At 34.8% G+C, this 71,840-nt stretch overlaps 6 protein-coding genes, 1 non-coding gene and 1 pseudogene across 8 annotated transcripts; 4 read left to right on the top strand and 4 right to left on the bottom strand.

Annotated features, from left to right (window-relative positions):
- The first annotated feature begins 14,365 nt into the window (after positions 1-14,365).
- LOC148578850 (small nucleolar RNA R71) lies at positions 14,366-14,473 on the top strand. The gene has a single exon (XR_015902988.1). It is a non-coding gene; the product is annotated as a small nucleolar RNA R71 (small nucleolar RNA).
- A 4,729-nt stretch (positions 14,474-19,202) lies between these two features.
- LOC107615270 (protein FAR1-RELATED SEQUENCE 5-like) lies at positions 19,203-21,167 on the bottom strand. The gene is made up of 4 exons (XM_016317362.1): positions 21,015-21,167; positions 20,437-20,955; positions 19,810-20,231; positions 19,203-19,722 (listed from the first exon to the last, which is right to left on the bottom strand). The coding sequence occupies exons 1-4, from the start codon at positions 21,165-21,167 to the stop codon at positions 19,203-19,205; spliced, it is 1,614 nt and encodes a 537-aa protein (XP_016172848.1).
- Positions 21,168-29,644: 8,477 nt separating this feature from the next.
- Positions 29,645-31,196, top strand: LOC148578849 (rac-like GTP-binding protein RAC1; annotated as a pseudogene).
- A 2,070-nt stretch (positions 31,197-33,266) lies between these two features.
- On the bottom strand, positions 33,267-33,595 carry LOC148578848 (auxin-induced protein 15A-like). Its single transcript, XM_088502177.1, has one exon. The coding sequence runs from the start codon at positions 33,593-33,595 to the stop codon at positions 33,320-33,322; it is 276 nt and encodes a 91-aa protein (XP_088358303.1). The 3' UTR covers positions 33,267-33,319.
- Positions 33,596-39,399: 5,804 nt separating this feature from the next.
- Positions 39,400-45,099, top strand: LOC107640286 (RabGAP/TBC domain-containing protein). Of its 2 annotated transcripts, XM_088502176.1 has the most exons (15): positions 39,400-39,784; positions 39,971-40,147; positions 40,233-40,284; positions 40,378-40,485; positions 40,684-40,768; positions 40,855-40,909; positions 41,383-41,769; positions 42,227-42,286; positions 42,382-42,480; positions 42,571-42,681; positions 42,975-43,046; positions 43,146-43,262; positions 43,593-43,742; positions 44,362-44,462; positions 44,666-45,099. In XM_088502176.1, the coding sequence occupies exons 1-15, from the start codon at positions 39,722-39,724 to the stop codon at positions 44,991-44,993; spliced, it is 1,965 nt and encodes a 654-aa protein (XP_088358302.1). In that variant the 5' UTR covers positions 39,400-39,721; the 3' UTR covers positions 44,994-45,099. The 2 variants fall into 2 exon arrangements, with proteins under 2 accessions (XP_088358302.1, XP_088358301.1); XM_088502175.1 differs by having other exon boundaries at positions 39,586-39,784; positions 40,233-40,485.
- Positions 45,100-48,469: 3,370 nt separating this feature from the next.
- LOC148578847 (uncharacterized) lies at positions 48,470-49,312 on the bottom strand. Its single transcript, XM_088503226.1, has 2 exons — positions 48,761-49,312; positions 48,470-48,667 (listed from the first exon to the last, which is right to left on the bottom strand). The coding sequence occupies exons 1-2, from the start codon at positions 49,310-49,312 to the stop codon at positions 48,470-48,472; spliced, it is 750 nt and encodes a 249-aa protein (XP_088359352.1).
- A 47-nt stretch (positions 49,313-49,359) lies between these two features.
- LOC148578846 (uncharacterized) lies at positions 49,360-50,845 on the bottom strand. Its single transcript, XM_088503225.1, has 3 exons — positions 50,474-50,845; positions 49,559-50,074; positions 49,360-49,392 (listed from the first exon to the last, which is right to left on the bottom strand). The coding sequence occupies exons 1-3, from the start codon at positions 50,843-50,845 to the stop codon at positions 49,360-49,362; spliced, it is 921 nt and encodes a 306-aa protein (XP_088359351.1).
- A 7,159-nt stretch (positions 50,846-58,004) lies between these two features.
- Positions 58,005-58,442, top strand: LOC107615254 (uncharacterized). Its single transcript, XM_016317350.1, has one exon. It carries the CDS (start codon positions 58,005-58,007, stop codon positions 58,440-58,442), a length of 438 nt encoding a protein of 145 aa, XP_016172836.1.
- The last annotated feature ends 13,398 nt before the right edge of the window (positions 58,443-71,840 follow it).

The following is a 71,840-nucleotide window of genomic DNA, read 5'->3' as shown; positions in this document are numbered from 1 at the left end:
GTTTAAGCTTTTGGGAAGATGTTTATTATCCCTAATACCTCGAATGGTTATTCTAGATAGTATGGAGGATGTTCATTTTGTAACTCAATAGACCATTGTACAAGTATAATAGGACTACTAAAATCTGAAAAGTGGAAATTATTTCCTTGTTTGGGTGTACATTAAAAAACTAAATTCTGATTAATCAGTTAAAAAATTATAAACATATTTTAGTTAATCAATTTAATAAAATAATTTTAAAATTAAAATTATATTCATATTTTCTAAAATTGATTAATCAAAACTAAATTTAAGAAACATATTTTTATTTTTTAATTGGTTAACCAAAACTAAATTTAAAAAATCCTAATTTCAAATTTTTAAATTAAAAATTTAATAAAAAAAGATATTTTTTTTGTAGAAAACCAATTTTTTGTTCAAAAATTGTTTTTTTTCTTCTAAAAACTAATTTTTTTATTAAAAAACTAGTTATTTTTTTAAAATTGATTTTTATTTTTATAACCGGTTAAAAATTAATTTTTAAATTTTTTAACCAGTTAATAACTATTTTTATTAGGATTAACCAAACCATGTACTATCCTACTTATTTTATTTTCATTGTATTTTAAAGCGATTAATCTAAAGGATAAAGTATATTTTTTGTCCCTGAAGTTTGACAAAAGTTTCAAAAATACCCCTAAGTTTTATTTTGTTTCAATTTTGTCCCAAAAGTTTTCGATCTGCATCAAATATACCCTTGGCGGCTAATTTTTCAAAAAATTTAAGACCAATTCAACAACAATTTCATAAGAACAACCCTCAACACAAACAAATTAAGCATCATTTTCATGCATTATTGTTAGATTGATCTTAAATTTTTTGAAAATTTAGCCGTCGGGGGTATATTTGATGCAAATCGAAAACTTCTGGGACAAAATTGAAACAAAATAAAACTTAAGGGTATTTTTAAAACTTTTACCAAACTTCAGGGACAAAAAAATATACTTTACCTAATCTAAATAACATATTTTTTTAGTTATATAGGGAATGATTTTGTTAGAGAATTAACCTTTTTTTTTATTTAAGAATCAGCAAAAGAAGAAATTGTTGAAGACAAATAGAAAAATTTAAAGAGAAAAAGAAATGTTGGTCGAAAAAAAAATTAATTTCCGATCTTTTTTAGAAAGCCGAATACTTTTTTCATTGAGTTACACATGCAATATATAATTTAATAATTGAATGTGAATACACACACGTATATAAGATTATGCTAAATTTAGTTATGGTGATTACTATGGTACTATAATAAATTCATACGTACCGATACGTTTAAAATATGGACAAATAATAATAAGATATGTGGAATTTATTTTCCACGTCAGCATTTAATTTTTTCTTTTTTAAATATATAATATATCACCACTTTTACTAAAACATCCTTTTAATTAAATAAAAATAAAAAACATTTATTTATTTAATTTTATAAAAAGACTTAAACATCCTTTCTTTATTTGATTAGACAAAAATACCCTTTTAAATTAATCAAATTTTATAATTCAATTAATCATAATTTTATAGTTTTAAATAATTGAAATAACAAAACAAAAATATATTAAAAAATAAAAAATCAAAATTATTCTTCATCTGTGTTAAACATATTAAAAAAACAAAAAACCAAAATTGTTCTTCATCTGGTTCAGAAACCCTCTCGTTCACGCCTCTGAAGGTTTCAGTCTTCTTCATCTTCTTCTCTCCTCTTCTTATCCCCTCTCTCTGTCTCTTAACCGTTTCCAGAAATCTCCTTCTCTGGAATCCGTCGTTACCTCGGGGTTCGACTCTAGGGTTCATACTTTGGGATCTGATTCGTGGAGAAGGATTTAGCACTTTTCCTCCCCTCTGAAGCACACCAAAACGGCAAAACCCTAGCAATAATTGACTGCATTGATCTCAGTAGCTAGCTAGCCACCCACGGAATTTAAGGAACCTAAAGGGGAAGGAAGGCTAAATCACTCAACTAGGCAAACGCTGCGTCTTTCTCCTCTATGGAAGTTCTTTGAATGCCCCCTTCGCCCTCCATCGTCGAGCCCCTTCGCCCTCCATCGTCGAGCCCCGTCCAGCCGCCGTCGTCCAGCGCCTTTCCCTTTCTGGCAGCCACCGTGTCTTTCTCCACTCCTCTCTGCACTCTGCCACTCTCTGTCTGCATCATCAAGAATGGAGCCTCTGACTCAGGTTGGTTCTTGATTTGTTTTGGTCTAATTTTTCACTACTTCTATTTGTTTTTCTGTTCTGTTCTTGAGTTAATTCTGGTTTGTTCCTAAGTATTGTAGTACTTGATTTTAGTTATGATTTTTAAATTTCTTGATTCTTGGTTGGCATATTTTCTGCAGTTCTCTAGTATTTTCTTGGTTGCTATTCTTGATTCTTGATTTTTGTTATGATTTTTTAATGCTTCTATATTTTCCTATTCTATACTTGAGTTGATTCTGTTCTTTGATTTTTGATTCTTGATTTTTCACTGCATCTATTATGATTCACCATAGCACGCTATTTGATGTTATTTCATATACGAGTATTTTATTTATATCATAATTAGTAATACAACTCTAAATCTTTGAAGTTTGGCTAATTATAATTCATAGAGCATGTTACAAATCATTTTTATAAAACTCAGAAGAAAATTGAAAAGCTGCATGCCTATTGAAAGTTGAAACCAAATTAATAGTACTATTTTAACTCTTTCCTAGTAGTCAATAACAGAAATAGGCATTTGGTTTAAATATGCATGTAATGTTACAAAGAATTTGATCCTTGTTACTTATCTAGCTTAAATTTGTATTGTTTTTACCTTCTTGACTAAACAGATTTTTGTCTCACTTAATGACTTTTAGTTTATCACTGTAAAATTGATGAGCAAACCAGAGAGTTTTAAGGAACTAAGACAGCGATGAAAGAAGGAAATACTTGCTATTTAATTCTTTGTTGATTGTCATTATCAATCTTATATTTGGTTTAATATTTCTTCAATGGCATAGAACTAATTTTATTTTTTGTGCCTTAAAATACTAGTGAAGTCACTATCATAGTACTAAATATGCTTCAGGGATTTGTAAGGCTACTAGGGTGCTGCATTCGAGCTGGGGAAAGATTGTTGATTTATGAATTTATGAGCAACAAAAGCTTGGACTTCTTCATATTTGTTTGATTCCTGCTGAATCATACTCTTCTTTTCATTTAAGAATGATTATGCAACTCTTAAAACCTCATTAGAATATTAGTCCAATTCATTTTCTTTAAAATAGATTGTGAGAATGGAAAGCTACTAGATTGGCTAAAGCGTTTTCGTATCATCAATGGGATTGCCAGAGATCTTCTTTATTTTCATCAAGATTCAAGACATAGAATATTTTATAGAGATCTCAAGGCTGGGAATGTTTTGTTAGATGATGAATTGGATCCTAAAATCTCGGACTTTGGAATAGCAAGAAGCTTTGTAGGAAATAAAAGCGAAGCAAATACAAGACATATTGTTGGAACTTAGTAAGTGGCTAAGTAAGCATTTATATGACATGTTGATGGGAATGAATAAGATCATTTTTTTTATTTGAAATTGTATGTTGATGTTGTGCGCAGTGGCTATCTACCACCAGAGTACATAGTTGGTGGGCTGTATTCAACAAAATCTGATGTCTGTAGCTTTGGTGTACTAATATTAGAAATAGTTAGTGGGAAGCGAAATAAAGGATTCATCGATATTGACCACTACTTTAATCTTCTTGCCGATGTAAGAATTAATTTTTCATTTTTCCCTAATATTTATTTACATTTCTAATCAAGTAGCATCATCTATCTAGTCAAATTATTCTCATTAGACAAGATCTAATTGTTGTTATCACAATATCTAAATATCTGGATATATATATAAAGGCATGGACACTTTTAGCCAAAGGCAAGTGCTTAAAAATAGTTGATGCATCGATCAGAGACTCAATTAATTTGCCAGAAGTCATAAGAACAATTCATGTCAGTTTACTATGTGTGCAACAAAATCCAGAAAATCGACCAAGCATGTCATATGTGCTTATGATGCTGAGTAGTGAATGGGAACTACCTCAGCCAAAGAAGCCAGGGTTCTTTATTGAGAGAGATGTGGTTGGTGACCATTCTACATTAAGCAACAATGAACTCACGGTTACTCAGGTCCATGCGCGTTAGAATTTGATTAAAAATTTATTCTGCAGGATCTCAACATTAAGCTCAAGGATGATATTGATAATTGGCCAATTCAACTTACAATAAATGACATTTCTCATAACAATAGCAAAATGCTTCAAATGAAATTTGGTACTACTGTGAAATGCTTGAATAGGAGTACTTGTAACTATGATTCAAGGATGGTGTTGAGCGTTGATATTTTTTGGTTATGAGTCATGCCTATTTGGTTTATACTCTATGAACGGGGTTGAAGTTGAAAAGAAGTGCACACAAAAATATGAAGAGTACCCAAAAATGAATTCAGAGAAAGGAACAAAGTAAAAGAAGGAAGCGTAAGAAAAATATCCCTTTGGTGGATCTTGAATCTAAATAGAAATGAAACTATATAATAGACAAGAAAGTGCACTCAATGAGGTATAGGTATATGTATAGGTATAATTATAAGAACATGTATAATTATAAGTAAGAACATGTTGTAATGATATATACATTTAGAGTGAACGTTTTTCTTTTGCCTTAAAGTATGTTAAACTCTAAAATAAACTATCTAGCATCTAACAATATCAGAAATTTCATTAGCTGAATTTACTGCACAATTCCCCGATGAAAAGCCAAACTGATGTGGATAAAAAGCAGGTCCCTTGGCCTTGGTAATGGTTTCTCACCATTCAGCATTAGAACTATGGCTGACATGTCTGGCCTATTCTCTGGTCTTTCTTGTACACATAAAAGCCCTATGTGAATGCATCTTAGCACTTTAGATTCTGCTGCAGCAACTGAGTCATTTAATGATTCATCTATAAGCTCTAATGGCCTCTCTTCACACCACAGCCTCCATGCCTACAGCACATGAAAATTGAACTTTTGAATTGTGAGATCACTTTGGAATCTGCAAACAAAAATACAGTGAGATTAAGTTGAATAATCTTTAGGCTTACATGCCCAATAAGGTCAAGATCATTATCATAAAAAAATCCCTATCTTTTTTAGCAAAAGCTTCTACTAGCCTCAGTCTGAAGGAGCATGTTAGAGATATTAGTCAAGTTAGAGAAAGTTAGTTAGAGGTTATGATAGCTGTCACTATACTGTTAAGAAGTAGCTATACATTTGTTTAGTTTGTTAGACACTAATCCTTGTATAAATACACACTCACCAACTTGTATCAACTAGTTTTCATTCTCATCAAAAATAGCATTCCTTTACTCTCTTTGTTCTCTCTCTTCAATTCCTTTCACTCTCTGATACCTTCAAAAACAAACAGGATATTTGACCTACAATTCCTTTCATTCTCTGATACATCAGTAATTTTTCTACTCTTGTTGCAAATCCATGGCTATAATAAGTATTGCAAACTTCTGCTTTCTTCCATTACACTCTTCAACTACCAAATATTAGTAATCTTAGTGTTAAGAAAGCTCCTAAAATAGAAGCCTTAGAACAAATAGAGAAAGCCTGAACTAGTATATCTCCTATAAATAGCAAGCTGATTTTATTCCGTTATTCAATATATCATCCTAAAATTTTTACACAGATTTTGTTCTTCTAATGTCTCATTTTTTCCTTATTTGTTTTTCTTTATTAATTATCATCATAAATAATAAGTATATATTAATGTTTACATTTATTTCTTACAGATGTCCAAAGAGAGAATAAATTGTTCTTTATAAATATATTCTGAATTTTCTTGAGTATATATCTCCACTAATCTCACAATCTATATAATCATTCACAACCTAAAGAATAAGTTTCCTCTAATTTTCAAATTTTCAAGCACAAGTATTTTACTGAGCCGTAAAACTAAAAGAACATGTGATTTAAACCTATCATCTTAGTTCTTACCATTAAAATCACTGTCCTTAGAAGATCCTGAAAATTTTGGATCATCTTTGCCGTCCCATTCCACACTGGTATTCGAGTCCAAACTACCTTCCTGCAGAGATTTCTTAACTCATTGACTATCTGAAAAGTCTGCAACTGCATCTGAAAATACCTCATCTTCTGATCTATTTATTTTATCTCTAATTTCACTATCATCCTTCTCCTTGTTGCCTATATTCAAGACCTCTGGACCTGACATAACCTAATAAACAGAATATCAGCACAAACATAAAACAACCTAGCCATTTTAGAACATAGCACTAATATCAAAGACCATTTATACATAAAAAATTATATATTCTCACCAAGTCAACACACTACATTAGACACTGCATATTTACACTCTAGAAAAAGAAGAAAAAATCACCTGGAGATTTTTTATCATCATCAGAACCATGTCCATCATCTGAGCCGTTTGAGCGAGATTGTTCCTCGGAGGAACACAGTTTGTAACCTTCAATGGTTCCACAGATCTTCTTATGAGCACACCTATGCTTGGCACTTGGATGTGGATTCGGGAAAGGCCATCCACATTTGTGACAAAGATGAACTCCATGACTCTCATGCCCTACAGACACCAAGGAAAAAGAACAGCTTAAAAACATCCCAACTAACAATTTAACAAATTTAATCTTTTAAATAACCCCAGATATAATTTTCATAACCAAACAACCCAAAATCTCAAAAAGACGGGCACTTTTCATAAGGGGGAATAGAGTTTTCATATAAAAAGCATTAGTAACTAGAGTTTTCCTATAAAAAGCATTGATGATGAGAATAATAATAACAACAATAACAATAACAATAATGATAATTACAACAGTTTCTGCTCAAGATATCAAGATCATATTAACTAACCTTTTGGATCATTGATAGCCTTAGATCCAGCACAGCACAGTGAAAGAACTTGAAGCCTCAAGGATAACTTCAGAATAGACGGACTCTCATGATTATAAAAGAGTAGGGTCATCCCCGCAAGAGAAACATGCTCTCAAGAAAGACGATGCCACTGAACTAAAAGAGTATAAAAGAGTATAAAAGAACTAAATTCCAATCACCAAAAGAGTATAAATTCACACATAGTCAAATGGAGACATTAAATAATCCGACAAACAAATACCAACACAAACGTAAACAAAATATAATGTCGTATATCACTAGACAGTTCATATGCCCACAAAAAAAATAATAAAAACAAAAATAATAAAAAATATCCTATGTTGTAAATCTAATCCTGTGGAACCAGCCCTAATTTTTATAAATTGATAGCACAAGCACTTGAAAGGGAGATATAATAAACAATTTTAACATGCATAAATTAAAAATATTATATATATATATTATAACTCTATGGCTTTTTGTTGTTGATGACATCATTCAAAAGTCCAGCCCATGTATTGCTATCATTGGGTCCACTAGAATACGATGAGACATGAGAAAACTGAGGATATGATGTAATTCCGGCAGTAGAAGGATATTGTTGAAGTACGCCATGCCATTTGGAACAGGATGAAAAGGAATAGGGAGGACTCCACCATAAGGTTGATAAGAAAGGACCACTGGATAATGATGCATAGGATATTGTGGCAATCCTGGTATCTTGGTTGTGGCTGCATCTGGAACTTCGGTCACTTCTATTCCTGATGTGTTGGTCTTATCTTTTAATGTCTCTTGAGTTAGAGTGATTTTTTTGGTATAAGCATAAATCATAATTTTTAAATAATTACGATACAAAATTTAAAAAAAAATAAATAAAGAAACTAGTCAGACAAGCTAGAGTCGAATAAGAATTTTCTCAAAGTGTTGGCCTCACTCACTGGTGCACGAAATTGTGATCTCTGGTAATGGCTTCTTAGGCCAGATACTCTGATCTAGTTTTACAGTCTGTCACAACTTCGATACAACTAACCAGCAAGTGCACTGGGTCGTCCAAGTAATACCTTACGTGAGTAAGGGTCGAATCCCACGGAGATTGTTGGTATAAAGCAAGCTATGGTCACCTTGTAAATCTCAGTCAGGCGGATATAAAACAGTTATGTGGTTTTCGAATTATAAATAATAAAATAGGGATAGAGACACTTATGTAATTCATTGATAGGAATTTCAGATAAGCGAATGGAGATGCTTTCGTTCCTCTGAACCTCTGCTTTCCTGCTATCTTCATCCAATCAGTCTTACTCCTTTCCATGGCTGGCTTTATGCAAGGGCATCACCGTTGTCAGTGGCTACATCCCCTCCTCTCAGTGAATAATATGCTCACGCACCCTGTCACGGCACGGCTATTCATCTGTCGGTTCTCGATCATGCTAGAATAGGATTCACCCTCCTTTTGCGTCTGTCACTAACGCTCAACAATCGCGAGTTTGAAGCTCGTCACAGTCATTCAATCATTGAATCCTACTCAGAATACCACAGACAAGGTTTAGACCTTCCGGATTCTCTTGAATGCCGCCATCATTCTAGCTTACGCCACGAAGATTCTGGTTAGGAGATCTAAGAGATACTCATTCTAGCTTAATTCATGTAGAACAGAAGTGTTTGTCAGGCACGCGTTCATAAGGGGGAAGGATGATGAGCGTCACACATAATCATCACCTTCATCACGTTCTTGGGTGCGAATGGATATCTTAGAAGCGAAATAAGAAGAATTGAATAGAAAACAGTAGTACTTTGCATTAATCTTTGAGGAACAGCAGAGCTCCACATCTTAATCTATGGAGTGTAGAAACTCTACCGTTGAAAATACATAAGTGAAGGTCCAGGCATGGCCGAGATGGCCAGCCCCCCTAAACGAGATCAATAGTCTCCTAAGATGAACAATGGATTAAAACTGAGACCAAAGATGCCTAATACAATAGTAAGAGGTCCTATTTATAATAAACTAGCTACTAGGGTTTACATGAGTAAGTAATTGATGCATAAATCCACTTCCGGGGCCCACTTGGTGTGTGTTTGGGCTGAGCTTAAGTGTTCCACGTGCAGAGGCCATTTGTGGAGTTGAACGCCAGTTTTTGTGCCAGTTTGGGCGTTCAACTCTGGTTTTGGATCCTTTTCTGGCGCTGGACGCCAGATTTGGGTAGAAAGCTGGCGTTGAACGCCAGTTTATGTCGTCAATTCTTGGCCAAAGTATGGACTATTATATATTTCTGGAAAGCCCTGGATGTCTACTTTCCAACGCAATTGGAAGCGCGCCATTTCGAGTTCTGTAGCTCCAGAAAATCCACTTTGAGTGCAGGGAGGTCAGAATCCAACAGCATCAGCAGTCCTTCTTCAACCTCTGAATCTGATTTTTGCTCAAGTCCCTCAATTTCAGCCAGAAAATACCTGAAATCACAAAAAAATACACAAACTCATAGTAAAGTCCAGAAATGTGAATTTAACATAAAAACTAATGAAAACATCCCTAAAAGTAACTAGATCCTACTAAAAACATACTAAAAACAATGCCAAAAAGCGTATAAATTATCCGCTCATCACAATACCAAACTTAAATTGTTGCTTGTCCCCAAGCAACTGAAAATCAAATAGGATAAAAAGAAGAGAATATACTATAAATTCCAAACTATCAATGAAACAGAGCTTCAATCATATGAGCGGGACTTATAGCTTTTTGCCTCTTGAATAGTTTTGGCATCTCACTTTATCCATTGAGGTTCAGAATGATTGGCATCTATAGGAACTTCAGATTTCGAATAGTGTTATTGACTCTCCTAGTTCAGTATGATGATTCTTGAACACAGCTTCTTTATGAGTCTTGGCCGTGGCCCTAAGCACTTTGTTTTCCAGTATTACTACCGGATACATAAATGCCACAGACACATAATTGGGTGAACCTTTTCAGATTGTGACTCAGCTTTGCTAAAGTCCCCAATTAGAGGTGTCCAGGGTTCTTAAGCACACTCTTTTTTTTGCTTTGGACCTTGACTTTAACCGCTCAGTCTCAAGCTTTCACTTGACACCTACACGCCACAAGCACATGGTTAGGGACAGCTTGGTTTAGCCGCTTAGACCAGGATTTTATTCCTTTAGGCCCTCCTATCCACTGATACTCAAAGCCTTGGGATCCTTTTTATTTGCCCTTGCCTTTTGGTTTTAAGGGTTATTGACTTTTTCTGCTTGCTTTTTCTTTTTCTTTCTATTTTTTTTTCGCCTATTTTTTTTTTCTGCAAGCTTTGTTCTTTGCTGCTTTTTCTTGCTTCAAGAATCATTTTTTATGATTTTTCAGATTATCAAATAACATGTCTCCTAGTCATCATTCTTTCAAGAGCCAACATATTTAACATTCTTAAACAACAACTTCAAAAGACATATGCCCTGTTCAAGCATACATTCAGAAAACAAGAAGCATTGTCACCACATCAATATAATTAAACTAAGTTCAAGGATAAATTCGAAACTCATGTACTTCTTGTTCTTTTGAATTAAAACAGTTTTTATTTTAAGAGAGGTGATGGATTCATAGGACATTCATAACTTTAAGACAAAGTTACTAACTACTAATGATCATGTAATGAAGACACAAACATAGATAAGCACATAACATAGAAAACGAAAAACAGAAGAAATAAGAACAAGGAATGAATCCACCTTAGTGATGGTGGCGTTTCCTTCTTGAGGAACCAATGATGTCCTTGAGCTCTTCTATGTCTCTTCCTTGTCTTTGTTGCTCCTCCCTCATTGCTTTTTGATCTTCTCTTATTTCATGAAGCATGATGGAGTGCTCTTGATGTTCCACCCTTAGTTGTCCCATATTGGAACTCAATTCTCCTAGGGAGGTGTTGATTTGCTCCCAATAGTTTTGTGGAGGAAAGTGCATTTGAGGCATTTCCGGAATCTCATGGTGATGAGCTTTTTGCGCCTCTTGAGCTCCATGACTGGGCTCTCTTGCTTGCTCCATCTTTTTCTTAGTGATGGGCTTGTCCTCTTTAATGAGGATATCTCCCTCTATGTCAATCCCAGCTGAATTGCATAGGTGGCAAATGAGGTGAGGGAAGGCTAACCTTGCCATAGTGGAGGACTTGTCAGCCACCTTGTAGAGTTCTTGAGATATGATCTCATGAACTTCCACCTCTTCTCCAATCATGATGCTATGGATCATGATGGCCCGGTCTATAGTAGCTTCAGACCGGTTGCTAGTGGGAATGATTGAGCATTGAATAAACTCCAACCATCCTCTAGCTATAGGCTTGAGGTCCAATCTTCTTAGTTGAACCGGCTTGCCTTTGGAGTCAATCTTCCATTGAGCTCCTTCTACACATATGTCCATAAGGACTTGGTCCAACCTTTGATCAAAGTTGACTCTCCTTGTGTAGGGGCGTGCGTTCTCTTCCATGTATGGCAAGTTGAACGCCAACCTCACATTCTCCGGACTAAAATCTAAGTATTTCCCCCGAACCATTGTAACATAGTTCTTTGGATCCGGGTTCTTACTTTGATCATGGTTCTTGGTGATCCATGCATTGGCATAGAACTCTTGAACCATTAGGATGCCGACTTGTTGGATGGGATTTGTTAGAACTTCCCAACCTCTTCTTTGAATTTCATGTCGGATCTCCAGATACTCATTTCTTTTGAGTTTAAAAGGGACCTCAGGGATCACCTTCTTCTTGGCCACAACATCATAGAAGTGGTCTTGATGGGCTTTGGAGATGAATCTTTCCATCTCCCATGACTCGGATGTGGAAGCTCTTGTCTTCCCTTTCCCTCTTCTAGAGGATTCTCTGGTCTTAGATGCCATCAATGGTAATGGAAAAACAAAAAAGCTAAGCTTTTACCACACCAAACTTAGAATATTGCTCGCCCTCGAGCAATAAACAAAAGAATAGAAGAAGAAGAAGAAGAAATATGGAGAGGGAGAGGGATATGTGGTTTCGGCCAAGAGGAGTGTAGAGGGGTGTGTTGTGTGAATTTGATGAAGAATGGAGGTCTTTATATAGGGAAGGGAGGGGGGTATTGGTTCGGCCATATGGGTGGGTTTGGGTGGGAAATTGGTTTTGAATTTTGAAGGTAGGTAGAGTTTATGAGGTAGGTTTATTGGGAAGAGTGGATGGATGTGAGTGGTGAAGGTTTAGTGGGGAAGAGAGCTTGAGGTGATTGGTGAGGGGTTTCTAGGGAAGAGTGTTTATGGGGTTGTGTGAAAGAGAGTGGTGAGAAGAAGTGAGTGGAGGTAGGTGGGGATCCTGTGGGGTCTACAGATCCTGAGTGGATCCTGTGGGGTCCACAGATCCTGAGGGGTCCACAGATCCTGAGGTGTTCAAGGATTTACATCCCTGCACCCATTAGGCATGTAAAAATGCCTTTGTATCCAACTCTGGGCGTTCAGCGCCAGGTTGGTGGCCATTTTGGGCGTTCAACGCCCATCTGTGTGCCATTTCTGGCGTTGAACGCCAGAACCATGCCTGTTCTGGCGTTCAGCGCCCAGAAGCTGCCCATTTTGGGCGTTCAGCGCCAGAACCATGCTCTGTTCTGGCGCTGAACGCCAGACAGATGCTCCTCCAGGGTGTGATTTTTCTTCTGCTGTTTTTGATTCCGTTTTCAATTTTTATATTTATTTTGTGACTCCACATGATCATGAACCTAAGAAAACATAAAAATAAGAATTAGATAAACATTGGGTTGCCTCCCAACAAGCGCTTCTTTAATGTCAATAGCTTGACAGTGGGCTCTCATGGAGCCTCACAGATGTGCAGAGCTTTGTTGAGACTCTCCAACACCAAACTTAGAGTTTGACTGTGGGGGTTCTGGTTGACTCTGCTTTGAGAGAAGCTTTTCATGCTTCCTCTCCATGGTTGCAGAGGGAGATCCTTGAGTTTTAAATACAAGGGAGTTCTCATTCCATTGAAGGACTATTTCACCTCTTGTCAACATCAATCACAGCTCTTGCTGTGGCCAGGAAAGGTCTTCCTAGGATGATGGATTCATCCTCTTCCTTTCCAGTGTCCAGGACTATGAAATCAGTAGGTATGTAAAGGCCCTCAACCTTTACTAATACATCTTCTACTTGTCCATAAGCCTGTCTGCTTGAGCTGTCTGCCATCTCTAGTGAGATTTTAGCAGCTTGCACCCCATAGATTCCCAGTTTCTCTATTACAGAGAGGGGCATGAGGTTTATTCCTGAACCAAGGTCACACAGAGCCTTAAAGATCATGGTGCCTATGGTACAGGGTATTATGAACTTTCCAGGATCCTGTCTCTTCTGAGGCAATGTCAGTTGATCCAGATCACTTAGTTCATTGATGAACAAGGGAGGTTCAACTTCCCAAGTATCAATGCCAAATAATTTGGCATTCAGCTTCATGATTGCACCAAGAAACTTGGCAGTTTGCTCTTCAGTAACATCCTCATTCTCTTCAGAAGAGGAATACTCATCAGAGCTCATGAAGGGCATAAGGAGGTTCAATGGAATCTCTATGATCTCTAGATGAGTCTCAGATTCCTTTGGTTCCTCAGAGGGAAGCTCCTTATTGACCACTGGACGTCCCAGGAGGTCTTCCTCCTTGGGATTCACGTCCTCTCCTCTCCTCACAGGTTCGGCCATGGCGCTTATGTCAATGGCCTTGCACTCTCCTTTTGGATTCTCTTCTGTATTGCTTGGGAGAGTACTAGGAGGGATTTCAGTGATCCTTTTACTCAGCTGGCCCACTTGTGCTTCCAGATTTCTAATGGAAGATCTTGTTTCATTCATGAAACTTACAGTGGCCTTAGATAGATCAGAGACTAGATTTGCTAAATTAGAAGCATTTTGTTCAGAGTTCTCTGTCTGTTGCTGAGTTGATTATGGAAAAGGCTTGCTATTGCTAAACCTGTTTCTTCCACCATTATTAAAGCCTTGTTGGGGCTTTTGATCCTTCCATGAGAAATTTGGATGATTTCTCCATGTTGAGTTATAGGTGTTTCCATAAGGTTCACCTAAGTAATTTACCTCTGCTATTGCAGGGTTCTCAGGATCATAGGCTTCTTCTTTAGAAGATGCCTCTTGAGTACTGTTGGATGCAGCTTGCATTCCATGCAGACTCTGAGAAATCATATTGACTTGCTGAGTCAATATTTTATTCTGAGCCAATATGACATTCAGAGTATCAACCTCAAGAACTCCCTTCTTTATAGGCGTCCCATTGTTCACAGGATTCCTTTCAGAAGTGTACATGAACTGGTTATTAGCAACCATGTCAATGAGTTCTTGAGCTTCTGCAGGCGTTTTCTTTAGGTGAATGGATCCACCTGCAGAAGTGTCCAGTGACATCTTTGATAGCTCAGATAAACCATCATAGAATATATCCAGGATGGTCCATTCTGAAAGCATGTTAGAAGGACACTTTTTGGTCAACTGTTTGTATCTTTCCCAAGCTTCATAGAGGGATTCACCTTCTTTCTGTCTGAAGGTTTGAACATCAGCTCTAAGCTTGCTCAGCTTTTGAGGAGGAAAGTACTTGGCTAAGAAAGCCGTGACCAGCTTATTCCAAGAGTTCAGGCTGTCTTTAGGTTGAGAATCCAACCATAATCTAGCTCTGTCTCTTACAGCAAAAGGGAAAAGCATGAGCCTGTAGACTTCAGGATCTACTCCATTAGTCTTAACAGTATCACATATCTGCAAGAATTCAGTTAAAAACTGAAAAGGATCTTCAGATGGAAGTCCATGAAACTTGCAGTTCTGCTGCATCAGAGAAACTAATTGAGGTTTCAGCTCAAAATTGTTTGCTCCAATGGCAGGAATGGAGATGCTTCTTCCATGTAAATTGGAATTAGGTGCAGTAAAGTCACCAAGCATCTTCCTTACATTATTATTATTTTCGACTGCCATCTCCTCTGCCTGTTCGAAAATTTCTGAAAGGTTATCTCTGGATTGTTGTATTTTAGCTTCTCTTAATTTTCTCTTCAGAGTCCTTTCAGGTTCTGGATCTGCTTCCACAAGAATGTTCTTATCCTTGCTCCTGCTCATATGATAAAGAAGAGGGCACAGAAAAATAATAATAATAATAGAGATTCTCTTTACCACAGTATAGAGGTTCCCTTATGTGAGTAGAAGAAAAGAGAAAGAAATTCGAACACAGATAGAAGAGGGGGTTCGAATTTGGTGATGATGTGAGGGAGAGATGTTAGTAGATCAATAAATAAATAGAATAAGATGAGAGAGAAGGAAGGAATTTTCGAAAATTATTTTTGAAAAGGAGTTAGTGATTTTTGAAAATTGGTTTTTGAAAATTTGTTAGTATTTTTTTTTCGAAAATTTTTTTGAAATTAAAAATAAAAAATAAAAATAATTAGTTAATTAAAAAGAAATTTTTGAAAAAGAGGGGAGATATTTTCGAAAATGAGAGAGAGAGAGTTAGTTAGGTGGTTTTGAAAAAGGTAAGAAACAAACAAAAAGTTAGTTAGTTAGTTGAAACAAATTTTGAAAAGATAGGAAGTTAGGAAGTTAGAAAAGATATTTTGAAAAGATATTTTTGAAAAAGATAAGAAGATATTTTTGAAAAGATATGATTGAAATTAGTTTTGAAAAAGATTTGATTTTTTAAAATCTCAATTAATGACTTGATTCATAAGAAATCACAAGATATGATTCTAGAACTTAAAGTTTGAATCTTTCTTAACAAGCAAGTAACAAACTTCAAATTTTTGAATCAAAACATTAATTGATTATGTTATTTTCGAAAATTTGATAAAAATAAGAAAAAGATTTTTGAAAAATATTTTTGAAATTTTCGAAAATAACTAAGAATTTTGAAAAAGATTTGATTTTTGAAAAAGATTTTGAAAAAGATAAGATTTTCAAATTGAAAATTTGATTTGACTCATAAGAAACAACTTGATTTTAAAAATTTTTGAAAAAGTCAACTCAAATTTTCGAATTTGATGAGAGAAAAAGGGAAAGATATTTTTTTTTATTTTTGAAATTTTATGATGAGAGAGAAAAACACAAAAAAATGCAATGCATGAAATTTTTAGATCAAAACATGTGATGCATGTAAGAATGCTATGAATGTCAAGATGAACACCAAGAACACTATGAAGATCATGATGAACATCAAGACACAATTTTGAAAAATTTTTAATGCAAAGAAAACATGCAAGACACTAAACTTAGAATTCTTTAATGCTTAGGCACTAAGAATTCAAGAATGCATATGATAAACATGATAAGACACAAAACAAAAAATCATCAAGATCAAACAAGAAGACTTACCAAGAACAACTTGCAGATCATGAAGAACACTATGAATGCATGATATTTTCGAAAAAATGCAAGATGCATATGCAAGTGACACCAAACTTATGATATGACTCAAGACTCAAACAAGAAACACAAAATATTTTTGATTTTTATAATTTTCTAATTTTTTTGGATTTTTATTTTATATTTTTCGCATATTAAAAGAAAAAAAAACAAGGATTCCAAAAATTTTTTAATATGAATTCCAGGAATCTTGCCATGTTAGTCTAAAGCTTCAGTCCAGGAATTAGACATGGCTCACTAGCCAGCCAAGCTTTCAATGAAAGCTCCAGTCCAAAGCACTAGACATGGCCAATGGCCAGCCAAGCTTTAGTCTTTAACACGAGAGTATATTGATCTTGATAACAAATTGCAAGCCTCAGTCCAAATAAATTTAGACATGGCTTTACAGCCAGCCAGACTTCAACATGCTTCATGAAACACTAGAATTCATTCTTAAAAATTTTGAATAAAAAATTTTTGAAAACATTTTTATTATTTTCGAAAACAGATGAGAAAATTTTAGAAATATTTTTGAAAATTTTTTGAAAATAAAATAAAAAGAAAATTTCCTAATCTGAGCAACAAGATGAACCGTCAGTTGTCCAAACTCGAACAATCCCCGGCAACGGCGCCAAAAACTTGGTGCTGTTGCCGGATCAAAAGGGAATCTGGCACTGATGTTACTGGACCAAAAGCTTGCCGAAAACTCAAACAATCCCCGGCAACGGCGCCAAAAACTTGGTGCACGAAATTGTGATCTCTGGTAATGGCTTCTTAGGCCAGATACTCTGATCTAGTTTTACAGTCTGTCACAACTTCGATACAACTAACCAGCAAGTGTACTGGGTCGTCCAAGTAATACCTTACGTGAGTAAGGGTCGAATCCCACGGAGATTGTTGGTATGAAGCAAGCTATGGTCACCTTGTAAATCTCAGTCAGGCGGATATAAAACAGTTATGTGGTTTTCGAATTATAAATAATAAAATAGGGATAGAGACACTTATGTAATTCATTGATAGGAATTTCAGATAAGCGAATGGAGATGCTTTCGTTCCTCTGAACCTCTGCTTTCCTGCTATCTTCATCCAATCAGTCTTACTCCTTTCCATGGCTGGCTTTATGCAAGGGCATCACCGTTGTCAGTGGCTACATCCCCTCCTCTCAGTGAATAATATGCTCACGCACCCTGTCACGGCACGGCTATTCATCTGTCGGTTCTCGATCATGCTGGAATAGGATTCACCCTCCTTTTGCGTCTGTCACTAACGCCCAACAATCGCGAGTTTGAAGCTCGTCACAGTCATTCAATCATTGAATCCTACTCAGAATACCACAGACAAGGTTTAGACCTTCCGGATTCTCTTGAATGCCGCCATCATTCTAGCTTACGCCACGAAGATTCTGGTTAGGAGATCTAAGAGATACTCATTCTAGCTTAATTCATGTAGAACAGAAGTGTTTGTCAGGCATGCGTTCATAAGGGGGAAGGATGATGAGCGTCACACATAATCATCACCTTCATCACGTTCTTGGGTGCGAATGGATATCTTAGAAGCGAAATAAGAAGAATTGAATAGAAAACAGTAGTACTTTGCATTAATCTTTGAGGAACAGCAGAGCTCCACACCTTAATCTATGGAGTGTAGAAACTCTACCGTTGAAAATACATAAGTGAAGGTCCAGGCATGGCCGAGATGGCCAGCCCCCCTAAACGAGATCAATAGTCTCCTAAGATGAACAATGGATTAAAACTGAGACCAAAGATGCCTAATACAATAGTAAGAGGTCCTATTTATAATAAACTAGCTACTAGGGTTTACATGAGTAAGTAATTGATGCATAAATCCACTTCCGGGGCGCACTTGGTGTGTGTTTAGGCTGAGCTTAAGTGTTCCACGTGCAGAGGCCATTTGTGGAGTTGAACGCCAGTTTTTGTGCCAGTTTGGGCGTTCAACTCTGGTTTTGGATCCTTTTCTGGCGCTGGACACCAGATTTGGGTAGAAAGCTAGCGTTGAACGCCAGTTTACATCGTCAATTCTTGGCCAAAGTATGAACTATTATATATTGCTGGAAAGCCCTGGATGTCTACTTTCCAACGCAATTGGAAGCGCGCCATTTCGAGTTCTGTAGCTCCAGAAAATTCACTTTGAGTGCAGAGAGGTCAGAATCCAACAGCATCAGCAGTCCTTCTTCAACCTCTGAATCTGATTTTTGCTCAAGTCCCTCAATTTCAGCCAGAAAATACCTGAAATCACAGAAAAACACACAAACTCATAGTAAAGTCCAGAAATGTGAATTTAACATAAAAACTAATGAAAACATCCCTAAAAGTAACTAGATCCTACTAAAAACATACTAAAAACAATGCCAAAAAGCGTATAAATTATCCGCTCATCACTCACCCTTGAACTCTCAGTTGCACTTATGGTATTGGATTAATATAATTTAAATTCAAATTAAGACTTTAATTTTCCTTCTTGAATTATCTAATATAAATTATTAGATATGCGAAATGTTAACTTCTGTCAACTTTTTTTGTCATTTGCTCTAATCTTCGGTGTCTCTGTCAATTTAGATACAGACTTCTTGCTTCTACAACCCTTGAATTTTTTGTAATAGAATAATAAGAAATAATATAAGCACTACGAGAATAATATGTTACAAATTTGAATTGAAATGACAATAAATTTGATAGATGGTATAACATGGACAAGTGCTTACTTTAAAAATTATTGTTATTATGCACGGATGTATTTTCTACTGATTTTGTATTCTAAGAGGGAGTCTGTTTATTGGCATCACATTTTTCAACCTGCTAAAAAAAATTTAAAAAATTGCTCAAAATATAGCATTATTTAATAGTTCTGCGAAAGACACTAAAATAATAGGTAAGCATAAAGTAACTAATTAAGCAAGGCATTATATTAATACCACTGGTTCATCTTTAGCATTTGAGTATTCGGCGGGGGAGTCCTCCTTGGCGAGTAATGGACATGTCCTAACGAAATGCCTGCTTGACTTACAATGCGAACATCTTCGCCTCTTTTGGCCTTTTGGAACCTTACTTGGAGCCCCTTTTGACTTCACAACAGCTGGATCACCTATTAGTGCTGACGTGGGGGAAAGCCTTGCTTGTGCATCACCTTTATTTTGCACCTTCAAAATTAGCTTAAGTAACTCACCTGAGATTTCCCTATAGTCGGCTGAATTTTTGGAAAAAATATCACAAAGCTTCCAACAAATAGATGCCATTGCACCGCATCTAAGTGTGGGCACTATATCATCAGCGGTGTCTTGCTCGCCAATTGAGCATATAAAATCACTCTTTGCATCTCTTGTCCATCTTTTCAGGATAAGAGATGTAGGGACGCATTTTGCATTGCGATGCTTCAAGACCCCAAAGATGTGGGAGCACGGTAATCTACGAATCTCAAATAGCCTGCACTCACATGCAAACAGGTCCTTGTCTTTATTGTAAGATACTTTAAATTTTCATTGCTGATTAAAATACTCACTCGTGTTGTACTCAACAATGTCTCCACTGTTTGGGCATTCAGTCACATTTAAGGCACCTGCTGCTTCTATCTCATCTTTCACAAGTTTAAAAATATTTCTAGTATAAAGTTCAGCAGCTTGTTTCTCAAAACTTTTCAAGCACGTAGTCAAAATAGGAAACTTATAAAAGGTTTCAAAGTCAGCAGTAAGATGGTTGTTTCGGTAATGCCTTAGTACTTCACTAAATTTATGCATGAATTCAAGGAGACTGGTTTTACTGTCAACATAGTTCTTCAATAATGAATGAATTCCCTCACACTGTGATGTAGTTCTTATGCGGCCAAAGAAGTGCTCCCTCAAATATGCGGTAACCCACTTTATTCTGCCATTATAAATGCCCTGGACCCATTCATTCTTGGCAAGTCCGTATTTGGATATGATCTTGTTCCATCTCTATTCAAATATTTGTACGGTAAACTGTCCATACAATAATACACTAAAATTGTCCCAAAAATGCTTGTTTTTTATATTTTGTATCGCATTACGATGGAGATGCCATGCACAAAGGCGGTGTGGTATACCAGGAAATACTTCTAAGATAGCCTCTCTCATAGCACGGTCTCCGTCTGTCACAACACCTCCGGGTAGTTTTCCTGACATGATTTCCGAAAATTCCTTCAGTGCGCACTTTTAAAGTTTCGGACCTTTCATTTGAGAGCAGAGCACATCCAAATATAGTTGTCTGGCCATGGTGGTTGGTCCCTGAAAATATGACTAAGGGCTTGTTGTATACATTTTTCTTGTAAGTGGTGTCAAAAGCCAGTACATCGCCAAAACATTCGTAATCAATAACGCTTTCTCCATCAGCCCACACCAAATTATCCAACCTACCATCCTTTAAGGTAAACTTTCCTAGAAATAACGGGTCACTATCTGCCTTAGAAAACAGATAGGCCAACACAGCAAAGGCATCACCATCTTTTACTTTGCCACGCCTAGTCTTACTAATGTGGTTATGTAAGTCTTTGCTGGTAAAACCCACTTTATCATATCCACCTTTTTGGAAAACTATGTAACTCATTATGTGGCAAGTTTTAACACCACATGCTCGCAAGCTGTCTGCTTGTGTTTTATCGGCCTCATCAAGCCCACGATTCGCGGCAATAAGATTTCTGTACTTAGGTGGACACAGTGAATGATTGTGTTCACTCTCAAAGACACTGACTTTCCACTTACCCGTTCTATAGTGACGAATGAACCGAATCCTCGCCTTGCAGTTGACACGAGTAATTGTCCTATACTTCCTTTGTCGATTGTCCCTTTTAAGGTGCTTCCAATGTCTTTCTCTTGCTTTATGGCAAACCAACTGTCTTGTATTAATGTTGCCATTAGCATCCACCGTCTTCAAGTCTTTTCGGGACACAAATCCATAGCACTTGGCATATTTGGGTAGGGTGAATGGGTGGGTGACTAATTGGGTAGGATTCCTTTCAGCATGCAAACACAAAACGCAGCGTTTTGGGTAAAATTTAGAAAACCGACCGGGTCATGGTTCGGTTCGACCTACTTGGTGTACTCTTTTTTAAGAGTGTCTTTTGCTCCTCAGTTAGAGATTTGTGTGAGGTCCCTGGTGGAGTTTTTTTATTTTTTGAAAAGTTGTCTTTAATGGAGGCAGACTTCACACCAACCTTATTTTTAGACAAATGTGAATTCCAGACAATTCTTCTTTTGGTCGTATATATCTTCTTATCACGTACACTTGTTTATTTTGATGCCTTTTTATTTGTACTAGAGTCAGACTGATGATGTTGTGTAGACTTTAGCAGTTTAAGAATTTCATCTGTATCTCTTGGATTAGTAGATTGTAAAGGATATAAGAGAGTAGGAGGCTGAAAATTTGTGACAGTTGGACCTACGATAAATGATGGTGAAAATATGTTGTATAGTGATGGATGCATGGTTGTCGGATATTGGTTAGAATATACTGCAGCAGTATAAAAACCGGGGTACATAGAATACAAAAATTGGGGTATGTGAGGTATATGGTTCAAGTACGAATAATGTAAGAGTTGGTTATCAATAGCATTAATGCTAACATCTCTTGTGTCTTTCTTGTTTTTGCTATGTTGAGGTGATCCGAATGATTCTCACTTACCCATATCAAACACTCAAGCATATATGTAACACAATTAGAATTATAATGTGAATATAATTTGCTAATGATATGCTGAGGAGTGTTTTTATATATAGAATAAAATTTTGTTTGTTTATTCTTTATTATTGAAAAATATCTTTCAAAAAGATTTTATTGTTATATATATATATATATATATATATATATATATATATATATATATATATATATATATATATATATATAATTATAAAGAATGTGTATCTATGATTGTAATTTAAAAAAATTTACTATTTAAAGTGGATATTATTTTTATTTACAAATTATTTAAAATAGATATTATTATTTAAATTTATTATTTTAAGTTGATATTATAATGTACATGATAATATAATGTGAAAAGCTTTATGTATTAATACATAATATTTATTAATAAATATTTAATTTTTTTTAAAAGATCACAACATTACCAAAATATGCTAATTTTAACTTTATTATTCTATGTGATAATAAATACGTAATATTTAATAATAAATATATAATATTTTCAAAATTATATATTATTGTAAATTTATTATTTTTATGTCAAAATTATTCATAATAGATATTATTATTTAAATTTATTATTCAACGTGATAATAAATATGTAATATTTTTAAGTTACTGAAAATTTATTTTGTTTATTAAAACATGATTTAAAATAGATATTATTCATTTAGCTTATTTTAACTTATAACTCTACGTAATACTAGCATTTAAATTTGTAATATTGATTTAGATATAATATTAATTTTGACGAAATATATGATTTACTTATAAATAATATAATTGATGTGATTTATGTTGATTATAAACTAATTAGATTGTCAATAATTAGAATGAATTTGCATTTAATATAGATTTAGCGTAAATTGATATATAATAACAATTCTCTTTTATCATTGTTATGTATTTTTATTCTCAAACACATAACACTACAAGCTAATTACAATGGTAAAAACGCGAAGAAATAATCGAGCTACTTCTGTTGAGGCAAGTTCTATTCCTAACATGAAGATCTGTCAAGAACCAACTGAAATTCTGAACAAGTACGTACTATTTTTTTTTGCTTTCTTGTATTATAAATTTATTCTGAATGGTCTTTTATAATTTGTTAATAATGAGTATATTTATTCACATCTTTGATTAAAAGAATAAAATAGAAATTATGTTGATTCTTTTAGAAAAAAAAAAGATGCTTCCAATGCTCACTGTTCACTGCTAAATTTTCTTTCTTCTCTTTTTCTTTTCTGTTTCATTCCTTTTTCTCACTGATTTTCTGGAAAAATTTTCTCTCACTGCTAATTTCCTTCGCTCTCTACTTTTCCAGCGATAGAGGAGGAAGTAAAAGAGTATAAGGACGAAATTTCTCTGCTTCTACGGAAACTCTTTCTCTTCACTTCACGTCACTTCTCTTCCCTTTAATCTTCCGTGATCAACACGAACTCTTTCTTCTTCATTCAAACAACAAGCACCACTCTTAATAATATTCCTAATCCAAGAAAACCTTCTAGCATAACAACAATATTCTCTCTTTATTCTTCTTTTTCAACAAAAGGTACTTTCTTTCTTCTTTTATTAATTTTTTTTTTAATTTTTCTTACTTCTCATGTACCTTCACCTTTTTCCTTTTTTTAAGGAATAGTAAAAAGACAAAATTTCTCTGTTTTTATGATTTTTAAGTATATAGTTGACTCAAATTTTGTTCTTTTTTTTCTTCTCATTTTTGAAGTTATTTTTGTGTTTGATCGGTTAGCTTTGGTGCATAAGCTTATTCTGGTGATAACGAACTATGTTACTATAATTTGGGGCTTAGTGGTGGTGGGGGCATAATTTGAGAGTAACTGTAGTTTTTTTTTATTATTTTTTAAAAATTTTTTGGGGTCAAGTTGAAGAATTTTGACTTTGCAATTTTTATTTTTTGACCATAAGTTGACTATGTAGATTGTAGTAGGGGTGTTGAAAACCGATCCGGACCGAACTAAACTGATGGACCGAACCGAAATAATAAAAAACCGAAAAAACCGAAAAAAATTTGTTTTGCTGTTTTTTGTACGGTTCGGTTCGGTTTTCGGTTTTGACTTTGAAAACCCTAACCGAACCGAACCGAACCGGTAAGGAAAAAACTCTAAACATTACTAACCCCACCCCCCACCAGACCCCACCCCCCAAACGTAACTGTGCACGAGTGTGTGAGCATCTAACCCTAACCCCCAAATCCCCATCGCTCTCTCTTCTCCAAATCTCCACACCTGCTGACCTGCGCACCCATCCACACCTGCCTGCGGCACCCACCACCGCGAAGACTTCAGCCCGTCGCACATCAGGCCAAGATGAAGCCTTCCTCTTCGCGAAGACGCGGACAGAGCAGAGCAACAGTCCAACACGAAGCCTTGCTCCCGTCGTACATCAAGCAAGCACGCCACCACCCACTGACTCGACACGGCAGCAAAGCACCACGCCGTCGCTGTTGAGACGCCACCACCCAGCAGCGTTTCTGGGTTCTGGGCTTCTGGCCACGAACGATCATCAGTTCAACCCAGCACCTCCCAGTCTCCCACTCAGCCTTCCTCCCAAGTCAATATGGAGCCCGAGCCACCGATTCAGGTAATGTTTACCATTTGTTTTTTACTGGTAATTCTGTTCATATATTGGAAATGTCCTGCTTTTATAGCCTTTTATCATTTATATCTGCTATTTGGATTTTCTCATTAGTGTTGATTTGTTGCTACTTGCTGTTGATCTGTTGATTTGTTGCTAAGTTTTGTTGATTTATAGCCTTTTTTTTCACGTTAATACTTACAGACAAATGCATTGTTGATTTGTTGCTAGTTGCTACTTGCTGTTGCTGGCTTGCTGTTTAATGGTTCAATATATTAGAAATGTCCTGCTTACTGCCTTGGTGGTTGTTGTTTAGTGGTTCATTTTATTGTTGTTTAATGGTTCATTATATTGGAAATGTCCTGCTTGCTGCCTTGCTGGTTGCTGATTAATGGTTCATTTTATTGCTGTTTAGTGGTTCATTTTGTTGTTGTTTAATGGTTCATTATATTGGAAATGTCATGCTTGCTGCCTTGCTGGTTGCTGTTTAGTGGTTCATTTTATTGTTGGTTTTGTTGCTGGTTTGCTGCCTTGTTGGTTGCTGTTTAAGTGTTTATTGTTCATTTTATTGTTCATATTATTGTTTAGTTTATTGTTGGTAATTTGATATTACTGGTTATTGAATTATTATTCAGTGTATTGAGATCAGTGTATTGTTCAGTTTATTGTTGATAATTTGGCATTGCTGGATTGCTGGTTATAGATTTATTTTTCAGTTTATTGCTGGATGCTGGTTATTGATTTATTGTTGAATGTTGATAACTTGGTAATTGCTCATGCTAAGAGTAGCTGGAGGTGTTCTTCAATGTTTCAACATTGAAGTTGATAAAATATGTAGTGGAAAACTGGGAATTTTTTCATATTCTAAGTTAAGAAACCTGTGGATTTTTAAAATAAAGAAAATTTCATGGTGAATATGTTTGTTTCCTTTTTCTGTTCTAATTTGATGGAAAGTAGTTTCACTTGCTCAATACTACTACCTGTCTCAAAATTATTGTTATTTCGACCAAATTGGTACATCCTGAAATCCAATACTAAACCATCCAAACTATATAGCTTGATTATGCATGATTAGGTAGAAGCTAAGTTGGGGATATGTATCCCACATATTGAGTATATGAAGTTTGTTATGTATCAATTTGAGCATAATTTTAATATACAGAATATGGATGCTTTATGTTGTTTTCCTAACTCGCATTCTTTCACTGCAGATCTTCAATCTGCTTATTTGGGTTAAAGATCTCTGTTATTCTCAATCATGGCAACTAGTAAGCAATCATATATGCCTTCCCTACTTTAGTCTTCCTTACTTGAACTCGTTTTTGCTTTTTTGAGATAAGATATTGAATGTATATTATTTCCTTGCAGGAGTGTATTTGCCAAAGCTATGTGAGAAGCACAAGACAAACCCTTACCGTGCCATGGATGAGCTAATGAGCTTAGGAGAAGCAGCCCCAAGACCTATTTCTAATCTCTTTTAAAAAATTTTATCAGCATCTGCCCCTTCTCCATAGTGATCATCATCATCTTTTTTCAATCTTCTCTTCAAGAGATGGTACAAATTTTAATGGGTTGGGTTCGGATTTAAACATTGGTGTTGGTATAGAGTTTAGCATTAAGTATGTAACTAGTTATATATGTGTTATCCAAATTTGTGAAATTTTGGAAATATTGTTGGTCCTCTTTTTGAGAGAGATGATATAACTTCGATACAATAAGAAAAGTGTTATTTCGGTTTGTCGATTTCAATGTTATGACTTTGCATAATAGTATGGTAGAATTTTTTTTATTTGATTGAAAAAACCGAACAAACCGAACCAAACCAAACCGATTTTAATTGGTTTGGTTTGGTTCGGATGACCTTGACAAAAAACCGAACCAAATCGAACCGCACTTTAATTAGATGATCGGATCGGATGGCTTTTCTCTTAAAAACCGAACCAAACCGCACCGCGAACACCCCTAGATTGTAGGGTGTAGTCTTAACCTGGTTTTTACAATGCATGATCTGCTGAATATTCTCTATTTCTAATATATGTTATTTGTTTATCTTTACTGGTATTTAATGTTATGCGCTTATGGCTACTATGATGGTGATCTTGTGATTAAGGTTGATGGTAAACTGTGTTTGGATTTTAGAACTAATTTGATTGTATGATCCTTTGTCAATTTGGGAATAATTTGGTTGCTAAATTTTTAAAGCATCTTTTATGTGATCTCTGTTGTGTTTGTTACCTTCCTATACGTGCTAATAGATATAGTTGTACATATTGATCTGAATTTTTGTGCTATTGATCTGAATCTCGGAATTTTGTTCTCAGTTAGTTGTACATATTCTTCATGTTAATTATATTTTTGTATTCTTTTATGTAAAAGCTAAATGGACTTTGGTTTTTTCATAGTGAATAAAATGAGATTTTGACCCTGCATGCAATGTTCTAATGTTACAGTGAACCCAATCCATAATTGAAGGACAGAGTGACTTTAGACTCATTAACTAATTATGTTGAGCAATTGACCCAAATAGTCCAATTTCTTGTTCAACGATTGGAAAATAATGTCAGCTCTCCCTCTAAGATGTTTAAGGTCTTTAGTTCCAATTCTAAGACTCTTAACCAACAAAGTAGTGCGTCGAATAATCCATTGTTGCTATGTTGTATTGAGAAGGCCAAGACAGATCTGTCCATTGCTAAAAAAAGGAGAACAGATCCACTTGCTCCAATCAATATTCCTGGATTAGAGCTACCTAGTGTGAGTACTAAGTAATAAGTAGTTTTATTATTATTATTATTATTATTATTATTATTATTATTATTATTATTATTATTATTATTATTATTATTATTATTATTATTATTATTATTATTATTATTATTATTATTATTATTTCACTAATAACAGTTTTTTTATATATACTTAGTGGGTGCAAGTCTGTTTTAGACCAACAGCTTCAATGGGTTTGGACGAAACTGAACTTGCAATTGCAGCATACTTGTATGGTAATCATTTGATGGATAAGTAAGTAAACACAATTAGAATTTTATTTGTTAACGGTGTTGTTGATTTGTTTAGCTATTTTTATTTATGTTAAATTATCTTTGGTAGCTACGAGGAGGATATAGTATTTTCAGAGCTTACATCTCACAGAGATGTATTCAGGAGCTTGATGTCAGGAAAGCCAATCGTTTCTCTTGTGCTAGACTTAGTAGCAAATATGATGAGGATATAGTTGACCAGAGAAAGTGGTTATTGGTTTTTACCCACAATTTTTGCGGTCAATATATAGGAGTGTATACTAAAATAATATTGGTAGTTGTTATTTATATTGCGCATATAAACTAGTGGCTGAAATAATGTAGCTGTTAGAGAAGACAAAATTGGATCCCAACCGTCTGCCGCTTTGTATCACATATGTTTATTTGGGCAAAGTTGACTGCTTAAAAAGAGTAAGTTTATATCATTTTAAATTCATATTAGCAAATATTGGCATAAAATAATTTTAATAACTAAAATGACTTTCTCTTGATTAGGTCTTTATCCCTGTATCTGAAACTACTGACGAAGGTCATGAACACTGGTACCTTGTAGTGATTGATCGTATTAAAAGACAAATCATTTTGCTAGACTCATTACCCATTGAGAAACAGTTCAAGCGAAAGAGGACATCCTTGGAATTAGTAACTATATTTTCCTTTTTTTTGTTAAATATCTACATATATGACTAAAAAAGCAAACTCTAACATAGACATAAATAGGCCATTTATTTGGACGAGGTACTGGAAGATCGTCATTCTATGACTTTGAGACCATTCCAAATCTGATTTCTTCACAATTTGAATTTGAAGAGCCAGAAGGCCTTCCGACTCTCGAAGCTGGATCGTAAGATCGTATAATTAGTAGTTATTGATATGAAATTTATGCAATTATATAATACTCTAATATAGCTTCCTCGATATGTAGGAGTGACGCAGGTGTGTGGGTTGCTAGTTGGATGATAGCTTGTTTTGAAGATGATCATTTTAACATAAAGGTAATGTTATGCACTAATCTTTTTCTTCGTTCTTTCTTTTATATTTAGGTAGTTAAGCCTAATGTGTAATTTTTCAAATTTTATTAGGTGGATGATGGGGTTTGCATGAAGATTGTAGTCTCACTCATGTTAAAGAATCATAATATAATCAGCTATATGGTAAAAAAAATGCCATTAAAAATCTTAATAAGTTGTATGATAATCACCGTCGTGATAATTATGAATTTCCACAAGATTAGATTTACAACATAGGATATTTATTATTATTTTATTTTTATTATTTTCTTGTGGGCATATGAACCGTCTAGTGACAGACGACGTTATATTTTGTTTACGTTTGTGTTGATATTTGTTTGCCAGATTATTTAATGTCTTCATTTGACTATATATGAATTTATACTCTTTTGGTGATTGAAATTTAGTTCTTTTATATGAGATCTGCTGTATTGGATACTATTTCGGAAGGAAAGGATGAGGTTAACCTCACAGTTAGTGATTCTACTACCTTTGGTTTGTCATCCGAATCACGTCCTGAAAAAGCTGAAGCCATGCCAGATGTATTGCCTGAAAATGATATCCAAACTGGTGAAAATGTAATAGATTTCAGTCTGATATCTGCTGCATTGGATACTAATTCGAAAGGGAAGGACAAGATTAGGTCTGATCAGGATGAAGATGAAATTATAACCCCTTCTGATGCTGTTGTGGGTGAAACATGTGAAGGGGAGTCTAAAATGGCAGTTAAGGATGCAATGAATGTTGGCTCGTCAACTGTATCAGATCCCCACAAAGCTGAAGTGATGCCAGATGTATTGCCTGAAAATAAGATATATGCTGATGAAAATGTGAGAGATTGCGTTTTTACATCTGAACTGGGGACTAGTTTGAAGGGAAAGGATGAGATCAAAACAGATGTTGAAGAAGTTGAAATTATAGTCCCTTCGAATACTGGTGTTGGTGAAAATGAAGTTGACAGGCCTTTCAGTTGAGGAAGCTATTGGAAAGGATTTACTTATGTTGGTTGAGGATTTTTCAGCAGAGAGAGTCAAGAAGATGCCCGACATGGCACTGCAGGGTATGTCTTTTTTCTATTTACCATTTTATCCTTTTTTTTCAATTATGTTGGAACAGGCCAAGAAGATTACAATAGATTAAGACCTTTAAGCTATCGAGGAGCTGATGTATTCCTGCTAGCATTCTCTCTCATAAGCAGGGCTAGCTATGAAAATGTTGCCAAGAAAGTAAGATTGGTATATACTTATTATTATTATTGTTCTTTTTTCTCTCTACTCTGGACTAATTTTTTCTTTTCCTCCTTTTCCAGTGGATTCCTGAGTTGAGGCATTATGCTCCTGGTGTTCCAATTATTCTTGTTGGAACAAAACTTGGTTAGATTCTTGTTCTTTCTTTACCTTCTTGATGTTTGATGCCCTTGTTATCTACCTGATAACCTTCAGCATGATAGTAGTTCCGTGATCCTGTGAAGTTTCATCTTATTATCATACTAATTGCTGTCTTTTACTCATACTGTGTTTCTTTCATTATTAGAAAGTTGGGGAATAGATTCTGGATTCCAATGTCATTGCTGTTATTTTTTTCCCTTTGATTGCTTGTTATTCAGTAGTGGTTTAGAGAAGGAAGTTCATCCTCGAAGGTTACCTAATTCATAACTTTAATCAATAATTGATTCAGATATACCAAACCATTTCATGGAATGCTTTCTTAATTTTTCCCTTTACCTCCTTGTTTAACTAAAAGGCTAATGTAATGATTGTTTTAAAAACTAAATGGCTGTTGATAAATCTTAAAAAAAACCTTGATTTATGAAGAGTATTAGGAAGTTTAAAGTGACAGAAGATTGCTACTACCTAACATGAGTAATTTACGTGGTGGAGCTGGTGTTTCCATAAGTTCTTTTCTTATTGACTCGTTAGAATTTCCATTTCTGATAGTCAATAACAGAAGTAGGATTTCTATTCTGAAAATTTTGTCTCTGGTCTCAATTTTTCATATAGTTTCTTTTGGAATTTGTCTTCTCTCATATATAGTGCTAACTTAATTATATGTATTTAATGCTTTCATTGTAAAGATGTCATTATTAACTTGCTTGGGCATTTCTTGACAGCCAATATGCGACTTGTGTAGATCTTCGGGATGATAAGTAGTTTTTTCAAGATCATCCTGGTGCAGCGCCTATCACCACAGTGCAGGTACTTCCTAGCTTTCATTGCTTCCATTACCAATATCCATTGTTATCGCTTTGTGTCTTATTTCATTTCCTTTTAGCCTTCAGTTGGTGTTCATAAGAGAGACCATCTGCTTACTTTATACATTAGTGATGTGATTTTCTCTCTTTGTTGAAGGGTGAGGAACTGAGAAAACTTATCGGTGCTCCAGTTTACATCGAATGTAGTTCAAAAACACAGCAGGTACATATATATTTTCTGCATCTATAAAAGTTCCAAAGGTTAGATAATATCACGTCCCTAACCATATCTGCCTTTGAATACAGAATGTGAAGGCTGTTTTTAATGCGGCCATCAAAGTAGTTCTCCAGCCTCCAAAGCAGAAGAAAAAGAAGAGAAAGGGTCAAAAAACCTGTTTCATATTGTGATCTTCTTAGTTCTAAATTGGTAGTTGGCAGAGGATGACATGACTGTAGCCATTTCTTGGTAGTCTTTGCCATTCTATATCTTTGTAGCATAACACATGATGGTGTTGGTGTTCCGGAAACATTACTAAACCAAATGTTCGGACGAGAAGGACAAGAATCCGAGGAGGGTATTAGTCTGCTCATCAGCAGAAAGTTGCTGAAGCTGATGAATGGAGACGTGCAGTATCTGAGGGAAGCTGGCAAATCATCTTTCATCTTAACAGTTGAACTGGCTGCTTCCCAGAAATTGATTGCTTAAAGTTATAGGAAAATAAAGAAATACTTTGAGTTTTTGTACATCAGAAAAGCAAGTGTGCAAGAAATCACTTTTCTTGTACAACATACCTTAAGAGTAAGAGTAACATAGTCTCAACTCTCAAGTCTTAACGCTTCTGTAACTCCATGTACGGTACGGTGTATATATGTATTAATCTTCACATTATTCAACTATTCATATAAACTATTATATATTTATATTACTTACTCTTCCTGCAATTTTAGATTATTTAAGAAGCACTTTTAGTAATCAAACATTAAACAAGTCTCTGAAATTGCTGTTATCTCGTCTTCACATGCTTGGCTGTAATATGATGAGGTGTGGTTTCTTTTTTTTCTTTTTCTGATGTGAAAGAAGCACTTTTAGTAATCAAACATTAAACATTAAGCATATTGGTCTCACAATCCCTTGCAGCAAGGATGCATTCCTGAACCTCACTTGTCAATTGAGTGGGCAGTAAATTGTGCTCATAGAGACTGACATAGATTAGTTGAGACAAATTTTGTATAGAACGCTCTTTTCTTTTCATTTTGAAGATTGTCCATTTTGGTCTCTTCCTTGTATCATTCCTTTGAAAGTGTAAAAATAGCACATGAATGAAAGAAAGTTATTGCATCTCATTTGTTGACTAATTTATTTTTTATTGGCTTTATTGAATCTGAATCATCTTTTATATCTTTATGCAGCAATTCAAAATTAAGTTCAACATTGTTTTGAAGAAATTCACTGAAGTTGATGATTCATTTCATTTAAATTAGAATTTTGAATGGCGGTTGAAACTACAATTGTAAATCTGTTATGAACTCATAGTTTTCTTATATTAGAATTGAAAGGAAGAGACATTCCATGTCATTATAAATAGTAACACAAGCTGGAGACATTCCATGATTGAGTGTCACGAACTTCAATTTTCACAGTGATTCTAGTTTTGCAGAGGGCTGTGTTATAGAACTGCAAATTCATATCTTAACCTTTAACATCTCCATTTGCATTCATTTTTTAACACATAGATTGCTCGTAATTTCATAATGCAGGAAAAAAAAGGTGAAGGAGACATTTAATTATCCAAACTTGAATCCAATTTTGATTTGCTGCATAAATAAGAGATGATTCAGAAAATTTAACCAAAAGTTAACCATATATTGAGTAAAATTGCAGTTGGCCTTGGATGAAAATAGAACTTAAATCAGTTAAATGTAAGACTGATCTTTTCTTTTTGAAAATGTTAAGGCATTGCTAAAACATCAATAAAGAAATAAGAGAACAGACATATATAAATAAATAAACCATGCATCCCATGTTAGAAATTTCTTTAGCTATAAAGGAGATGTTATCAGTTGAAATTTACCCTTTGTTAGTGTAAACTTGCATTGGCAGGTGGTAGAATCAGCTTTTTGTGTATCATTGGTGCCATGAGTTAAAGTTTTCTATAATTCTATCCCTTTTTTCTATATTAAAATCTTATAATTTTTTAGACTTGAGAATTAGTGCAATCTATGAGAACAAATGAACAATGAAGTATGGTTTATCTTACACCAGGCAGAATTATTACTACTAGATACTGCATATGGTTCCGTTTGAAGAGGTAAGATAAAATATTTAAGAAAGAAAAAAAAATGAAATACTAGAGTAGTTGAATTCTTTCTTTGTCATTAAACCAAAAAACAGAGGAAACACTTTGAACTTGTCATAGTAATGGTCATTCTTCTTTCATTTACTTTAAAAAATGTGTAATCTTTACAAGTAACCTATTGTACAAAATGTGTGTACTAATCTATGTCAGTCTCCTGCAGCATGCGATTCATCGTCAATTCAAGTGAGAAGTGATTTGTTGGAAGACATCTTCACTGCATGGAATTGTTAGACCTCCCATAGGATGATCATATCCAAACTCTTCCTCAGCTTGGCTCAACAAGTCTTGGATTGAAGGTTGGTTCAAGTATGAAACGGGAATCACAAACCGCTTCTGTTTCTCTCCGACATAGACTGCTAGATGCCCCTTTGGGACTTCCACGGATTTTGAAGCTGCTTGGCTAGCTGAGAATGATGATGTCCTTCGAATAACAGGTAAACGGAAACCCATTTTTTTTCTAGTATGTATGTAATAATAACTGCAAGGGAAACTTCCCAAGTTTAAAAGAAGAATGTGCTTTTAAGTGTTTCACACTTAAGATTGTCAATGAGTTGTGTTGTTTTTGAAGGCAAGAGCAACTGTATTTAAGCATATTCTTCTCACCACACCCTTTTGCTTGTAGTACCCCTTCTCTGCCAAGGCCTTGTTCATAACCTTAACAATGATTTCCTCGTGCAACCAATAGTCCTTCCTGTTGATTTTCTCCTTTTTCTTCTCCTCTTCCCTTATCAATTCTTCCAAGGTTGACTTTTCTCCACCGCCACTCTCTTTTCTCTTCAAACTATTTTTCGGATTCCTTTCCTTGTATTTATCTTCCTCATCCTCATCAAACACAGCCTTCTTCGATGAATTATCAGAATCATTAACAATGGAGTAATTCACAGTAAAAACAGTAAGATTCACAGATTAATTAACACTTATTCAATCCATAACAAGTTCACAAATTAACTAACAACAATTATTCAATAATTGTTATAAAAAAATACCTAGAAGATAGAAGCCCTAGAACAGAGCAGAGCATATCTTGAGCAAGAGGGGGACAAGGGCACGACCGAAGGGATGACAGGTGGAACAGAGATAGCGTCGGCGACGATGGAACAGAGCTGCGCGACAAAAAAAGGAGGCGAGCCCGGCGACGATGGAACCGAGCTGCGCGACGGTGCTAAGCTGAAACAGTAGCTGCACGATGGTGGAACAAAGCTGCACGATAACGACGGTGGCTTCAAAGCTCCTTTCGGCGACGGCGGCGGGAGATGGACGGAGGTGAGGGAGTGAGATCGATGACGGAGAGAGGAAGGAGGAGCTCGAAGGCGATGGGAGGGATGGGTTCGCGTTTAGCCGTTGTGTGGAGCTAAGGTTACTGGGTTGGGTAATTGGCTAGGGCATCCCAGCAAAACGATGGCGTCTTGCGTGCGACGCAGAGACAGATGAGAGAGATCGAGGAGCAGAGAGAGACAGAGAGAGAGGATAGGAAGAGGAGAGAAGAAGATGAAGAAGACTAAAACCTTCATAAGCGTGAACGATAAGGTTTCTGAACCCAGATGAAGAACAATTTTGGTTTTTTATTTTTTTAATATGTTTAACACAGATGAAGAACAATTTTGATTTTTTGTTTTTTTAATGTGGTTTTGTTTTGTTGTTTCAATTATTTGAAACTATAAAATTAGAATTAATTGAATTCTAAATTTTGATTAATTTAAAAGGGTATTTTGTCTAATCAAATAAAGGAAGGATGTTTAAGTCTTTTTATAAAATTAAATAAATAAATATTTTTTATTTTTATTTAATTAAAATGGTGTTTTAGTAAAAGTGGTGATATACTATATATTTAAAAAAAAATTAAATGCTGACGTGAAAAATAAATTTCACATGTCTTTTTGTTATTTGTCTATATTTTAAACGTATCGGTACGTATGAATTTATCATCGTACAATAGCAAACACCTTTAGTTATTGGTATAAAATACATATTGGAATATAAATACATCTATTATCTATTATATCTATTATATATTTCTAAGTTTACAACCAAAATGTGCCATGTCATTTTCTCATTGTAATTGGAATCAAATATTGAACTTTTTCTTTTTAATATTGTATTACTAGAAGTGAAATCCTTCATCATGAACCAAACTATGTGTTGAGCACAACTATGGCCATTTACAAAACGTCAGTGACGTTTTGTGTTTCTTCAATTAAAATAATATTTTTTATTACAAAACGTCAGCGACGTTTTGTTCTTTCATGATTAAAAAATTTTTTTTATCGCAAAACGTCAACGACGTTTTGTGTTACTACCACAACCGTGTAGAACACCAAAATGATCAAATATTTTTGTATTTCACATTAAAATTATTCATATATAAAAATTTTAGCCTCAAATATTTCCCTCTAAAATTAATGAATTTTTCTCTCTTCCTTACTAATTTTACAACTAAAATGTGCTACATATCACTCTCTCGTTGTAATTGAAATTAAATTTTTCCCTCTTCCTTACTAATTTTACAACCAAAATGTACCATATGTCACTCGCTCATTGCAATTAAAATCAAATATTTCCCTCCAAAATTAAAGAGTTATTCTCTCCTCCCTTTTTCTTTCTCTATTTCTCTCATTCCTTCAACCACTCTATCTATTTTATATATCATTATTAATATCAATGACTAATTACTAATATGACAATCAAAACGTGCAACATGACATTCTTTAATTACATTAAAATTAAAATTAAAATTGAAATATACCTATATTATGTATCATATATTACTATCTAATTATTTAATAATCAAATGTGTCACATGACACTCTCTTATTAAAATTGAGACAAAATATTTTTTTTTTCAAAATTAATAAACTCCCTTCCTAAATTCTCTCATTTACCTCTCTCTCCATTTTTCTATTTCTCTCTACTATTTTTACTCTATATATAATTTATATTTTATATTAGTAATTTGACAAATCAAAATATATCATCCGATATTTTTTTACAATTAAAATAAAAAATTTTTTCTAAAATTAACAAATTCTCGCTCTCACTCTCACTCTCATTCTTCATCTTTATCTTTCTCTCTTTTTTCTCTCATTTTCTATTTTTTCTATCTTTCTCTTCTACAGAAAACAAAATTAACAAAATAATATAATTTAAATAAAAATATTATTATTATTGTTATTATATACATAATTTTTTAATTTTTTTATTTAGTTTTAAATTTTCACCGCTTATCTTTCTAATCTATATTTTTATTTCTCTTCTTTTAAATATTTATTACATATAATTTGAGAGAATACTAATGTTATAATTAAAAGTTAGAATCAAGATTCAATTGTTTTAAAAAAATTAATTTTAAGTTAATTTTATAACTATCAGTATATTTTTTTATGCTAATATCTAATTATATTTTTATATACATAGAGAGAAAATATTATTTTTAAATAGTAAGTATAAAAATTAATTATTTTTTTGTGTGCAATAGACTTAACAGTTAACACCTAATTAAATATAAAAGTATATACGTTAAATTATTTTAAATTTTAGATAATGAATGTTAAAATTAATTATTAATAAAAAATTAGATTTTTTATATAAAAATAATAACTAAAAATCTTATTATTTAATTTTTTATCTATAGATAACTTGATCTTTTTAGTCAGAGATTTTTGTCAACCTACGATTTTATTTTGTAAAAGTTGTTTGATTTTATAAATTTTGTGTCATGCATAATGTATACTATTAGAACAAAGTGAACTATAATTTTAAAAAATTTATATTCCTGTAATATTATTACGGGAAAAAATACTAATATTAAAAATAAATTAAACCATATATATATTTATACATAAATATATTAATAACTAATATTAATGGCTAATTTTAGTATATAAATAGCATTTTTGAGCAGGAACATTGGACTGTAGCCATGGTTCCATATTATGTATATAAATATATAATGCATAATACAACTCAGAAGGCCTGTCTAAAGTTTCAAACTAACGCTTAATGCAATCATGATGTATAAGAAACAAAGTAACAAACCCTTTGGCAGTCAATGTTAAGAATGACATGCACGAATAATTGGAGTCTTTCAAAAAAAAAAGTGGTCAAGACACTCATAGAGCAAAGTTGAGAATTTTTTTTTTTTTTTTGGATTTGTGCTATGCCCAACAACCCGAGCAAAGTTGAGAATTGAATTTGGGTATTGCAGAGGTTATTTTTTGGGTGGGCATAGCTTATGAGTCGAAATGAATATCCAAGACCAAAAATTCTAATCTGATAAAAAAAAACATACATGAGGAAGTTAACTACTAGACGCCAATACAACAAAGAAAGTAAAAAACGTACCCAAAAAAAAAATAAATAAATAAAGAAAGTAAAAATTTTAATTAACCAAGCTTAAACAAATTTACCTAGATATTCTTAGAGGCACACGTACAAGTCTTTTTGGCTTATAAGTCTTATAAGTTAGCACAAATCTAACAAAAAACACGCATTACACTCTCACATTTAAGAGTAAATAAATGCACGTTATTCAACCACTTCCTGTTTCCAAAGCGCGCTACTCACCATGCATTATAAACGACTTTTCTTCTTCTTCCTCCATGAAAACGAGTTTCTTGCCAAATTTAAAGATAATGGAACTTCAGAAATACACCCAAACAATTACAGAAATACACCCAAAGAATTACAGAAATACACCCAAAAGATTACAGAAATACACCCAAATGATTACAAAAACTACACCAAAAGGATTTAAGAAATACACCCAAAATTCGTTGAAGTACACCTTATGCATAATTCAGAACTCTTTCTCTTTTTCCTCCTCATCTTCTGCTTCTTCTTCTTCTTCAAAAACGATTTCAGAGCTTAATGTCAAAAAACAATGAAAATCGAGAATAACGAAAAAAAAAAACAAAGAGAAAAGCACGTAAATGAAGAAGGAGAAAGAGAAGGCAAGAAACGAAAGAAAATAAGAAGAAGAATAAGAAGAGGAAGAAGAAGAATGTGCAGCAAAAAGAAGAAGAATGTGCAGTGAAAACGTGCAAGAAACGAAAGAAAATAAGAAGAAGAAGAGGAGGAAGAGGAAGAAAAACGTGCAGCAAGAAGAAGAAGAATGTGCAGTAATGGTTGAAGAAAGAGAAAGAGAAGGCAATAAACGAAAAAAAAGAAGAAGAGGAAGAGGAAAAGAACGTGCGCAAGAAGAAGAAGAATGTGCACTTATAAAGATTTGTATAAAAAAATGCTTGTACGTGGAGAATTTCTCATATTCTTAATAGAAATTGGTTACATATTTGTTATAAACAACAAATCAGTCTAACTCAATTTAAATATTTATACATGAATAGAATTAATCCAATTTATTATAGTCTAATTCAATTTACTAGAGGAGAATGGATAAATCTAATCGGTTTAAATCTTTTAATAAATTCTTATATATATATATATATATATATATATATATATATATATATTTGCATAAGTTTGGAGGATAAAAGAATAAATAAATGTAAATTAAGGTAATTCGATCCTTATATTAGAGAGATTTATAGTGAAAAATGCCCTAAATTCATTAAATTAGAGTAATTTGATTTATCTTCTATTTTCTTTTCTTATAAATTGAAATTGACTGGTTCTATTTATTATGAGACTAATTTTTTTTGTTATAAAAAATTGAATTGAACTAATTTAATTTATTTAAATATTTGCTAAATTAAATTAGGTTAATTTAATTTACGTATATAAATGTTTAAATCGAATTAGCCTTATTTATTTATAGACGTCTATATAAATTTGATTTTTAATTAATTTATTGATGTAAATTAACCATTAACCTTATTTCACTTTTTTTTTTATTTTATCGTAATTTGACGAATAATTTAGACGAAACCGTCACTTTAGATTGTTAAATTGTTGGCAAAAGTATTTTCCAAATTTATGAATAACAAAAAATAAAAAATATACTTAAAAATATTTTAAAAGTTGATAAAATGAATAAATGACCATTTGTATCAATAAAAGATGAAAATACTGACATATGTGTCACATTAAATCGAAACTAAACTTGTACCTATGGAAGATGCCGTCTGTGTGACAAAAATACCCTACTTTTGGAGGGTTGGAGTGTCACGTAGGATATTTTTGTCACAAGAAGAGCATCTTGCGTAGATACAAATTTAATTTCGATCTAATATGAGTACATATGTCAATATTCTCATCTTTTATCGATACAAATGGTCATTTATTCTTGATAAAATTAATCTGTGGGAGGATCACGGAAGTTAGTTACTGGGCAGCGGAGAAGGACGAAGACGAAAATGGCAGCGATCTGAACCGTTAAATCTCTGATTCTCTTATGATCAAGCGGTTCACATTTGACACGGAGCTAATTCCTTACCCGCGTCCAACACAAAGGAGTATAATCAACAGAACGTGACGCTAATCTCGCTTTCTCATTTTCGTTTCACTTCCCGCAACACGCAAATTTTTTTTTTCCCCTTATTTTCCTTCGCTGCGAAGGTTCCTCTCTATTTCCTCTGTGAGTTCGCTTTCTATTTTCATCTTCACTTCTCTGCGATATCGCCGATGTTAGAATCGGAGCTTCACGATTTATCCGACGACGCCGATTACGCCGCTTCGCAGCAACAAGTAACACTATTTCTCTATTCCTCTCCTTTCACTTCACAATTTCTCCGGTTCCGATCCGATTGCATTTCAATTAGGGTTGCACCATTCAATTGAATGCTTCACTATTGGATTGCTTTCTTAATTTTTATCATTCCAATCACAAATTTAACTGAGTTGATGTTTTTTTAACATATATAATTTGATTAGGGTTCTGCTAGCGTCATGCTGCGAAGCGACAGTACTAAGGTGAGCTCGCCTCATGAGCGGGACGATGCTGAGATTGTGTTTTCGAAGGACAATGTGGCAATTCATCCAACGCAGTTTGCATCAGAAAGAATTAGTGGAAGGCTGAAGCTGTTTAAGCAAGGCACTTCCTTGTTCATGGTGATCATTTTCTGTTTGCTCCTATCCATTTCGTTCGGTCTAATGTATTGTTCGTGCTAATGTGTTCGTTTTTGCTTAACTTTAGACTTGGGTTCCTTACAAAGGCCATAGCTCAGAGGCGAGCCTTTCTGAGAAAGGTAAATTCGCATTTGGTGTAGTCTGGATGAGTTTATTATCCTGTGCAGTGTGGTGTATTAATATTCTAAAGTTTTTTTCCATTTATTGGTTAGTGAGAAGCCTTTACACCATAAGAGCGGTGCCCTTCACTGACATTAGGTCCATCCGGAGGCATACGCCTGCACTTGGATGGCAATATATCATTGTTGTTCTATCATCAGGTGAAGCTCTTGTGATGAATCTAAATGAATTTTTTCTGGGGTAACATTTTCGGTAGCATTGATTATGTAAACAAAATGTATACGATTCTCTCGTCAATGGAGACTTGCTTTTATCTTGAGTAGGTTTAAATATTTGTGGCTTTCTATACCCTTCTGTTTTTGACAATTCTCTCTGGTGTGAATAAAATCTTCATGCAGGACTTGCTTATCCTCCACTGTACTTCTATAGTGGAGGAGTCAAAGAATTCCTTGCTACAATTAAGCAACATGTTCTTCTTCTGAGGTTAGCATCCAGCATTCCTTTTTATTTATTATGTTAAAGTCATTATCTTTTACAGGTAACTGATTAGCTATATGATGAATTCTCAGATCCGGAGAAGATGCAAATGTGTTCCTTGTGAATGATTCTCATCATACACTGCAGGTATGTGCTATTTGATTTTTTTTTTTAATGTTTATATGGGGTTGGCAACTGGATTATTGGTGCATGATATCTATAACTTTTATCTATATGGAGGAATATCTCAAAAAATAAAGAGAAAAGTTTTCATCAGCAGGAACTTGTCCGACTTTTGGTTGGATAGTGGAAAATTGTAGGTTTTAGTTGAGTGCCACATGTCAACATTCAAAAGAATGCTTCTAAGATATTATATATATATATATATATATATATATATATATATATATATATATATATATATATATATATATATATCTTAGGATAGGCACTCATATTATGTATGGGTTTTTGGCTACTCTCTCGAAAATGGATGAGGAGAGTGTAGATGCTTACATCTGGATGCCTTATGAGTCTGAAGTATCCTTGATTTATTAGATTCAATTTTATATCATAATATTTGGCTAGCTAAATGTTCCAATTTTTGGATTGACTGCCAGAGGACTTTGTCTTCTTTGGAGCTGCCTAGGGCTGTTTCTGTTGCATGTGGACCTTCAGTTGATGAAACAAATTTGAATGAGAACCAAGAAAGGACTGATAGTGGTGCCAATAATCTAAGTGCCAGTGTTCCTCAATTCCATGGTAGACCAAAACATAAAGCTCATGATCCTCGGGACCTTTCTATTCAAGTGTTAGAGAAGTTCTCTCTTGTAACAAGATTTGCTCGTGAAACAACATCTCAACTCTTTGGTGAAAACCAGAATAATGGGTTCAGTGGCTATGAAAGGAGCACCCAAATCCAGCCTAACCTTGATCAGCCTAAGAAATCTACCGATATTGCTGAAAATGTTCCTGCTGAAAATCCTGTTATCCCAGATCCTAAGGCGGTAACTTATTCACTTCATTGCTGATATTGTTAATACTAGCCTTACTGTAAGCAAGAGAAATTCATGGTGTCAGTTGCACGATCATTTTACACCGTTGTTACGTTTTTACACATCTTTTATACCTTGAATATAAATAAAGTTAGAATGAACAATGAAATAGCATCCTTTGACCAGTATGGTATAATTTCCAAGACTTTATCTTGGGTGCGCTAGTGCCATAATTTGTAGTTAATACTTTTTGTCAATTTGTGGCATCTTTTAATCTGTGGTCATATTGTATTCTTGAATCTTGAATATCCTGGTTGTAGTGAAGGTAAATATTATATTTGGGGTATGTGCATTTGGAATGATATAAATTCCACTAGAATACCAAAATTTCTTGGATGGTTTTGTTTTACTTTTCCTATTTACCCTGTATAATACCAATGATGTCATTTTTTTGTTTATCTTCTGGCAGCTGGATAAATTATCGCTAGTATGGGGAAAACCACGTCAACCCCCATTAGATTCTCAAGAGGTATGAATGATGTCTATCTTAGAAGATATCTTACTTGTGCAAAGTAACCCTGTCTATTGTTTGCTAAATGGTTTTCTGGGGTCAAACATCCACAGTGGATGACTTTCTTGGATTCTGAAGGGAGAGTGACAGATTCAGAAGCTTTGAGAAAGAGAATATTTTATGGTGGACTTGAGCACAATTTACGAAAAGAGGTTTGTGTACTGTTTTTGTGATCACTTTTGAGCTAACTACTTTTATGATGAATACATTTTTACTCTTTTAAGGCTATGTATTAATTGTAGGTTTGGGGCTTGATTTTGGGATACTATTCATATGACTCAACATATGCAGAGAGAGAATTCCTGAAGTCAGTTAAGAAGTCGGAGTATGAAACTATAAAGAACCAGTGGCAGGTTTCATTTGATCATTGCATGCTTTATATATATATGATTAATTCTATGCGTCCTAACATTCACTTCAGAATACCTTTTTGTCATAAATTATTGAAGTTGATTATGTAGAGGTCAGTGTCTCAAAACATTTATATCAAATGCTAACACTACCAGTTACACCATTTCAATGATGTGAACATGGATTGGCTCACATCCTTTAGTCTTCCTTCTTGTTTTCTATATACGTGTGTGTAATCAAGCTTTTTCGAATAATGAAATCTAAATCTGTTTGTGTATTTTTCTGCTCTCTGTAGAGTATCTCCAAGGCACAGGCTAAAAGATTTACAAAATTCAGGGAAAGGAAAGGTCTTATTGAGAAGGATGTGGTAAGTTAGCAAATGATAACTGCTCTAAGCTAGAATGGATACACATGGATGACAACCTGAATGGTGCTTAGTTTAATATCCTTTCTTGTATTTTTGAAGGTGAGAACTGATAGATCGCTTGCTTTCTATGAAGGGGATGATAATCCAAATATCATTCTTATGCGCGATATCTTGTTGACATATTCATTCTACAACTTCGATCTAGGTTATTGTCAGGTACTATTTGGGGGATCTTGGGCTTTAAGTCTTTAACTAAAGTATTGTAATATATCAGTATATTTAAATCTTTTTTAAAAAAAGATGCAGCCTTTTTTGTGAATTCATGTGTGGTTTCCATGGATGTTTAATTATTCTGTTATACCAAATAGTAATTCAGTGCCAAGTTACACTGTGAAATCATTGATGATCTTGTCCCATAACTGTTCTCAATATAATTCTCTGTTTCATGTAGTCCAAGAAACAAGTAAACAAGCAATAGATGAGCATTGTTGCTCTGAACACCATCTTCTAATGTGGTTGAGATTTTAAATATGTGCTGTTTTATAGGGAATGAGCGATCTTTTGTCTCCGATATTGTTTGTGATGGGTGATGAATCAGAGGCATTTTGGTGTTTTGTTGCTCTACTGGAGCGTCTTGGACCGAACTTTAATCGTGACCAAAATGGCATGCACTCTCAACTGTTTGCATTATCTAAGGTCTCTCTCTCTCTCTCTCTCTCTCTCTCTCTCTCTCTCTCTCTCTCTCTCTCTCTCTCTCTCTCTCTCTCTCTGCCCTTTTTTTAACAAGCAACACATCCTCATTCCTAATTATTTAAGGATTGCTTGTCATACATTTGTCGGTTGATTCACACTCAATTTGCCCCAGTGACCTGGCCAAAAAAGGTTGTGAACTTGTGATAGTGCCTTTGATCAGCTTTTCTATGTAGCTACCTTGCAATTATTCCTAAATTCTATTAATAAACTTTTTTCAATATTATTCCAAAAGTGCCCTTCCAGGGTCAATATGAGAAAATTGATATAACATCACTTCCCATAGGATCTTTCAAGTATGCATTCTAGTATGGCAGAATGATTTGTTTGGCACTAATTACTTTAGCATTCATCTTTAATTTCAATTTTCTGCATTAGCTACTATGCTGATGCATCTTGGCTTTGATGGCTTCATCAACCGGAACTAAAGCAGTATTTTTCCTGTGCCTGGGTAACCAGTCTGCAGCTTTGTGGGGAACTCTGGTAGTGAGATATATTGCTTTTGCTATAGTTTGTGGTTCCTAACATTGGCTTTTTTTTTTTTTTTTTTTTTTTTTTCCTGTAGTTGGTGGAGCTACTGGATTGTCCATTGCATAACTATTTCAAGCAGCACGACTGCCTGAATTATTTCTTCTGTTTTCGTTGGATTTTGATCCAATTTAAAAGGTTGGTTCCCCTGAAATGCTATGTTTTCATAATTCACTCGTTTTTGGAACACAAGACACTAGAAATGTTTTTCCACCTTGATACAAACTAAACGTTGTTGAAGTTTAGTGTTTCTGACATGCCTTGATTTTGCTAATGTGTGTACAACAGCTATTTAGACAACTAAACTAATCTAATCTAATTAATATTGATTAACATTTCAGGGAGTTTGAGTTCGAAAAAATAATGCGGTTGTGGGAAGTGTTGTGGACACACTATCCATCTGAGCATCTGCACCTTTATGTATGTGTGGCTCTCTTGAAACAACACCGTAATAAGATAATGTGGGAAGGAATGGACTTCGACAACCTTCTCAAGTTTATAAATGAACTTAGCGGTCAAATTGACCTCGATGCAACCCTCAGGGATGCCGAGGCTCTCTGCATATGTGCCGGCGAGAACGGTGCAGCTTGTATACCGCCTGGAACCCCACCATCCATGCCCATTGATGACGGTTCTTTCTATAACCAGCTAGATGACGAAGTTCTGTAAATAACTCTTATCAATTTTCTTTAGTTATACATGAATATTGTGTATTTCCCTGATTTGGTTAAATACGGTGTTAACATAAATAAGACACCTGTTAATTCCCCTTGCACCTTCGGCTTCGTGTCAAAGCGCATCGTTTGGTAATTCACTAATTTGCACTTGCGAACAAAACGAACTTTAAAGGAATTAAAATGTTAATTAAATATAACTTTCAATATTCAAAAATCTTTGCCATGTCCTTGTTAACATGATTCACGCAATGTGACGTGCATAGCTGCATTTATATACCGGGTCTGCCATGTAAAGTATTCTGTGTATTCTTAATGACCCGAATTTTCAGAAACAGCAGTCGTGTTGTCTAGGTCTTCATAAGGAGTTCAACGCTCCATTTATTTCACTTTCAAGATTTTGAATCCTCTAAGAGCAACTCCAATGCTAAGAAATAGAGTTTCTCTTCTGATATATGGAGACTTAATTACTATTGGAGTGAAAAGGAAAGGAAGACTCTTCACGTGGATCAAAGTTGAGAGTCTCTCTAAGCAGGGACTTGCAATAATCAATAAAATCATGTCATGTGGTAAGTTAATAAAAAAAATAAAAAATATATTAAATATATATATTAAATAATTAAATTATAATTAATTTATTAATAATTATAATAATTTATTATATTAAATACTTATATATCTATTTAATTAATTATTTAATAATTAGTTATATTAAATTATAATTAATATAAATAATTATTTATATTGTTATATTAAATCATAATTAATTAAATTTATTTTACATAAAAAATAAATTTAATTTTTACATATTATAAAATAATTTTTAGTTAGATTATTTATTTTTATTTATAAAATTTAAAATACTAACCAAATTTAAGTTATCTATTTTAATATTTTATAATATTGAATTATTTTAAATTTATAAATTTAAATAATATTATTATAAAAAATAATAATTATATTAATTTTAATTATTTTAATTAATTAATTAAGTAGGACCACAATAGGAATTAAAGTTAGTTCCTTCTAACGGAGAAGAGAGAGATTTTTTGAGTTCCTATTTATTGTTTATGACGCAAAAGCTGATGTGGAGTTACTTTTTATGACAGCTGGATTATAAATAGGGACTGGAATGAGTTCTCTACTGGAGATGGTCTAAAGTATTATTATCTTCTCTTATTATTTTTCACCCAAAAGGGGATAAAAACTAGGTAGTTCTCATGTTACTTGGCATTTTGGCAAGTTGGCAAACAGACATTATTAAGCTAAAAAATAAAGGAAATAATTTTATTAAAATAAGATGATTATTATTTATATATCAAAATGGTTAGGCCCCCCTCTTTAATGTTTTTAATGTGATTTTATATTTCTAATTGTTAATTGAACTTGGACATTACAAAATCATTCATCTATATCCGCATGGTCTCTAAAATTAAATTAAGAAACTAATTTGACCGATATTTGGCAATTTCAAATGTCTTGTAAGGATAAATTATATTAGAAGCCAATGAATTAACTGATAAAGTAAGGGTTTCTTTTTTCTAAAGTCTAAACACACTGGGAGCAATAGAATCTAAACTTAAGAATAGTTGGATAAAATTAAAGGAATGATTATGGATCCCAAAGACGCGGATGTTAGAGAGTAGAGACAAAGCATTTGAGGCAGTGTTCATACACCGGCTCAAATTGATAAAAGTCAGCCCAGTAAGAATGAAAAGCTTAAACCAAGGAGAGGATATCCAACCCATACCCGACCTCCTTGGAGAGGTCAAACGCCCCGAAAGAAACCAGTTCTATTTGCTCAAGCAAGTAACTATTAACTAGTTTCGTAAATTTTTTATTATTCTGTTTTGTCAATTTTTAGCAAATCGATGGTGGTTCGATTCTAATGGTTTGGGAGCGAAACCAACTCCTCTGTGCGAGTACCAGTTTTTTATAAGTGCATCAAAGTGTTTTCGATTAGACTAAATTTAAAGAATTAAAATACAGTAAATTCATAAATTAATAAATAAAATTTAGAAATTAACGTTTTGTAAACAATTTAAAAAAATTAAAGGAAAACAATAAGTTACTTTCTTTTAAAATAAAGGACTTCTTCATGTAAAATGGTAATGATAAAATATTGAAAATTAAATTCAACAGAAAAAATAAAAAAACATGAATAACACTTAATGAATAAGATTAAATAAAATATGAGACTAAAACCCCAAAGTGGTCCCTGAGATTGGGCGAGTTACCCATAGTTGTCCCTGACTTTCAAAATTCACTAAAAGCATCCCTGACATTTTGCTCCGGGACCCATAGTTGCCCTTCAACCCTTTCCGGCGCCAAGTCAGCAAACGGAGGGATGATCTGGCACCTCCCTTGCCATGTTGGAGCCAGCAACGGCTAGTTGATGTGGCAAATCATTATTTGTACCCAATGTGGTCCTAATGCCATTAAAACCCTAAAAGCTAATACTCATTATTATAATTAGTATCTCTTCTTCCCCTCTCCTTCGTCCCAAAGTTCTGGTCCACAATTGTCATGTAACAGAGATTCTACTGAAGTTCTCTGAAGCAATGTTTGGAGGTGAAGGGCAAGCTAGTAGGAGCTCGATACGGTCAACAAGCAATGGATACAGGGCGAAGATCCAAACTCATAGCAGGGCTACGCGTGTACCAGAATGGTGTGGTTGCGGCTGCCGACCTGTGCTCCGGTGGTCTGGGACAAATTCCAACCCAAATAAGCCATTTTTTGGGTGCCCAAATTATAATGTTAGTTGTAATTGTTGATTTTTCCTAATTTTTCATTCGTTTTCCAACTTCTAATTTGGTTATTGAAACATTCGTTGACTGCAGACAAATGGTAAAAGATGGTGTGGTTTGTTTGTTTGGGCAGATGTTGGGCAAGAGGCTGTGCCTGCAAAATCAGAAAGTGTTAACTATAATGATGAACGTATGATGACAGAAGATTGGAGGCTGAAAAATTAGAATCAGTTGTTAGGAGTCAAAAGTTTATGATCAAATTATTGTTTCTGGTTGTTTCTGTAATGCTGTTGTTGTTAGTAGTGGTATTTTGAAAGCTTTGTTCTCAATGTTGAGTGATGATGTGATTGAGTTCATATGTGTAACATTTGCATGAATGAAAAAAAGTTGCTGAACATCTAACTGTGTTAGCCAAGCTGTTGGAGATATTAACTACTTTTTGTACCACTTAAGGTAATCTGGATGCTTAGCAATAGCAAAATATAGCAATAGCAAAATATATTCATCATTTTAAATCAACAAAATTATGAGTCTTAAGTTTTGACTGCCTTACAAAGCCATAAGCAAGGTGCTGCTAACAAAATAAACATAACCATATGTTTGGTAACAAAATACTCATGAAACACAAAGTGAACCTAACTGAACACCATGTTAAACCAAATTACTTTCACATTGTCTTATACAAAATAACTCCCAATACAAGAAGCATGTTATAGAAAATTCTTCAATCTTTTTTCCTAGGTGCCTTGAATCCCGGAGTGGGAATGAACTTGAGGATACTGCCAAGTCTTGTAGCTGTTCCTGAGCTAGCACCTTGCATGGGATTAATTGGCGCATTGACAGAAGTTGGTGAAATAGATGATTTTCTCTTAGGTGGCAGCTTATCCGGTCTTGAGTTAGTGATAGTACATACTTCAGCAGCCTACAAGAATTGTAGTATATGAGAGGATTCCTTATAATTACATAAGACTAAACGGTTTACTAGTTGTTATTAGATGAAAGATAAGTTGATTACCTGCTGAGACTCCTCTGGTTCAGAGTAAATTGGTTGAGAAAGCTCAACTTCTACTGGTTGGACATTAGTGTTTATAGAGTCAGCTGGAGCATCTTTACCAACATTGGCGTCATCAGCAACATTCCGATCAGGTTGAGGAGTGGGGTCAGGATCAGCAGCATTCGAACCATCTTCAACAACATTGACTTCAGCTCCACTTGTTTTCTTAGCAGCAGTTTTTGCTTTTGCAGCAGTAGCAGCTTCAGCAGCAGCAGCATCTGCTAGTTTCTTCTTTTTACAACCCCTTTTGGTGTGGTCTTTCTCCCCACAGTAGCTGCATGTGAATGGTGCAAGCTGCCTCTTTAGGTTTGTGCTGTCCTTGGTGGAAGTGGGTTTGGATTTCTTGTGGCCACCTTTAGCTTCATCTGTGTCCATCCGCCTTTTTTGTTGTAACTTACCTGGCCCCCTCTTAACCTTTGGAGGCTGGGGCTTAAGAGATTCTGAAACCTCCCAAAAAGCCTGCCCAGGAATGGGATTAATATGATGCTGATATGTCTCCCTATATGAGTCCATAGTAACTAGTTTGTGGCAAAAATCCTCTGGATTTTTGTTCACCCTAGCTAGTGCAGCACAGGCATGCACACAGGGTATTCCTACATCCGAAACAGCAATTAATCAAGTTAGTACTTAGTGTTAGGTAGTAATATATGAATGAATGTTACTTTGGACAAAATAAAATTCACCTGTCAGCATCCAAAATTGACATGTGCAAAGGTGTTTTCCTAGATCAACAACATGGTTGGCTGGGTAACCATGTACCTCAAATTTCTCATAACCAGTATCACTTGTCCATATTGGGTGCCAATGTTTTGACTCCTTTCTCACTTTCTCCAGACGACTGTGAATTACTGGCGGCAACTTACCCACATGATTAGCTAATTTTACCTTGTTCTTAGCTATTGTTCTCATGACAAACATTCTCACACCTTCAAGCAAAGTAATGATTGGCTTGGCCCTGGCCTCTTTAATTTTTGAGTTAAATACCTCGCACGCATTATTACATATGCTATCCAATTTAGGCCTGTGATTGAATTGACTCCTGGTCCAGTGTTCTCCTCCCCACTTTGATAGATATGCCCATGCATCCTCGTTGATAATCTTGATCTTGTTCATATTATTTTTGAACTCTTGATACGTGGTGGCTTGTGCACATTCCCACAGCAAGGATCTTAGTTGTAAATCCTTCCGTTGCTTGTTAAAATTCTGCCACAAGTGCCAAACACAAAAGCGGTGATGAACACGGGGCATCACCTCTTCCATTGCCGGCAACAAACCCTGTGCACAAAAATAAATACCATATCACCATAACAGACCCTGACTCTCATTAACGCTCACCATAACAGTCCCTGACTTCTAAAAATTTACACATAATAGTCCCTGACTTCTAACAATTTACACATAATAGTCCCTGTTTTTGAGAAACGATACTCATGTAAGTCCATCATATCTATCGGGGCTTATCAACATTATTAAAAATTTAAAATTCAGCATAGAAACAGCAGACAATTTTCATCTCTACTCATAACTAATAATATACACAAAGCATACAACTCCCTAATGAATAAACAGCATGGATGTTCAACGCATAGAACATATAACAAAGCATACAATTTTCATATCCACTCATGACTAACAATCCACTATTTTCTAAGATACTCATGAATTAGAGAATACCTTCTGCATGTCAGAGATAAAGCACCACCCATTTTGCCTATAGTCTCCAAGGTCCTGGTGTAGTAACTCAAGAAACCACTTCCAATTCTCCTTGTTTTCTACGCCAACAATTGCCCACGCTATGATGTAGATATGGTGATTAGCATCCTGGCCCACTGCCGAAAGAATTTGTCCACCAAATTGAGTTTTCAAGAAAGCACCGTCCAATCCAATCAACGGTCGGCATCCGACTTTGAAACCACTCTTGCAACCACTCAAGCACACATACATTTTATCAAATACTGGATCAGATTCAGGTTGGGGAGTGCAACAAATTTCAACTGTTGATCCAGGATTAGTCTTGAGAAGTGTAAGACCATAATCCCTCAGCATTTTGTATTGTTCCTTTTCATCCCCGAACACAGCATTTCATGCATCAAAGAGGGCCCTTGATATTGAGTTCTTGTTCAAGGTCAAGTCAAACCTTGACTTGAAGTAAGTGGCAGCATCACAATGCTTAAAATTGGGGTACTTCCTAACCTTCTTGACTAGTTTACTCGCCACCCAATTTCTGTTAGCTGCCCTGTTCTTATCTTCCCTTGGGCATGTATGATCATTAAGGAATGTCTTTATTTGCCAACAAGTATCTTCATGATCCCTTGATGCATACACCACCCATGGACATCCTTTCACCTGACATGTAGCCCTCATCCTCAAGTTGTCATTCTTCCTGAACCTAATTCGTCTACCTTCTTGGATTGTGAACTCCCTAACAGCCTCCTTAAAGTCCCATTTTGTGTTGAATTTCATGCCAACTTCCAGTTGCAGTTCTCCAAACCTTATACCTTCTCTGAACACAGGACAAAAATCTTCAGACTCCTCATCTGCCCCCTCATCCTCTGAATTGGGGGGAGTCTTCATTTCTTTAGAATGCCATGAATTTGCCCCGTCTGAGTCAGCCCCTGGATCATATGCATTATATGCATCATCCCCTATTCCACCCACAAAGCATAGGTCCACATCCCCATCTGAGACCTCCTCAACAAATGCATCATCCTCAATAGTAACTTGCTCTTTATCCTTAGCAAACACAGCAGCAGGAGCATGCTTAAATCTGACGTCTTTTTTAACAGTGTTAGACTTACAAACATCATTATCATAATCATCATCATCAGACGAAGAACTATCTTCGATCCTTGGCTTATACAAACTATCTTCGTCACTATCATATGAATCAAAGGATAGTGCATCACCTCCCTCCTGTCGTGCTTGCAACACCGCCTTTCCCTTAGCAACACTCCTCGTACAAGGCCTAAAATTATGGGTGGTTGTTGTCGTTTTCTTCTTTAAGTTGGATTTTAGTGTGGAGTTGGATGTTGCAATTGACACACTTTTGGGGAGAATTGGCTTGGTAGGAGGCTTCGACTTTGAAGTAGTAGGAGGCTTTGGCTTTTGATTAGTAGGAGGTTTCAGCTGTGGATTAGTGGGAGGTTTTGGCTTTTGACTAGTAGGAGGCTCCGACTGTGGATTAGTGGGAGATTTTGGCTTTGCCTGAGATTGATCATTTGAATTGGCAAGAGACTTCTCCTGACTTGCTTGTGTTGGATTCGTGACAGATTCTGGCATACTAGGAGGTGTTGGTTTAGTAGGAGGAGTCAGATTAATTGGAGGGTTAGGAATCTCAATGGTGTTGACAGGCGTTGGCTTGTTTTGGGGGGATTCACTGCTGGGGTTCCTCGTTTTGTCATTAGGTGTCACCATAGCACCTTCTTCTTCTGCAACAACCACTCCTATATTTTCCATGGCCGCTTTTTTCTCCTCATCTTGTAAATAATCTGGAGATGACACCCCATGCTTAAAATACACATCCACCAATCCATTATTCTTGTGAGCAAGGAAACACATCTCCCTAAGCTCGTTGTCACTGTTTAGATTCCTTAATCCTGTTTCTAACGTCCTCTCGGGGACTAGCCACCAACAATGAAGGATCTTGTCATAGCCTAACTCTTTGTAATAATTCCTTATGAAGAAAACATCCAAGGTATCCTCATCCAGATCACCTAGGCAGGTTAAGTTATCAGGGGTATATCTTAGTTTTCCTTCATCATCTTTCTCAGAGTTTCCTCCATGATGAAACATTATATCCAACAACACATCCATCTGCACCAACAAATCAAAACCATTAAAACTCACACAATCATATCACACGACTTCAACATCGATTAAAATCCCTATACATTAATATCACAGTCACCACCATGCATTAACCCACTATTGAAAAAACCTCTGTTTTATTGCCAAAAAACAGAGCATATACACATCAAACCCTTTGCCCTAACAAAAATCCTTAAACACAATCCTTTAAGGTAATGCAGCCATAAAACTCTAGGACAACCCAACACAGTAACAAGGCAATCATACACCTTCATCATAATTTGATTCATGAAATAAATTCGAAAATTATTTCAACCAACACATACCTTCAACAACGCAGAAGACAGAGAAACCACTTGACTAAGGAACACCAAACTCTTCAAACGAGGTGTGACAGTGGAGGAGATGGGGAAGACGAAGCTAGGTCACTGCCATTGATGAGAGAATGAGAAGACGAAGACTGAACGTGGAGGAGAGGAGAGGAAGTGTGAGAGTGTTCAAACAAATATGGGACTGAAGGCAAACCGTTTTCAAGGGATGGAGCTTATGAACGACGTCGTTTACTTCTTCATTGGGCGCCAAATCGATACTGCGTCGTTTCACTTGGCTCCAGCGTGGCAAGGGAGGTGCCAGATCATCCCTCCGTTTGCTGACTTGGCGCCGGAAAGGGTTGAAGGGCAACTATGGGTCCCGGAGCAAAATGTCAGGGATGCTTTTAGTGAATTTTGAAAGTCAGGGACAACTATGGGTAACTCGCCCAATCTCAGGGACCACTTTGGGGTTTTAGTCAAAATATGAAGAATACAAACAGGATTGAAATTAAAAAGAATAAGAAGAAGGTGGAAGGAACCCTACAGAAAAAGGAAACTCGATCACAAATTCAGGGATACGCTGGGATGTGAGAGTGCTTAAAATGTTTTTCTGAGTAAAAGTTCCAACCCCTTTCACTGAAAATCCCTAGTATTTATAAGCTACCCTTACATAACGGTCAATTAAAATTACATTAATTACAATTAATTATAATTAAAATAAATTACAATTTTGAAACACAACCGCCTTTGGTAACTGTTCCCGCTACATGATTATAGATATTCCCCATGTGATTAATTATCCACTCCCATGTGATTAATTATCCACCAACCTTCTCACTTCTTTGACCACTCGACTAAATCCTCGAAAGTCTTCCTTCAAATCGAATCTCCTCCTCGATTTAACTTCTTCGATTTCGACAAAGCAACTCGGAAACAACTTCTGTGTCAGCAACTCCTAAACTTAGCCTCCTAAACACATTTCCTCGAAAGCCTATATTCAATATCTTTCGATTCAATTTCTTTCAGATCAAAAATCAATTTTTGATCAACAAATTGCCCCTTGGATTAATGTGGTTTCCTTTAATATCATTATTGAAAAGCAAAGCACTTAATCACATTAATAATAATTGTCATTAAAAACTTCCATTATCACTAGCCCACTCGAAACGTCTCCTAAGAGTCACGCCCTCTCTCTTCACCATTCCATTTTCCTCAAGAAGTTACCTCTTTTCGCATCTTCTCTACAGTAACGGCTACAACAACACTTTAAAAGCACCATTCTTACCTTCATTCAATTTTCCTACATTCCAGCATTCTTTAGACTTTCTTTACAACCTTGAATTTCTTCACAAAACTTCCAAATCTAAAAATGGCCGGCTCTTCTTCACAAATTACTCCTTTTGACAAAGGCAAAGGCCATGCATCAATACCACCACCTCCACCAGCTCTTCGCATTCTCAATCAGATTGATGATGAAATCATTGACGACCCTCACATTCAATCCAGTGACAATAGGATTTTAATTCCATTCACAATCGAAACTGACACACATTGCTTCCTTATACCAATTGAATCTCTGGAAAAGGTGAACAAGAAGTCTCTTTCTTTCCCCAATGCTGAAAGGAAAGATTTGCTGATAAATCAATCTTTCAACATTTCTCATTTTATCAACCAAAAGACGTTCAGAAACAACCCAAAAATCAGCCCACGAGGATATGACTTTACAACCTGGTACTGACATCTTGAACCCACCAAAAGTGCCAGTTGGGGAGCTCTAGGGATTCATGAACTGCTGAGACTCTCATTTCTCTCTGACTACACATCCCTGGATGATTGGGGCTGTTACATGCTTCTGGAACAGAATCACCAATAATTTCCACCTTCCTTGTGGAATGATTGGAATGTCTCTTCTCGACGTGGTGGCAATTATTGGGCTCCCTTTCAATTTACCAGATTACACTTCTGAAATGCAACCTGAACGTCAATACAACGTCGTTCTGAATAGTCCTTACAGTGAACTCATCGCCCATAACATGGGTAGAGAAGGTACCAAAATCACTGATAATGAACATGTAACTTTCTTATTCTACTGGTTAAATGCAATTCTATTTTGCTCTCGTAGCGTCCAAATGTCAAAACTTTACCTCTCTTTGGCCACACTTATCCATGAAGGCAAAACTTTCAATCTGGCCAAGCTTCTCTTAGGGCACATCTTCGAGGAACTTGGCCAATTTGTTACTAACCTACGAGAAAACAAATTAATAAATGCAGGAGGCCCTCTATGGCTTCTTCAATTATGGCTCAATGCCATCTTTGAAAATTTCATGACCAAACCCGAAAGTGGTCAAACTGACAAACAGTATATTGAAGGGTTTCGATTAGCTGCATACAAACCCAATTTCCCGAATGCACAATTGGATGAGGATAGGTTTTGGGATGTTTTTGCCCTTTTTCATTCTTGTAAAAATTTTGAAAATGAACAGCTGAATTTTACTCTTTTCTTACGCCACAACCGAGGCCCTGCCTGGTTAGATCGTTTGCTTTTTCCACACTCAAATGAAGGGAGTGAACTTGCCAAACAAAGTTGGGCACATTTATTAGCAGTTCAGGTAATCCCCACAGGATTATCTTTACAGAAAAAAGAAAAATTCAAGATAACTCTGTATGCTCTTCACTTATCTGCCAGACAATTGGGATTCTCACAAGCCATTCCCAAACCTCAGCCTCGAAACGATGCTCCTCTTTGTCACTTCCTTCTAACCACTCAAGAAGACTTTGACTCTTGCCTCGCCATGAATCAACAGCGCAGGGAACGTTTCAATTTCATAGAATATGAACGCAGTTCTTACATTACCAAACATGTGTTGAATGGTGGGCTGCCTATTATGCTAGGTACACTCGTACCTTAGAAGACATTCAACAAACTGCAATCCAAACCACCCCTGTTGCTGAGAGTTCTCCAAAGAGAACTCAGAAAAGGAAATCTGAAACTGCTCGACCACCACCAGCGAAAAGCAGAAAAACTCTTACTAAAACTTCTCGAAAGGTAACTTTATAATTCTTCTTTTTATTTAAGACATATTTCAACTTTTATCTTTTAAGTCATACTTAACTCTGGATTTCTTGTCAGTTAATACTGCTTTCATCGACTGAAAGTTCTGAAGAAATTGAACCGGCCATCAAGGACACTCCTACTGCCTCTTCCCAATCAGAAGATATAGCCGATTCTGATTCTAGACCCCAATTGATCCGCAGGACTCAGGTAACACGATCGTAACTAAAAACTTTGTTTATTTAAACGTAAAATTTAAACTCATAAATGTGTACCTTTTATTCTAGCCTGCTCATGTCACTCACTCAGTCACTTCTATTGAAGAGCCTAACCCATTAATTTTGCCACAGCAACACGGTCAAGAATAGTCAACATCCCATGACTCGATTCAATTTTCAGGACCCAGAATAATTCCAGCCACTTTTCCACCTTCTCATACAACACAAATAGTAGATCCAACAGCCAATCCTTTGTAGCACTCCCCAGCAGAAACCCAAAGAATTGAATTGACCTCTCCGGACAATCAGATTATTCTTTTTGAAAAGAATTTAATAGTCCCTGATTCTGATTCTGCTTCCAAAGCTGTTGACACTACCAACTCAGACTCCTCCAAATCTAAGGTCTCAGAAACTCCACCAGAATTGCAACCAACACCTTCAGACTTGGCACAACTTCAAACTCCTCCAGGACAAAAACCAAGCACGTCAATCATCCCCACCACTCCATCAAGTGCTACCTTGGATGACTTAACTTCTATTTTAGATAAAATTATCCAGGGGACCAAAGTGCCAATACCTGTTCCAGTCATCTCAAGTCTAGTTTCTGCGAGACCTCCAATCGAATTGGATCCTGATATTCGGGAACAACTTCGATCGCTCATCAAGCTTTTGGATCATCCTCCTGTCGCGTGGGTTAATGACCCAATCCTTAATCAATTTTTGACCTCTCTTCTGAGCTCCTCTTTTAAAATCCCAACCAACATTCCCCATTCTGATTTAATTCAAGGATTTAAACAACTCATTGAAGAAAGTGTCACATTCCATTTTCAATTTCAAGAAATTGAAAATCAAAAAGCCACAACCATATCCAGAATTGAAAACTTCCAAGCAACTGCTCAACCAATCAAAGCTGCTCGTGATGAGTTTAATTTAAAGATTGTCTGTGCTATTTCTGTCCAAGCCTTTCACGATCAGGAAGACGCATGGCTCGAAGTGGAATTGGCTTTAATTCAAGAACAACTCGCTACTCTCCGCCATAATCGGACTACCTTGGCGAAACCTTTGATTGCAGCTCAGCAAGAACAACATCTCCTTATCCAACAGCTTGTCTCAATCAACACTGAGCGAGAAAAATTCGAACAACAGCTTGAGGAGATCCAGATTGATAAATCTAAACAAGCTGGGATGCTCACAACTTTGGAAAACAAAAGAACAAAACTGCACTCTGTTCTGGCTAAATTACTGGCGCCTTAAACTTTTTCCTTTTATTTTGTAATGACTTTTGTCTCTTTTAAACCTTATGCATGCTGGATTTTCTATGTTTGCCAACAATGAAAAAGTTTTAAATATTTTCCATTAATTGAGCTAATCACCTTTCCTGACTCGATATCTTTAATTTGATAAGCATTTTCAGAATATGTCCCTATCACTTGAAAAGGACCTTCCCAACTATGGGACCACTTACCAAGAAATCTCGATTTCTTTTCCATTGGTTAAATAACTTTCAAAACCAATTCGCCTGTTTGAAAAGATTTTCTAGAAATTCGACGATTATAACTTCGAGCAATACTTTCCTTCTGTCGAATTATATTCTCTAATGCCAAGATTCGTTCTGAATCTAATTCATTTAATTCATCGAACATTACATTCCAATAATCATCGACTGGCAAATCGTTTTGTTTCGATACCCTTAAAGTATTCAAATTCATTTCCAATGGTAATACTGCATCATGGCCATATACCAATTTATAAGGTGAGGCTCCTGTCGAACCTCTTGGTGAATTTCGATAAGCCCATAATACTTGAATTAAAGTTTCATGCCATGTTCGAGGCCTTATTACGCACAAGCTAACGGCCAAGTTGAAGCAGCAAATAAGATATTGATAGGTTTAATTAAAAAGCATATTGGAAATAGGCCTCGAACATGGCATGAAACTTTAAATCAAATATTATGGGCTTATCGAAATTCACCAAGAGGTTCGACAGGAACCTCACCTTATAAATTGGTATATGGCCATGATGCAGTATTACCATTGGAAATGAATTTGAATACTTTAAGGGTATCGAAACAAAACGATTTGCCAGTCGATGATTATTGGAATGCAATGTTCGATGAATTAAATGAATTAGATTCAGAACGAATCTTGGCATTAGAGAATATAATTCGACAGAAGGAAAGTATTGCTCGAAGTTATAATCGTCGAATTTCTAGAAAATCTTTTCAAACAGGCGAATTGGTTTTGAAAGTTATTTAACCAATGGAAAAGAAATCGAGATTTCTTGGTAAGTGGTCCCATAGTTGGGAAGGTCCTTTTCAAGTGATAGGGACATATTCTGGAAATGCTTATCAAATTAAAGATATCGAGTCAGGAAAGGTGATTAGCTCAATTAATGAAAAATATTTAAAACTTTTTTATTGTTGGCAAACATAGAAAATCCAGCATGCATAAGGTTTAAAAGAGACAAAAGTCATTACAAAATAAAAGGAAAAAGTTTAAGGGGCCAGTAATTTAGCCAGAACAGAGCTCAGTTTTGTTCTTTTGTTTTCCAAAGTTGTGAGCATCCCAGTTTGTTTAGATTTATCAATCTGGATCTCCTCAAGCTGTTGTTCGACTTTTTCTCGCTCAGTGTTGATTGAGACAAGCTGTTGGATAAGGAGATATTGTTCTTGCTGAGCTGCAATCAAAGGTTTAGTTAAGGTAGTCCGATTCTGGCAGAGAGTAGCGAGTTGTTCTTGAATTAAAGCCAATTCCGCTTCGAGCCATTCCTCTTCCTGATCGTGAAAGGCTTGGACAGAAATAGCACGGGAAATCTTTAAATTAAACTCATCACGAGCAGCTTTGATTGGTTGAGCAGTTGCTTGGAAGTTTTCAATTCTGGATATGGCTGTGGCTTCTTGATTTTCAATTTCTTGAAATTGAAAATGGAATGTGACACTTTCTTCAATGAGTTGTTTAAATCCTTGAATTAAATCAGAATGCGAAATGTTGGTTTGGATTTTAAAAGAGGAGCTTAGAAGTGAGGTCAAAAGTTGATTAAGGATTGGGTCATTAACCCACGCGGCAGGAGGATGATCCAAAAGCTTGATGAGCGATCGAAGTTGTTCCCGAATATCAGGATCCAATTCGATTGGAGGTCTCGCAGAAACTAGACTTGAGATGACTAGAACAGGTATTGGCACTTTGGTCCCCTGGATAATTTTATCTAAAATAGAAGTTAAGTCATCCAAGGTAGCACTTGATGGAGTGGTGGGGATGATTGACGTGCTTGGTTTTTGTCCTGGAGGAGTTTGAAGTTGTGCCAAGTCTGAAGGTGTTGGTTGCAATTCTGGTGGAGTTTCTGAGACCTTAGATTTGGAGGAGTCTGAGTTGGTAGTGTCAACAACTTTGGAAGCAGAATCAGAATCAGGGACTATTAAATTCTTTTCAGAAAGAATAATCTGATTGTCCGGAGAGGTCAATTCAATTCTTTGGGTTTCTGCTGGGGAGTGCTGCAAAGGATTGGCTGTTGGATCTACTATTTGTGTTGTATGAGAAGAAGGTGGAAAAGTGGCTGGAATTACTCTGGGTCCTGAAAATTGAATCGAGTCATGGGATGTTGACTGTTCTTGACCGTGTTGCTGTGGCAAAATTAATAGGTTAGGCTCTTCAATAGAAGTGACTGAGTGAGTGACATGAGCAGGCTAGAATAAAAGGTACACATTTATGAGTTTAAATTTTATGTTTAAATAAACAAAGTTTGTAGTTACGATCATGTTACCTGAGTCCTGCGGATCAATTGGGGTCCAGAATCAGAATCGACTATATCTTCTGATTGGGAAGAGGCAGTAGGAGTGTCCTTGATGGCCGGTTCAATTTCTTCAGAACTTTCAGTCGATGAAAGCAGTATCAACTGACAAGAAATCCAGAGTTAAGTATGACTTAAAAGATAAAAGTTGAAATATGTCTTAAATAAAAAGAAGAATTATAAAGTTACCTTTCGAGAAGTTTTAGTAGGAGTTTTTCTGCTTTTCGCTGGTGGTGGTCGAGCAGTTTCAGATTTCCTTTTCTGAGTTCTCTTTGGAGAACTCTCAGCAATAGGGGTGGTTTGGATTTCAGTTTGTTGAATGTCTTCTAAGGTACGAGTGTACCTAGCATAATAGGCAGCCCACCATTCAACACATGATTTAGTAATGTAAGAACTGCGTTCATATTCTATGAAACTGAAACGTTCCCTGCGTTGTTGATTCATGGCGAGGCAAGAGTCAAAATCTTCTTGAGTGGTTAGAAAGAAGTGACAGAAAGGAGCATCGTTTCGAGGCTAAGGTTTGGGAATGGCTTGTGAGAATTCCAATTGTCTGGCAGATAGGTGAGGAGCATACAGTGTTATCTTGAATTTTTCTTTTTTTTGTAAAGATAATCCTGTGGGGATTACCTGAAGTGCTAATAAATGTGCCCAACTTCGTTTGGCAAGTTCACTCCCTTCATTTGAGTGTGGAAAAAGCAAACGATCTAACCAGGCAGGGCCTCGGTTGCGGCGTAAGAAAGGAGTAAAATTCAGCTGTTCATTTTCAAAATTTTTACAAGAATGAAAAGGGCAAAAACAGTCCAAAACCTATCTTCATCCGATTGTGCATTCGGGAAATTGGGTTTGTATGCAGCTAATCGAAACCCTTCAATATACAGTTTGTCAGTTTGACCACTTTCGGGTTTGGTCATGAAATTTTCAAAGATGGCATTGAGCCATAATTGAAGAAGCCATAGAGGGCCTCCTGCATTTATTAATTTGTTTTCTCGTAGGTTAGTAACAAATTGGCCAAGTTCCTCGAAGATGTGCCCTAAGAGAAGCTTGGCCAGATTTAAAGTTTTGCCTTCATGGATAAGTGTGGCCAAAGAGAGGTAAAGTTTTGACATTTGGAAGCTACGAGAGCAAAATAGGATTGCATTTAACCAGTAGAATAAGAAAGCTACATGTTCATTGTCAGTGATTCTGGTACCTTCTCTACCCATGTTATGGGCGATGAATTCACTGTAAGGACTGTTCAGAACGACGTTGTATTGACGTTCAGGTTGCATTTCAGAAGTGTAATCTGGTAAATTGAAAGGGAGTCCAGTAATTGTGGCCACGTCGAGAAGAGACATTCCAATCATTCCACAAGGAAGGTGGAAATTATTGGTGGTTCTGTTCCAGAAGCATGTAACAGCCCCAATCATCCAGGTATGTGTAGTCAGAGAGAAATGAGAGAGTCTCAGCAGTTCATGAATCCCTAGAGCTCCCCAACTGGCACTTTTGGTGGGTTCAAGACGTCGGTACCTGGCTGTAAAGTCATATCCTCGTGGGTTGATTTTTGGGTTGTTCCTGAACGTCTTTTGGTTGATAAAATGGGAAATGTTGAAAGATTGATTTATCAGCAAATCTTCTCCTTCAGCACTGGGGAAAGAAAGAGACTTCTTGTTCACCTTTTCCAGAGATTCAATTGGTCCGAGGAAGCAATGTGTGTCAGTTCCGATTGTGAATGGAATTAAAATCCTATTGTCACTGGATTGAATGTGAGGGTCGTCAATGATTTCATCATCAATCTGATTGTGAATGCGAAAAGCTGGTAGAGGTGGTGGTATTGATGCATGGCCTTTGCCTTTGTCAGAAGGAGTGATTTGTGAAGAAGAGCCGGCCATTTTTAGATTTGGAAGTTTTGTGAAGAAATTCGAGGTTGTAAAGAAAGTCTAGAGAATGCTGGAATGTAGGAAAATTGAATGGAGGTAAGAATGGTGCTTTTAAAGTGTTGTTGTAGCCGTTACTGTAGAGAAGATGCGAAAAGAGGTAACTTCTTGAGGAAGATGGAATGGTGAAGAGAAAGGGCGTAACTCTTGGGAGACGTGTCGAGTGGGCTAGTGATAATGGAAGTTTTTAATGACAATTATTATTAATGTGAAAACTGATGTTTTGGATTAAGTGCTTTGCTTTTCGATAATGATATTAAAGGAAACCACATTAATCCAAGGGGGCAATTTGTTGATCAAAAATTGATTTTCGATCTGAAAGAAATTGAATCGAAAGATATTGAATATAGGCTTTCGAGAAAATGTGTTTAGGAGGCTAAGTTTGGGAGTTGCTGACACAGAAGTTGTTTCCGAGTTGCTTTGTCGAAATCGAAGAAGTTAAATCGAGGAGGAGATTCGATTTGAACGAAGACTTTTGAGGATTTAGTCGAGTGGTCAAAGAAGTGAGAAGGTTAGTGGATAATTAATCACATGGGAGTGGATAATTAATCACATGGGGAATATCTATAATCATGTAGCGGGAATAGTTACCAAAGGCAGTTGTGTTTCAAAATTGTAATTTATTTTAATTATAATTAATTGTAATTAATGTAATTTTAATTTACCGTTATGTAAAGGTAGCTTATAAATACTAGGGATTTTCAGTAAAAAGGGGTTGGAACTTTTACTCAGAAAAACACTCTAAGCACTCTCACATCCCAGTGTATTCTTTTTCTGTAGGGTTCCTTCCACCTTCTTCTTATTCTTTTTAATTTCAATCCTATTTGTATTCTTCATATTTTATTTAATCTTACTCATTAAGTGTTATTCATGTTTCTTTATTTTTTCTGTTGAATTTAATTTTCAGTATTTTATCATTACCATTTTACATGAAGAAGTCCTTTATTTTAAAAGAAAGTAACTTATTGTTTTCCTTTAATTTCTTTAAATTGTTTACAAAACGTTAATTTCTGAATTTTATTTATTAATTTATGAATTTACTGTATTTTAATCCTTTAAATTTAGTCTAATCGAAGACACTTTGATGCACTTATAGAAAACTGGTACTCGCACAGAGGAGTTGGTTTCGCTCCCAGACCATTAGAATCGAACCACCATCGATTTGCTAAAAATCGAAAAAACAAATTGTGGTTTGATTCTCAGGCAAAATCAATTGTTTATCTTTAAGCAACACATCAAAAATCTGATCAGATTTTGAGATATCAAAACTATATTTCTTTCCACTTTTAAGTTTCGAATCATTCGACTTCTCATTACCAGGGAGTTTTTTCAACAAAGAACAAACATATGGAGGGCCTTTTTTAAGTTCGGCTAAATCGACTTCTATTTCAAAACTGACTTCCTCTTCTGAGGACTCCATGGTTACATAAGCAACCTTTTCCTTTCAAGTAAACGGTTTACTCTTCGACCTCTGTTCGGTTCTATGTTTTTCTTTCTCCTTTTTCATTAACTCAATTTGCCAAACCTTTTCAGCCAAATGAGCCAAATCAGGAATATGCACATTAAGTAACTTTCTGCGCATATAAAATCCTAACTCCATAGTTGCTATTTTCACTATCTCATTTTCGGGTAATGTGACATAGCACCTACTCCTAGCATTTTTGAAACGTATTAAATAATCATCGATGGTTTCACCATCTTCACGTTTCAAAGCTATTAAATCAGTAACTGCTATGTTCATTTTCCTTCGATAGAACTGAGCGTGAAAAGCAGTTTTCAACTGATTCCATGTTGTAATTGAATTTGGTCTAAGATTCGAAAACCATGTAAATGCATTCTTCGTCAAAGACGACGGAAAAAATTTCATTTTCAAATTTTTATCATTTGCCAAATTTCCAATCTCGACCAAATAACGAGCAACATGTTCAGTTGTTGATTCTCCGACTTCTCCAGCAAATTTTGTAGTTATTTTTGGATTTCTCGCCCCTCTTGACACTTCAGCCATTTGAACTACTTGAGGAAAAGGTAATACAAAATGTGGCTGATTCATAAAGCCAACATTCAATCCGACCCTATTTAATACTTCCTCTATGATTCGGGTAATCTGATAACGATCACCACGCAATCCATGTAAAACATCATCAGCATTCTCATGTCGATGAACTATACGAGGATTTTCTCGATTTAGAACATGATTTTCATTTTGAAAAATATTTTCCATCCCCTCATTAGTTCCTCGAGCATTATGCCTTTCACCTTCATCATAATCGACGATTCGAGCGATCCTCTCAACTTGTCTAGCAAGACGCTCAAATCTCGATTCATGATCGGCCATCATAGGATTCAGAATTGTAGTCATTTGCTGGGTCAATAAATTAACCAAGTCATGATGACTTTCCTCCACTTGTTGTTGATACGCTACCATTGAACCTACAGCATTCGAAGTGGAGCCCACATGATACTCACGAGAATACTCCAAGTGTTGTTGTGGATTTTGCATAATATTTACTCCATTTGCATTCCCAAATCGGACAGGTGGGACAAACCCACCCACCGATGGGGTATAACCAGCAGGAAGGCCATAAGGGGGCGAACCAGCAGTTAATGGAGGCTAAAATGGTGGCGTAGGGCCTTGTGGACGAATATTACGTCCAACATTTTCAGTTTGAATAGTCGTGACGACTATACTTTTAGTTCCGATTGTACCTTCCGAACGTGAAGACACGTCGGCCTGTTGTACGGATACTGGTATACTGTCATTGGTGGAGGAACCACCATTCATATTTGACAATTTATCAGCCATGTGAATGATCTTCTCACTTCGTAATCGCATACACTAGAAAATAATAACTTTTGACACACTTCGACTTAAAACTGTCCCACCGGGCGTGCCAATTTATTTTGTCGATTTTTAGCAAATTGATGGTGGTTCGATTCTAATGGCCTGGGAGCGAAACCAACTCCTCTGTGCGAGTACCAGTTTTCTATAAGTGCATCAAAGTGTCTTCGATTTGACTAAATTTAAAGGATTAAAATACAATAAATTCATAAATTAATAAATAAAATTCAAAAATTAACGTTTTGTAAACAATTTAAAGAAATTAAAAGAAAACAATAAGTTACTTTCTTTTAAAATAAAGGACTTTTTCATGTAAAATGGTAATGATAAAATACTGAAAATTAAATTCAACAGAAAAAATAAAGAAACATGAATAACACTTAATGAATAAGATTAAATAAAATATGAAGAATACAAACAGGATTGAAATTAAAAAGAATAAGAAGAAGGTGGAAGGAACCCTACAGAAAAAGAAAACTCGATCGCAAACTCAGGGATACGTTGGGATGTGAGAGTGCTTAGAGTATTTTTCTGAGTAAAAGTTCCAACCCCTTTTCACTGAAAATCCCTAGTATTTATAAGATACCCTTACATAACGGTCAATTAAAATTACATTAATTACAATTAATTATAATTAAAATAAATTACAATTTTAAAACACAACTGCCTTTGGTAACTGTTCCTACTACATGATTATAGATAATTAGATATTCCCCATTTGATTAATTATCCACTCCCATGTGATTAATTATCCACTAACCTTCTCACTTCTTTGACCACTCGACTAAATCCTCGAAAGTCTTCCTTCAAATCGAATCTCCTCCTCGATTTAACTTCTTCGATTTCGACAAAGCAACTCGGAAACAACTTCTGTGTCAGCAACTCCCAAACTTAGCCTCCTAAACACATTTTCTCGAAAGCCTATATTCAATATCTTTCGATTCAATTTCTTTTAGATCGAAAATCAATTTTCGATCAACATATTCTCATCTTTTCTAAAAGATAGATTCTAACATACTTCTAAGATCAAGGAAAATGGTTATCCATCAATAAAAATAAAACTACTATTGATAGTTATCAATTCTATTATAAATACATTGACACCTCTCAAGTATAATTTATATTCTAATCTACTAAAACCTACCCAAAATCCTTGCTTACTTAAGCATTGCAGCTACCACCCCCACCTCCTCACGAGGAATACTCGGCAGGCAGCACATCAGCGCAGCTTCAAAAAAAGTCTGGACCTTACGTTTAGGCCCAAAATCAACGTTTCAGACCCAAAATCAACATTTCAGGTAAGTCTTCAAAACAGTTAGTATATGCAATTTGCACTGCACATACATGAATGAGTTTGCTACTTCCAAATTCACCTCACCCATTACATCAAATAAAAGAAACAGATCGAAAATCAGTGCTTCTTCATTGTTACGTTGTCGCGTCTCTCTTCATGTGATTTTAATTTGGCCTCTTAATCCAATATTGCACAATAAAAGAACATTCACTTTTGACTTTGTGAGCGAAAAACCACAGCATGCACAACCAAAAATAATATACATTGCTAGTTTCTTATTACTATAATCACACACTGAAATGAAGTTATAGTAATATTAATTATTCGATTGAAACACCTTTATTTTAATTTGCTTCCATACATGTATATGTGATACTAGATATTGAATGTTAACGAATTATCTAGAAACCAACTATAAATATAGTTATCCAAATTTGTTCTGCTACTGTCAATTTCGATAGGGATTCAAAAAAACGAAGCCCTTCTATATTCATCTGTAATTATGAATTGAATCTTGATGAATGACTAACGAAATTGAATCAAAAAAACTCTAAAAAAAAGAATAGTTTCAAAATTTTATTTTAATTTTAAGGAAAGATAAGAACAAAAGTTGTATGAATTTACAAAAACTATGAAAATAGAAAAATAGAGAAATATCGAAATAGTTCCAATAGTTCAATAAATATTCTTTCTTTATTTTTTTTCTATGACCACACACTTGTGGAACGAGGAATGAAGTGTGCCCACTGCCCACAACGCTTGCATGCATGCAGAATAATGTTTTGTTTGGTGGTTGAAATGTTATGATCTTGAAGCGGTCCATATCCATGAGCCATGTGGGCTTGTGCTGTGTTGGTTCATGGACATAATTGTCCACCCCCCCAGGCCCTTTGTCCGTTCATTCCTAGCAATAAAATCCATCATGCAATTCGATACATCTTATTCAATCCATTTGGAATTCGGATAATACTCCTCAACATTTTCCTCCTCGATTTTAATATACAATCATGCTAGCTAATTAATTGGACTATCAACAAACAAGAAGAGTAAATAACCATTTCTGACCATGAAAAATTTGGACGCTGATAAAATTGACCATGAAAAATTGAAACTAAAGTTATACCCATATAAAATAAGTTTTGTTTGACAAAAATAACCAATTATTAAATTTTTGTTCATAATTCTGTAAATACCTCTAACTTTTTATCTTCTTTTATCTCTACACCCAATCTTTAACCCTAACAATTTAATTTCGCTCTCTTCTCCTCTGCCTCTACCCTCCAACCTTCTCTGTCGTCACAATCTCCTTCCACCACCACTATCGCCTCCAGCCCCTTTTCTCTCTCACCATCTTGTTCTTTCTCTCTCTGTCTCGGACAACATTCTCTTTATCTTGAAGGGGATCAACAACTATAATACAGAAACATAGAACCTTCTTCCCTCTCTGTCTCTCCACACAAAAATCTCACATACAAATCACATACATGGTATGCAAAGTCACTTCCTTTTTCTCTTTAGTAATATTCTCTCCAATAAAATATGCCACATTTTCTTCTTCTTCAAGTTTCTGGGTTGTGGAGCTCTCAAAAATTAATGCTCTACTTCACATACATTTCTCTTCTCACCATTTTCATATATATCATAATTCAAACCCCCAATTTATCATTAAAGAATCAATCTTTTCTGTTTTTTAGTATGTTTACTTCCCTCCTTTTTTATACCCATCTGTTATTCGCTTATTCCTTTTTAAATTTTGAGTATATATGTTTTCGCCTCTTTTTAGATTTTTACAAAAAAGGACTTTTTTTCAATTTAGCTTGTGTTTGAATTTTGAAACTTTTTCAATTTAGTTTGTGAGGAATGAGGAAGGTCTTCAATAATGTAGAGGAGGTGGTTGAAGAGGAGGGGTGAGAAAGAAAATGGAGTGGTGGTGGTGTTGGAGTTGGTGATGGTTGAAGGAAAAATGAAGTGAGGAGGATGGAGGGAAGGGTGGTGGTGGAATGGGGTTGTGAGAACGGAGAAAGTTGGAGGGTAGAGGTAGAGGAGAGAGGAGGAGGGAGCTGGATTAAATTGTTAGGGTTAGAGATTGGGTGCAGAGATCAAAGAAGATAAAAAGTTAGGGTATTTATGAAATTATGAATACAAATTTAATAATTAGGTATTTTTGTCGAACAAAACTTATCTTATATGGGTATAACTTTAGTTTTAATCTTTCATGGTCAGTTTGTCAGCGTCCAAATCTTTCATGGTCAGAAATGGTTATTTCCAATTATTAGTTGAGCTCTAAATAAACCAAAAAAATTATCCAAAATCAATTGAAAAAACATCCAAAATGTAATAAAAATAAAAAACATCTAAAATCATTGTACAAGAACTTCCAAAACCTAATAATAAAAATTCTAAAATTTAAACACAATAAAAAACTCTTTTAATTATGATAAAAAAAATAGACCGCTTTGCTTTCGAATATTTCTTATACCTGTATTTCGGATGTTTAAATTTTAAAGATTTCGAATATTTTTTTGAGAATGTACAATTAAAAGTAAATAAAAGTAAACTATTAACAAGAAATATAATCTTAGATATTTTTTATTCCTGGATTTCATATATTTAAATTTTAGAGATTTCAAGTATTTTTTAGGGATGTACAATTAAAAGTAAATGAAAACAAACTATTACGAAGACATCATTTTGGATAATTTTTTATACCTAGCTTTCCGATGTTTAAAGTTTAGAGGTTTCAGATATTTTTTCTAGAAATGTACATTAAAAAATAAATAAAAACAAACAATGCCTTTAGATTTTAGATGTTTAAATTTTAAAAATTTTAGATATTTTTTATAATTTTAAATGTTCTTTTTAATAATTTTAAATTTTTTTTGTTAGGTTTTAGAATTTTTTTTCTATTATTTTAGATATTTTTATTAAGTTTTGTATGTTATTTTTCAAAACATAAAAAAAAATATTTAAAACTATTAAAAAAAAACCTCCAAAACTCAGAATAAGTGAAGCATATGCATGGCCACGGTTGAGTCGTGCCTGGTCCATTTTGTTTCATTTCCTCACGTGTGCACTATATGCAACTTGCATTGCTATTCCAATATCCAAGTGACAATGAAAGTGACAAGCTATTACTCCACACTTTTTAAATCTATAGCTTTTGAAAATATAAGGAGGGAGATCTTATGTGAACTAATGTTTGTAATTTTCTTAAGACATGCCTATTTAATTAAAGAAAAATATTTTTTATGATATAAAATTAGTTTTTCTCATTAATCATTTTTTTAATATTAAAAAGATATACATAAAATACTTATATAACAATTTTTTTAAGTTAAACTAGTTTAATTATTATTTTATTATTTAATTTCCCCTACTAAATGCCTAGACAATCTGTACATATGTAACAGCCTTTTACTTTGTTAGCCACTAAAAAAGTACGCCTCTTAATTTGTCAACTACTCCTCAGCTACTACTATAACTAGTGGTAATAATAATAAAGCTGATGAAAAGAAGAAGAGGGTCACAGTTATTTATAGAAAAATGTTGAGAGACTAAAATTATGAGGTTAATTAAACTGTTAAAGATAACTATAATTTGTCCTTTTCTTTAGTTTTTGTTTGTATTTATTAATTATTATTAGAAAAAATATATAATTATAAATATTACGTATATAAAATCATAAATATTAACTTAAATATAGTAATTTTGAATATTTAGATATTATAAAAGCATTTCACCTTTGTTAAAACAATAGTGATAAACACTGTAAGTGTTAACTACTGGTTGGTACTATGTCGTACTATATAGAAACTTGAATGAGTGCCGCCTAAAATGTAGCCAGTCAATTAACTATTCCATCAGAGTATATACTCCAAAATTAAAAAAGCAAGTGAAATAATTAATGAGTAGTAAGAATGTATGGTACTATAGTTTTGGCTTATGTGGGCATTCCAGAGTGAATAGCTTAGTAGCAGTGGTAATTAAGGACACATCACGCGCCCGCAAAAGAAATCAATGTAAGCATGAATGCATGCCAAGTCCAACCTTACCCACCCAAAGGGTGTGTGTTTGTGGAGTGCTCTCACGTCAGAAATCAATTAAATGGAGAGAGGAACATGTTTTGAATCACTCCATGACCCTATGGGGGTGGAGGCCTCAACCTACTCATATAGCTCTCACTTATTGTCAATAGATGAACCTTCCTCCTATTTTAGACCACCCAAGTCTGTGACAATGACAAGGAGGTATTTTCATGGATAATAATTAGGTCCATACCAATGTTTTTAGGGATTTTTTTTAAAATAAATAATTTAATTATTTTAATTATCAAAATAAATAATTTTTAGCATATTTATCAATTTACATTATATTACCAATTTGTAAATACGATATAATTTATTAATTTTGATAATTAAAATAATTAAATTATTTATTAAAAAAATTCCATGTTTTATGTAAAAACAATAATAATTATTTATATCAAATCATTTTTACATAAAAAAATAATAATTTAATATATTTGACTGAATTATTTAATAATAATTCTTTACATTAGTGAATAATAAACAAATTTTAATCATATCATTGTGTGCATAAAAAATTAACACCAATTAGTTATTTGTATAAAAACACATATTGAAGAATATGTAAAATAACATATTAAATATACATAAATATATAAAGATGAGAGAACATAAGATGAGAAGATACTACATTTTAACTCAAAATTTTAAGATAGTATGTTAATAAATTTCTCATCTTATAAACTCGTTACTCTTCGTTATTTTTTTTTTAATATGTGACTAATTTCGTACATTACTCCTCACACTTGCAACATTACCAATATGTGTTAATCCAAATGGTAAACTTGCTGCTTTTGATTAGAGAAAAAGAAAAATTAAACAAAATTCTTATGAATCATGAATCAAATTAAAATTTTGAAAGAAAATCGGGAGCGAGGATTTTATGAAGCAACTCTCACGATGACAGAAAATTGGATGTTTGGAATTGATGTGAGGCGATGATTTTTGAAGTTAGACATACATTAGAAGACAAGTGGTCCTATATATAGCTTGACCTTTGTTAATTGTTATTGTGGGTTGGACCATTTCACCACACGAGCTTCAAAGTTGAAAGAAGCCTTCACGAGTGGTTTTAATTCCGTTTGCAAATTTTGTTATAAGGCCCAGGATGCTGGGAATCACGTGGAATCCGCGTGCTATATATTCCTCTTCCTCAAACCCTAACAACAAATCACTGACACCAACTACCACTCTGATTGTGATGTGGGGAGCAAAATATACGTGTTGTATTCATACCTTGATTCGCAACAGCAGAATCTAATTAACTTAATGATTTGATTAGTACTGTAAAAGTAATAAAGTACTCAGATTATCTCAAACAATATAACACAGCATATATTGTTCTTAATAATTAGAGTTTATTATAAGAATAAATAATTATTTATATTCATAAAATATAAAAATATTGATATATGTATTTACATTAGATCGAAATTAAATTTATATCTACGTACAAAAAATATTTTATATAGCACTCTAACTCTTCAAAAACAGAATACTTTTATCGTACAAAAAATATTTTACGTGAATACAAATTTAATTTTAATTTAGTGTGAATATATATGTTTATATTTTTATCCTTTATAAATATAAATGGTTATTTATTCTTCATTATAAATTTATAATAAGAGAGAGGAAGAGGAAGATAAGAGAGTGGCGGGGCAAATGAGTTTGATTTGACTTGAAGTTGTGTAAGCGTATGGCAAGTTAGAGAATATGGTTTGGCTCACTCTCCT

This window comes from Arachis ipaensis, chromosome B1 (genome assembly GCF_059453495.1).
Source record: "Arachis ipaensis isolate K30076 ecotype BB chromosome B1, ASM5945349v1, whole genome shotgun sequence".
NCBI lineage: Eukaryota > Viridiplantae > Streptophyta > Magnoliopsida > Fabales > Fabaceae > Arachis > Arachis ipaensis.
This window is presented reverse-complemented; position numbering and strand designations above follow the sequence as displayed.

What these genes read in the sequence shown, in the direction of transcription:
- LOC107615270 (XM_016317362.1), bottom strand. Translation starts at nt 21,167, where the DNA reads ATGGCAACATTAATACAAGACAGTTGGTTTGCCATAAAGCAAGAGAAA. An exon ending in CATTCGTCACTATAGAACGG is followed by an intron (nt 20,956 to 21,014) that starts GTAAGTGGAAAG and finishes TGTCCACCTAAG; the next exon opens with TACAGAAATCTTATTGCCGC. An exon ending in AAGGAATTTTCGGAAATCAT is followed by an intron (nt 20,232 to 20,436) that starts GTCAGGAAAACT and finishes ATATTTGAATAG; the next exon opens with AGATGGAACAAGATCATATC.
- LOC148578848 (XM_088502177.1), bottom strand. Translation starts at nt 33,595, where the DNA reads ATGGGTTTCCGTTTACCTGTTATTCGAAGGACATCATCATTCTCAGCT.
- LOC107640286 (XM_088502175.1), top strand. Translation starts at nt 39,722, where the DNA reads ATGTTAGAATCGGAGCTTCACGATTTATCCGACGACGCCGATTACGCC. An exon ending in AGCACAATTTACGAAAAGAG is followed by an intron (nt 42,481 to 42,570) that starts GTTTGTGTACTG and finishes TATTAATTGTAG; the next exon opens with GTTTGGGGCTTGATTTTGGG. An exon ending in TCGATCTAGGTTATTGTCAG is followed by an intron (nt 43,263 to 43,592) that starts GTACTATTTGGG and finishes GCTGTTTTATAG; the next exon opens with GGAATGAGCGATCTTTTGTC.
- LOC148578847 (XM_088503226.1), bottom strand. Translation starts at nt 49,312, where the DNA reads ATGGACTCATATAGGGAGACATATCAGCATCATATTAATCCCATTCCT. An exon ending in AACCAGAGGAGTCTCAGCAG is followed by an intron (nt 48,668 to 48,760) that starts GTAATCAACTTA and finishes CAATTCTTGTAG; the next exon opens with GCTGCTGAAGTATGTACTAT.
- LOC148578846 (XM_088503225.1), bottom strand. Translation starts at nt 50,845, where the DNA reads ATGCTGAGGGATTATGGTCTTACACTTCTCAAGACTAATCCTGGATCA. An exon ending in TTATCTCTGACATGCAGAAG is followed by an intron (nt 50,075 to 50,473) that starts GTATTCTCTAAT and finishes TTTTGTGCACAG; the next exon opens with GGTTTGTTGCCGGCAATGGA. An exon ending in CTGGTTATGAGAAATTTGAG is followed by an intron (nt 49,393 to 49,558) that starts GTACATGGTTAC and finishes TTTCGGATGTAG; the next exon opens with GAATACCCTGTGTGCATGCC.
- LOC107615254 (XM_016317350.1), top strand. Translation starts at nt 58,005, where the DNA reads ATGCCATGTTCGAGGCCTTATTACGCACAAGCTAACGGCCAAGTTGAA.